Raw genomic sequence first — 72,089 nt, 5'->3', positions numbered from 1 at the left:
ATGCTGCCTCAGCTGATAATAATCTCTAAGAGAAAATGTGTGCTTCCTAATATAGCCTGCAAAGCCCTCCAACACCTGGCCCTTTTCTCAGCTTCCAGCCTTCCTCACTCTTGCCTCACACTGATTCTCTGTGAACAGTGGACTGCTGTGCTGTTCTCCCTGCCTGACGCCTCGTCCAGCTTCCTCCCCCAGATGATGTCTTCTCATTCTTCAAGACTCAGTTCTTGGTCTCCTTGAACAGGTTCCCTTTCCTTGTCTCCATGACTGCCCTTCCTCCCGCTACCTGAGCACCGATTAGACAGGTGTGTCTCCCAGCTCATGCTAACGTCTAAATGCCTCTAAAGGTTCATATTAACTAAACTCATAAGGCATTAATAAATATAAATCTGCATAGCTATTTGTTAATTTTCATGGGAAATTAACATGAGAAACACTCCTCATGTCAAGTAACGATGCCCTGTTTATGCTTGAAGGGTCCACGAGTATTTCTGAGGAAAGTGTGGCAGAGGCAGATGCACTTTTCAGGTGTGGCATCAGGGAGGTACTTGCTGTCGGTATTAGCTTCCTAGGGCTTCCATAACAAATTAAAACAACTATAATGTATTCTGCACAGTTCTGGAGGCCAGAAGTTGGAAATCAGGGTTCAGCAGGCCGCGCTTCCTTTACAGGCTCTAAGGGAGCATCTTCCCTTGCCTCTCCCAGCTTCGGTGGCTCCTTGGTTTGTGGCTCTACAACTCCATTCTCTGTCTCCACATGACCTTCTTGCCTTCTCTGTGTCTTTTTTTTTTTTCTTGTTTCTTATAAAGACATGTGTCACTGGATTTAGGGCCCACCCTGACGATGATCTCAACTCCAGATCCTTAATTATATCTGACAGGACCCTTTTTCCAAATAAGGTCAACACCACAGGTTCTGGGGGTTAGGAGGTGGATCTATATTTTTTTGGGGGGGGCACTATCCAGTCCACTACAATCTCCAACACATTTGTGGGATCCTCTTCATAGCAGAGGTGTGTTAGACCAGGTGACCTGAATATTGGCTTGAATATTGGGATGGGTCACTGAGAATTAAGCTACCTTGTCACCTGGCAATGATTGGAAATACCCATGGCCAAGCTCTTTGTCTTTTACTTTAATTTCCCTATACTGGCACAGCTCACTTTCTCTCTGAGTATCCTTCAATGTTAATTTATGGAGACTCTTTTAAGCCTCTCACTGAATGAGATGTTGAGATTGCTATAGAAGAAGCCTAATGGATTTCCTCATCTTCCTGGGGCCAACCTTCCTCTTAAGAAAGATGATGATTACTTGTCATAATGAATGGTAAAGAAAAGTGGTGGCTTCAGAAAGGGAGCATGGTTAGGCTCTGTCAGACTCAATTTCCTGAGCGGTAAAGGGAAGCTGCACCCTGAGGTCTACATGTTTTCAACACTGGGTACTTCTCTGCAGGTCTCTCTGTGTGAACTGAAACAATCAAGGAAAAATTTCATGAAAGCCTTGGGTCTTAAGCTGAGTCATAGAGTTAGATCAGGCTTCAACAGGGAAGAAAGACAAGGAAAGCCAGTCCATCCAGCCTGAACAAACATATGGGGGCAGGAGGGGGAGGGGTATCTAGAGGAAAAGGAATAGAATTCATCTCCTGTAGAGGAGGAAGCAGAACTGGTTTGGGAACAGAGGAGCAGGGTTAGGATATGAAACAGTAGGACATAAGGATGGAAAAAACCACAGATGCGCAGGGCTTAGAGGCCAGTCTGCTGCAAATGTGGAGTCATAGAGCCATTGAAAGAGTTTCCAAATAGGAGGAGAAATAGGAGTTGAGGTTATTAAAGTGGTATTTGTTTCTTCAAAAAAGTATTTAAGGCACGAAGAAAAGGTGAGACCAGGAACAAGAAGCCAACTCAAGATACTGTGACAGATGCCCAGATGTATGACAGGGCGGGACTTGGAGTAAGGTAATGATAAGGCTAGAAACCTATGTGAGTTGTTGATTTATTAATTGGTCTCTTTAAAGAGAGAGAAATCTCAGCTCGCGAGTTAGGAGGCTGAGGGACACCTAGAAATCAGGACATTCAAGTCGAACTTGAACGTGTTGAGTTGTGGTAATGTCAGGACATTCAAATAGAAATGTCCAGCTGTTTGTTAGAGACAGCTCATTGCTGCCCTGCCACTGCCACAGCAGTGTCCTGTCACAGTCTGTCCTGATGGGCTGTCTCTCCATTTCTCCTGGGAAGACAGCCTCTGTTAACTCTACGAAGGCATTCTCTGTCTTATCTTGAATGTGACCTTTTCCTTAATTTATAATAGTGGCTCCTGAATCTTTTGTTGTGTTAGCATCCATTCTCCACTCTCTAGTGGTTGAAAAAGAGGCACAAGGGGAGGTAAGGGCAGCATCCATTTATCTATCTGTTCAGCAGATATTTATTGAGTGCTTACTTTGTCTCAGGCACTATGATAATCATGGGGCATCTAAGAGTCAGCAAAACCAACCTGGCCCTCTTCAAGGTGGGGCAGATAGATGGCAAACAAGGGTGAAAAGTGCAAGAAAGGAAAGTGCAGGATTCTTAGAGCATAAAACAAGGAAGCCAGATAATTCTGGAGTAGGGGGGGCTCTTCACTCTGCAGGTGCCTGCTAAGGAAGCAGAATTTAAGTGGAGCCCTGTGGAGTTATTCAGGGCAGGGCTGCAGGATGGTACAACTCCAGGGGGCGGCACCTCTTACATCATAGTCTGTCAGTGGGCCCCTGGAGATGTGCAAGAAAATGGCCTAGAATGAGGGCTGGGAAATAAGGTGGGGCATGGGGCAGGGTTGGACTTTTTGACCAGAGGAGAATCTTGGGGAACTCATTGCAGCTCAGGTCTTACAGGGACCTCTAAGCTGATCAGAGTTGATACCAACTTGTGCTAACTAAACTCATAAGGCATTAATAAATATAAATCCGCATAGCTGTTTGTTAATTTTCATGAGAAATTAGAGTATATCTGTCATGCAGACCAGAGATTGACAGCTTTGAGTTGCTGACTCATACTAACTAAACTCCCAAGACATGAATATATGCAAGCCAGCATGCTGGCTTGTTAATTTTCCATGAGAAACAGAGTCTATCTGTCAAGTAGACCAGAGATTGACAGCTCATCCTCTCCCTGTGTGAGGGGCTCCCTGGGAAGCCCAATTATCCCAGGGTTTTGTGGTGAGCCTGAAATCAGAGGAAAGAGCGGTTATTACACGACCTGAAGATTTACAAACCTCAGGTTCTGTGTCTGATGCATCCGCCGCCTGCTGGAGACAGGCTCAGGGGGCTTGTCAGGGGAAAGGGGCAATGTGGGGTCTCTGCTCACGGGAACCTCTTTGTGCCTCTCTGTGCCAAAGCTCATTCAGTCTCCTGATTCTCATACTCTTGAGACAGAGTAGGAACAAGACTTGGCCTTGTTACCAGTGGTGAATCTGACTGCTCTGCAGCAAACTCGATCCTTGCCTCCTCAGAGGAAGGAATTTGGCCAAGGGGCAGAAGTAGGTTTAAGGCAGAGGGAGAGACTGAGGCAAGTTTTAGAGTAGGAGTGAAAGTTTATTAAAGAGTTTAAGAGCAGGAACCAAAGGAAGTAAAGTACACTTGGAAGAGGGGCCAAGTGGGCAACTTGAGAGATCCAAGTTCCTTGTTTGGCCCTTGACTTGGGGTTTCATACATTGACATGGTTCCAGGGTTTTCATTTCTCCTCCTTTGATTTTTCCCTTGGGATGGGCTGTCTGACTATGCAGAGGCCTGCCAGCACTTGGGAGGGGCCGCACATGCAGTGTGTTTACTGACATGCCCACTTGAGGTGTTTTTCCCTTAGCAGCTGAGCATTCCTAGAGGAAAGTCATAGACCAGTTAAATTCTGCCATTTTGCCTCTTAGTGCATATGCTTGAGCCCACTTCCCCAGCTCATGAGATCTTAGCAGGAAGCTGCTGATCGTGAGCATCAGGCATTTTCTATCGGGAGACTGTCTTTCCTTGGCACCAACTACCTGACCATCACCTGATGATCACCCGACATTCCTTCCTGTGGGGGCCTCTCCTGCCCTGCTCCTCTCTGCCTACCTACCTAGTCTAACAGCTTCAGGACACTTCCACTAGAGCATTCTTTCATGCATTCCCACTGACCACAAGCCCTACACCACTACCTCACTGACATCATTAGGTTTAACCCTGCCTTTTACTTAAAGATGTCTGGGAACTGGCCTTAGGAAATCCAGATATACAAACCAAGGTTGTGTAATGTTTCACCTCAGAAAGGAATGCTGAACAACTTATTTACAGCCTTGTTGCTGCTGGCCAAACCATTGGGTGGCCCGTTACTCAAGATAACCATTGAAACCAAATATGGTGACCTGCATACTCTACCCTTCAGTGCTTTGCCCTTCCAAGTCCAGCCTGTATGCTCTATTCCTGATGTCATTTCCTGTGTTTTGCCTAATAAAAAAGCCCAGTCATCTCTTTTTGGAGAGCTAGAGAATTCTCTCTCTCCTGTGCTGCCACCCTTATGTCCAGACATAAACTCCGATGAAGTCTTGTCTGAGAAAACTCTTTTGGCTTCATGTCAATTAGTGCACTGAGAGCCCAAGAACCCTCGGTAACACTCTTCTTTTCAATGTGTGAATGCTAACTGAAGCCTGGGATTAGCCTATTGACCACACAACTGTATAAAATCAACGTTTGTGTTGATTTTAAGAGTTTAAAATTAACAGGGGCAACTCATTGCTTAGGTTCTTGGTGGCACCTTCCTGCTGTCCTCAGTCCTACCCACACTTACAAGCTAATTTGGTATCATGGATTGTCAGTAACAGCTTTATGGTTTTAGAGAACGCTGAATGCAAATCAGCCTGTAACCAGGTAAAACGCAGGGTAGCTTTGGCTATTGTGTAAGTCATTTTGCTAGGATTAGAACTCACACCTACAGACTTCCTGCCCCGCTCTGCCGGTGCTGTGAAGGTCTGACTAAACACTACCCTACTACTGTGGGGGCAGGGTGCCTAGGCTCTGGCTTGATCTACACTGGTCCCTCCTCAATCTGGATACTCAATGTTGTAGCAGAGTAACAGTCCCCCAAAGACCTCCACATGCTAATATGAACCTTATATGGCAAAAGGACCTTGCGGATGTCATTAATCAAGTCTTGAGATGGGGAGATGATCGTGGATTATACGGACCCAATGTAATCTCAAGGGTCCTTATAAGGGAAAGGAGTTAGATGAATGAAAGAATGAGATGTTGGCCGGGCGCAGTGGCTCAAGCCTGTAATCCCAGCACTTTGGGAGGCCGAGACGGGCGGATCACGAGGTCAGGAGATCGAGACCCTCCTGGCTAACACGGTGAAACCCCGTCTCTACTAAAAATACAAAAAATTAGCCGGGCGAGGTGGCGGGCGCCTGTGGTCCCAGCCACTCGGGAGGCTGAGGCAGGAGAATGGCGTGAACCCAGGAGGCGGAGGTTGCGGTGAGCTGAGATCCGGCCACTGCACTCTAGCCTGGGCGACAGAGTAAGACTCCGTCTCAAAAAAAAAAAAAAAAAAGAAAGAAAGAATGAGATGTGAGGGTGGATGTCGAGGTCAGAGGTTTGAAGATGCTATTCTGCTGGCTCTGAAGATGGAAGAAAGGGCCATGAGCCAAGGAACATGGCAGCTTCTAGAAACTGGAAAAGGCAAGGATACAGATTTTCCTCTAGAGCCTTCAGAAGAGACACAGCCCTTTTGATGTCTTGATTTTAGGACTTCTGACCTACAGAACTGCCAGATAATGAATTTGTGTTGTTTTACCCCCATCTCAACAATCGGAAATGGATACAGTTGGCTTCTCCTGTCTTCAGGACTTACCTAGCCACGTTCACCTTGCTCTTGAGAGCCCCATCACTCCTTACACATGAGAGTCTGTTGGTGGGAGACAAGTCACCAGAGTTTGTGCAGCATGGAGAGTTATATTTCTCACAAGCTGTGCAGTGTTAAATGCCCCAGCTCATTGCTCCTCATGCATAAGTGGTGATTCCATGCCCTGGGCCAAAAATACAGTTCCATTGTCACCGCCTGTGTCCAACACAGCTCTCCTGGGGTGCTGATGAAGATGTTGGCTTTCTTTGAAGCTAGTCATTCAGATCAGCTCTACGGGGGCCACATGCAAGATGAGAAATAGATCCAAGATCCTCATCATAATGCAGGTTTTGTATCAAAATGCACAATTAACTGACTGGAACAGGAAATAATTAATCAGGACATTACAGAGCAGTTAAGTATAATTAATTCATACAAAAGAATGTGAGTGTGCAGTTTTAGCTGCTAGAGTGATTTTATTTCCCTGCAAATTTAGTTCAAGATAAACAAACATCAGAATAGTCTTTTCAGGTTTTTCATGACTCATGGGTTATTTCCTCCTTTCTAGTTACCAAAAATATTATTAAACTTATACACTAGCACCGCCAAGTTGATCATATTTTAGAAAAAACTCCCTGCTCATAGTAAATGGGAAATTAACTCTATCATAGAAGTCACTTTCCACATATGTTAATATCTGTGTGAGTATGTGTGCGTGAGGCAGAAACCTAGCACTTACTGCAGAATAAAAACTGGAGAGAAATTTTGATTTCTGCCCAAATATCTTAAAATCTAAGCAGAATGCATAAAAAATTATGTTGTGAAAACACCATCCGAGAATGCGAGTTAATCTCAAGGGTAAACTTTATTGATATTGTGTGGGTTTTCCTTTCCTCTTTTTGTTTCTCTTCTTGGAGCTGGGAGCTCTTTATAAGAAAAGAGGTGAAAAATGTCAGGCAATATGGGTTGGTGATAGTAGCAGCATTATTGGTCTTCTACCAGTTCTCCTGTCATAGTCGGGATACTCAAAAAGCCAAAAAGACATGCCCTGCGAGCAGAGCTTAATGTAGAGGTAGAAAAATTCATCATGCAGGAGTGTTGGAGGGAATATTTTCTTCTCTTTGTGGCTCCAGAGAACACAGTGTGTTCTGTCGAGCTAGAAAAAATAGAACTGGGCTGGAGTGATGGATGATGAGTGTTTGGAAGTGCCAATCCATCAAGGCCACAATAGAAAAGACAGGGCTCCTGATGGCTTTCATCAGGCCAGTGTGCTTCTCTCCTCCAATGGATCACTGTAGGATATTGATTCACTTCCAAGATTAACTGGATCACACATTAAAACCAAAGGGCTGTTTGACTACCTATGTCACATAATGTTTTATTATGTGACAAATATAGACGTGTTCCAATTTCTGATCTAATTCACAGTGTAATGATGCTCCAGTTTCTTAAGCTATAATTCTTGTATTTGGAATCAGTCTAGTTCCCAAGTACTTCAGTTTGATGCTCTTCAAGTTCTACCTTCACTATAGGATGTGGTTTTCAAGATGAAAGTTATGACCCACCAATGGGTTTTGAAATAAATGTAGTAGGCCACAACCAGTATTTTTTTTTAACAAAGGAATAGAATAGAAAAGAAAATATCAGGATATATAACACATGGCAAGGATGATAATATGTAAAACTTTGGTTTCAAAGATAATATGTATGTCTATTTATATATCTATTTCACACCATACATGCTGACTACACACCCACATGTTTGTGTGTACTTGGTTATGATAAAAATTTATTAAATGTTGGTTTAAAAAAGTTTGAAAAAACAAATAATTCAATCTAAAAATGAGAAAAGAATCTCAATAGACATTTCTCAAAAGAAGACATACCAATGGTCAACGAGAATATGAAAACATGTTCAACATCTCTATTAGGGAAATGTAAATCAAAATCACATGAAATATCATCCAACTCCCATTAGAATGGCTGCCATTGGAAAGACAAAACAACAACAGCAACAACAACAAAAACCAAGTGTTGGTAAGGATGTGGAGAGAAGGGAATTCTTATATTACATTTTTGGCAAGAATGTAAATTAGTACAGCCATTATAGAAAACAATATGGAGGTTTCTCAAAAACCTAAAAACATAACCACCGTATGATTCAGCAATCCCACTACTTCCCCAAAGGGAAGGAAATCAATAATGGAAAAGACATCTGCATTGCCATGTTTATTCCAGCACTATTCACAATAGCCAAGGTATGGAGTCAACCTAAATGTCCATCAACAGAAGAATGAATAAAGAAAATGTGGCATGTATACACAATGGAGTACTATTCAACCATATAAAAGGAATGAAACTGGGTGGGGCATGGTGGCTCACGCCTGTAATCTCAGCACTTTAGGAAGCCGAGGTGGGAGCATCACCTGAGGTCAGGAGTTCAAGACCAGCCTGACCAACATGGAGAAACCCCATCTCTACTAAGAATACACAACTAGCCAGGCATGGTGGCGTATGCCTATAATCCCAGCTACTCAGGAGGCTGAGGCAGGAGAATTGCTTGAACCTGGGAGGCAGAGGTTGCAGCGAGCCGAGATCGTACTATTGCACTCCAGCCTGGGCAAGAAGAGCAAAACTCCGTCTGAGAAAAAAAAAAAAAGGAATGAAATCCTGAATCCCGTCATTTGTGACAACCTGGATGAGCTTGGAGGACATTATGTTAAGTGAAATAAACCAGGAACAGAAAATATATGTTCTCTCTCATACATGAGAGCTAAAAAAAGTTGGTCTCTTGGAAGTAGAGAGTAGACTAGTGGTTATTAGAGGCTGGGAAGCATAGTGGGATAGGTTGGTTAACAGACACAAAATTACAGATAGATAGGGGAATAAGTTCTAAGTGTTCTATAGAACTGTAGAGTGAATATAGTTAACAATAATTTATTGTATATTTTTTAAAATCTAGAAGAGAGGATTTTGAATGTTACCAATACAAAGAAAAGATCAATGTTTGAGGTAACAGATACGTCAATTACCCTGATTTGGTTATTACACGTTATATACATGTATTCAAATAGTGCTCTGTATCCCATAATATGTACAATTATTATATGTCAACTAAAAATAAAAGGAAAAACATTTGAAGGCTCAAGCCATTCTAATGCCTGAATCACTTACAGAGAGATGCAGAGTGTGATGAAGCTAGTCTGTACTAGGAAAAGAGATGGCAAGAGCCAAAATAAGAAAGGGACATATGGAAGCATACTCACAGTGGCTACTCGGCTCCCTACCATTGCCTCTGACGAGTTGAGGTCCCCAGGAGGTCTCCTCATACACATCTTTCTTCCGTGATTGCCTGTGAAATATCTCTTTCCTTTCTTTCCTATCTGTATACACAGCATGAGTTTCCATATGCTAAATGGGACATAACATGATTGATTAACTAGGAGACATGTGTAGACCCTCTTATGACCCGTACAGCAGTAGAGTGTGTGGGCAGAGAGAAAGGCCTGTTGCATAAGTGCCACAGCCTCTTTGTTGTGCTAAAAGTAATGGAAATGTCTAAGAAGTATTGTGATGGCCTAAGACATCATTCTTGAGCAAGAGCTGGATGGAATCACACGCCACATTTTTACGTTTACAATTTTAGTGTTCCAGCTATATACTTAAAACTATAAACAATGTTTTTGTTATAGAGATTCCTGCAGTCCCCATGCCCCTCTTTTTTTTTTTTTTTTTTTTTTGGTTAACTGAAACGAAAGTGTGTATAATGCTGTTTTTGTTAAGGTAAGGTTGCCTGGGCACACCACCCTCACATCACTGCAGAACACACTATACTAGCGCCTACAGTCGTTTGGGTCAACCCAAGGGAATTGCTCTCCCTTGTAATCATAAGGACCTAAAACTGAACAGGTAACATACCCAGCATCTCAGATTCATTATTTTTAATGTATATTTTTTTGGTAGCTTTAGTATGGGGCAGTCACATCAAAGGTGTTTGTTATGACCTAAGCGATCATCCTTAATAGCTGATAACATCCAAAGAGAGAGACAACCAGACATCATGCACCTCCTCATTACAGTACCAAGAAATGCAAACTAAGTCTGCACAACCTCCAGCTCTAAGTACCAATGCCCAGGAAACACAGGAGAAAAGGAAACGTCCTAAACAATGTTATTATGGGAATGCCATTAACCAAAGCCAACATGTGGGAGACTACCAGACAAGAAGATTTAGTTCCTTTAACAACATTAACAACACAGCAAACAGGGAAAAAGATGATGGAGCTTTCATGCCTCAGGGATACTGAGGCAAATAAACTGTTAGTAAAGAAAAGACAGCAAGGTAGAAAGAGGCTATCTATAGGATAATTAGGAAAATGTAAGTACTAAATGAACATCTGACAATATTACAGAATTATTAATATTGGTTTTTAGGGAGCTGTGATGATTCTTTGGGAGGTGTCACGATGCTGTCATAGTTGCTTTTAAAAAGGCCACTCTTTGCCTTTTACAGATCCACACTGAACTGTTTACTGATGAAATGCTCTCTAACATCTGGGATTTCCTTCAAAACTATCTGGGGCAGAGAGGGAGTGGGTAAGGGGCAGAGGAAATAAGATAGGACATAAGTTGAAAATACTGAAGCTGAGTGAAGGGAGTTCATTGTAATACACTCCACACTTTGGTATATGTTTGAAGTTTTTCCTAATAAAAAAAATTTCAGTGTCTATTTTACAGATGTATTTGTCATTTCAACAAACATATATTGAAATCATGTTGCACACTACGGATTGGAGACATATAAACAAATTAGCATTCTGGCCAGACTGTTTATCATTACTTCTTATTTCCTCTTTGTAAGATGCCACTTGTCTGGGCAAGGTAGCACATGCCTGTAATCCCAGCTCTTTGGGAGGCTGCAGTGGGACCATGACTAGAGGTCAGCACTTGGAGACCAACCTGGGCAACACAGTGAGACATCATCTCTACAAAAAGTAAAAATAAAAACATTAGCCAGGTATGGCATCCTGTGCCCATAGACCCAGCTACTCAGGATGCTGAGGCGGGAAGATAACCTTGCCACAGGAGTTCGAATCTGCAGTGAGCTAAGAAGATGCCACTGCACTCCTCCTTGGGTGACAGGGTGAGACCCTGTCTCTATAAAATAAAATAAAATGCCGTTTATTTTAAGACACACAATTATATTAATTGCAGCTTTTGAAGTCTCCCGAAGGTCAATGCTCACTTAGAGTGGGAGAGGGGGAAAAAAGACCACCATGTTCAAATTAAACATTGATTTTAAGACACATCTTAATTTCAGACTATCCAAACTATGTATCTTGAGATCAAGGAAGAATGGTGATTCTCACTTTCTTTTGGATCTATAGTAAATATCTGGTTATAAAATCCTAGGGTATCCTAAGGGAAAATATTGTGTTCAGTGTAACTGGGGTTTTGATCCTATAGTTTTTTCTTTCTTTTTTCTTTTTTTCAATGTGTCAGAATCTAGCTATCAAGTTGAAATAGGTTAATCTGAACTTATCACCAGCGGACACATCTCAGTTATCTGGAAGAAAATGCTGTTACAAGAAGTAACTCTGGGTATGTGCTTCAAGAATGCAGTTGTGGAAACCATGTTTGCAGCTGCTTTAAACTGTTTTCCAGGAGTCAAGGAAAATTCGAGTGTCTGAGACCAAAACGGTACCTTCGGCACAGTCTTCCTTGGCACAGCCGTGGAGAACAGGGCCAGGGCTTTGAGTCAGAGGAACTAGGTTGAAACCTGCCTGTATTGGTTGCCAACCTGGTGACCTTGGATATCCTTTTTATTCTCTGAACCTTATATTCCCCCTGGATAAAATATATCTGATGAAACCTGCTGTTGCGTGTTCTGGGATTTAAATGAGTAACACCATACCTAAAGCATTTGGTGCAGTGTTAGGATGTGTAGAAGCTTAAGTTGTTATTCTTCTTAACATTTTCCTGGAACCAGGGTGAGGCTCCCTGAGCATGTGACTTTTTAGCTCTGTCTGACGACTGGTCCCTGCAGTTAACTGATCGTTCTACAAAGCAACCATTTGCTGAATTCATTGCCAAAGAATCGATACAGGTGATATCTCAGCTCAAGCTGCTATATCAAAATACTATCGACTGAGTGGCTTAAACCACAAACATTTATTTCTTACAGCTGTGGAGGCTGGGAAGCCCAAGATGAAAGTGCTGGCAGATCCTGTATCTACTGAGGGCCGTCTTCTTGCTGTATCCTCACATGGTGGAGAGAGAGATCTCATGTTTTTCCATTTCTTTAATGAGGGCATTCATCTCATCATGAGGGCCCCACCCTCACCCTCATGACTTAATCTAACCCGGTCACTCCCAAAGCCCCTACCTCCAAGTACCATGAGGATTAGGGTTTCTACATATGAATTGAGGGGAGGAAGACACAAACATGTAGTCTATAGCAGGTGAACTGGCTGCTTCCATCCTGGCTTGGAACTTCAGACACAGAAGCCTTGGGACTTTCTCAGGACTTTCTCCAGATCTGACTCATGCTCAGCAAACAAGCATCTCTGTGGATCATGTGACCTTAGCCAGGGATGTTGGTGAAACTGTGTGTTGATCTAGGTACCCAGCCCATGCTAGGTGCTCAAGTAGCTTTAGTGAGTGACTGTGACTGAAAAGGCATCCTGGGTGCCAATGCTGTGCATTTGCTCTTTTTCTAGGATTTTTTTTTTTTTTTTTTTTTTTTTGAGATGGAATCTTGCTTTGTCTCCCAGGCTGGAGTGCAGTGGTGCGATCCTGGCTCACTGCAACCTCCACCTCCCAAGTTCAAGCAATTCTCCTGCCTCAGCCTCCCAAGTAGCTGGGATTATAGACGTGCACTACCTTGCCCTGCTAATTTTTGTATTTTTGGTAGAGATGGGGTTTCTCCACGTTGGCCAGGCTGGTCTTGAACTCCCGACCTTAGGTGATCTTCCCACCTCTGCCTCCCAAAGTGCTGGGATTACAGGTGTGAGCCACCGTGCCTGGCCTCTAGGATGCTTATATGCTCTCTATGCACCATGATATTAATGCCCTGGCAGAGCAGTCTCAGTTCCACTTCCAAGTTGGGATGAGTATTTAACTCCTTCCCCATCCCCTCTCTGATGGGAACTAGGCAGCACTTCACGGCCAGAGGCAGAAAATGGGGAGGGCTTCTCACCTGTCCTTGTCCATGAATAGCCAATGCTCTGCTGAGGACTCCAGGAACCCACTCTTCATGATCAGCCTCAATTGGCAGTGGCCATCTCCTCTGGCAGCAAGCACCAGTGGATTTCTCTTCCTGCCCACATCTGCTAGATGAGGGTGACCCCCTGGAGAGAGGCTGGGAGAAGCTAGCCAGCCTGTAACCAGTGGGCTAGTGTGTGTGCATATTGTATGCATGCTGGGGGACAGAAGAGGGTGTGGGGAAGGGCACCTTGCTTTCCCCAGGTGAAGGAGCAAGGAAATGTGTCCTTCCCAACCTTCTTTCTAGACCAGCTAATACTCCACTTCAACCCTTTGGGCAAGACGCTTATCTGTCTGAGCCTGAATTCCCTCATGTATATGAAAGATGGAGGAGACCATCATAGAAATTCATGTTTATTAGTATTCCAAGTAAAAGAGCTAAAGGTTAGTCTCTCAAATTCCTACCCCTTTGAAGACTGATGGATAAGAATCTTTAAGTTTACTGCAGGTGATTAAGCATGTAAGGGCTAAAGACAGCAGAACTTTTGCCAAAGTAGGTGCCACGGTAATTCTGCCATGACCTATGTAACGGGAAATGGGTGGATTAATAGTTGCAGACCATCTACAGATTTCCATCCTCCAAGTCTTCCAGGCAGAGGCTACAAAATAAAATATGCTTAAGAGCCAGGCAGGTAATGAGAATGAGTGGTGCATGCCAGGGGTTTGCATGGTAAATATTAGCACTATTCCTTGCTTCCACAAAGGCACTTTCCGCACTTGCTGGTAAAACACACAGTCCTCTGGGTATATGTTTTGTTTTCTCACATTTTGTAGATTCATGAGCACAGATAAATATTTCTCTACTACTAGCAAAACACTAAAATATAGGCTCAAGTAGCAACTGTAGCAGGAGCCCTGGAGAACTGGGAAGCATATGCACTCTATCCAAAGAGGACCGAAGCTGTGCAACTCCAGCTCACCATTAGGGGAGGGGAGTAATGTGGGCCCAGTGTAGCCAGATCCTCTACTTCTTTATTTAACAGAAACTGGAAATTCAGATTTTTAAAAATGTAGAGTCTCCTGCTTTTGCTGTTTTTCTTTTTCTTCTTTTTCCTTTTTAATGGTGCACATGTATTTTTTAAAACTTTGTGCACACCAAATAAAACCCACCGGCCGGTGACCTGTCTGCCTCTTACCTTCCACACAGCACATTGAATTTTGAAGGGTTCTTGCTGAATCGCTCTGAATCTGACATTCTGGGTAACCTCCTCATGCAACTGGGAGTCTTTGGAATCTTCACAACCAGGAGGGCCGTGTCTTTGACCTTGACTTAGGCCTCGTGTCTTCAGGGCATGCCAAGGGGACGGTGCAGGCTGGACAGAGGTGTGATCTCCTTTTCTCAGCATAATTTCCTTCCTGGGGTCTTCATATCACCCTGAGGCAGGAGCTGGGGTGTTGGCTTCTTCTGAAGGTCACCTTCTGGCCTTTGCCTGGGTGGAGATTAGAGAAGAAAGGCAATCCTGGAAACCTGACCAGCTTCCCGGGAGAGATGATAGGCAAGCAGCGCTGGGCGAGCCATTGAGGCATCTGGGCCAAGTCCTTCATTTTACAGACAAACAAGCTGAGATGCAGGAAGCCACAGCATCTTATCTGGGTCCCCAGTTCATCAGCAACAGCTAAGGGATGAGAGCCCGTGTTTCCAGCCCCACCACCTGATGCTTCATCCACTGTGCTTTTTGGCCTCTGCCTCTACAAAGTACACTCAGCCCCTCCCAGACATCTCTGGAGTTTAGTTGGGATTTGAACTGACTGAATGATGGGACTTCACTACTAAGCCTGGGGACCTAGGTAAGGCCAAAGGAAAAGTTGAGGAAGGGAGAGGAAGAATTGGAAACACTCGTTTTCCTCTGGCTGTGAGCAGAATTCACCTGAGATCCACCCGGAAAAGGGTCTGTTGCTTATTTTGTCACCAGGGTCTGGAGTCGCCCATGTCCAAAGTGTCTATCAGGTCATGAGGGACAGACCTGGCAGTGGCATTTCCATGGCTCTCCACCAATTTTCACTGGCCTGTTGCTTGATTCAAATGAGCACCTTTCTCACGGCCAGCGAAGGGTCTGCTCCCCTCTGGCAGGTATCCTGACAGAAAAAGCTTGGCTTAAAGAATTGTTTGTCCTGTGATTTCTGACATACGATTTGCTATTTAATCCTAAGTAGCTATTTTTTTTTTTTAAATCAAAATTTCAGGTTTCTCCCAACACCACCCTTAAAAAAAAACTGTTAAGAAATGGGGAAATGTATGGATTAAATATTTTTCTTTTCCTGCTTATGACTGGGGGAAAAAAAGTTTAACATTTGTTGAGCTCCTAGTTATATTCCACTAGGCTCTTTTATATACATTATTTTATGTAGTCCTCAAAATATTTCCAGGGCCAGGCATGGTGGCTCACACCTGTAATGCCAGCTGTTTGGGAGGCCAAGGCAGGAGGATTGCTAGAGCCCAGGAGTTTGAGGCCAGCATGGGCTACATAGTAAGACCCAGTCTCTATGTCTCTACAAAATGCTTTTTAAAAAATTAGCCAATATGCTGGTGCATGCCTGTAGTCCCAGCTACTTGGGAGGCTGAGGCAGGAGGATTGCTTGAGCCCAGGAGATCAAGGCTTCAGTGAGTCATGATCATGCTATTGCACTCCAGCCTTGGTGACAGAGCAGTACCCTGTTTCAGGAAAAAAAAAAAAAAAAAAAAAAGAAAATCCAGAATGTATGTATCACTATTTAAAAAAATGTCCTATGTAATAAATGAGGGGACCAAGGTTCAGAGAAAGTAAGAAATGTACTAAATTTATATCCCCCATCTTGGAGGGACAGTGTCTGATCCTGACTGTATTCTTAGGCCTTGCATAGTGCCCAGCACAGAATAAATGCTCAACAAATAGCTTCTGATAATGTTATTTCCAGGGTAAGCGACTCAATAAATGATGAGCCTTTCATGAAAGATTAAAAAAAAAAAAAAAAAAAAACACGCAGAAAAACTTTGTGAGATAAAGAAAAGAAAGACATTTGCATCATTACTAGTGAAATAAGAAGTGACTTTGATTTGTGGACCATCACATCTTTCTTTCAAGGATTTGGCTTTATTTGACGTGGTATCTCACTTGTCTCTTTCACCAATGCTGGCAATATTCCTGACAAGTGAGAGGAAGTGAGACAAGAAATGATAGAGTAAGGGCCAAGTATGCAACTCCAAGGCCAGGCATAGTCATTGTCTGCTTGGGCCCCAGTTCCTTCCTGCACCCCCGGGGTCACCAAAGCACACTCTCTCTTCAGATTCCTCTGGAGAGAGGGGTTTCTGCCTCTTACCCCATCCCCTTCATCTAGGAGAGAACTGTCATTAAACTCAGCAAGGAAGATTATCTCACCTTGGGTTTTTAGTTAATGGGGGTAGACACAAAACAACTAAGGAAATTGACTGCGGTAAGGTATTTAGACAAAACAGGTAGAAACAACTCCTGCCCCCCAATCTGTCTTCTCCACACCTGACATTTACTGTGTACTAAACAAATTTAGTTGAAAAGAAGCAAAATCTTAAGTCAACATTTTGCTGAGCATTTATGTATTGCTTTTATTGTCAGAAAAAAATAACACCACACTGATACTTTTAGCTATAGCTCTAGATACAAGCTTTGCTTATATTAGCCCAACATGGTATCTTTTCATCAGAATCACAGAGTACGAGTTATAGAAGTGGCTTTACAGTCACAGTTCTTCTAGAAGATTTCTATACTCCAACTGGAGATCTATAGACCTGTCCACTGCAGGGCAATGGGAAGTTTGCATGAGACTCCTACTTACACCCCTACCGTTACCCATCTTAAAAGCTTGTGTGAGACACGGAAGTCTTGATTAAATGCAGATGACAGTGTCCTGAGTTGATTTTTCTCATTTGACATTAGACTGTCTCGATTTAAGTAGCTCGGTAAGAAGTGAGACATAATTGGGTCTTGCTTTTAATTAAACATAGACATATATTTATTTATTTGCTAGTGCCACTGAGATACTGCTTAATTTTCATTAATGCTGTTGACTTTTTCCTCTCCTTAGAACAACATTCTTGTTAATCGTGCGGCTGCAATTAGTTGTCCCATGTTTATCCTTCCGGTTCCACAGCTAATTCCAGTGTAGAACCAATTTATTTATAGTTTTCACTGCTCAGAACATCCTACCCACTGAAAATTCATTGATAATGCCATAACTCAGAGTGTCCTTTTATTTTTGGGTGGAAGGAAGCAGGGATTGGTTTGGAGGCAGAAGCAAGAGGGAGGTGTCAATAAGATCCTCTTCATTTGGTAGCATAGAATGGCAATGTTCCTAATGAAGGACACAAGCATACGCTTTCTGATATAATTGCGGTGTTGAGATCGGCTCTTTACATCACTTTCTGTTCCCTCAGAGGCAGACGACAGCCTAACAAAGAACTCTAGTATAGTTATTGCATTTCTAAACACCAAACAAACATAAACAGGGAAGCATCTTTTAATGGAATGTGACATATTGATTCACCACACATCTCTGGCCAAGTTGGGAATCAGGAGCTAAAATGCCTACATATTAGGACAGTTTAGGTTCCCTCCATATGGAAAATATATACTCCTTTGTAAGCATTAAAGGCTTAATAGAAAACCATGCCTTCAAATGGACTCGGGGCCTTTAATCAGGCTCTCTTAAAGCAAGTTTCTGTGCTCCACTCGGAGGACTTAGGCCAGTTAGCCCTGCATGGTGTTTTATTCCTGCTTGAACTGGGCACCATCCATGGCCATATGAGTAGGTGGAGAAGAGGTAAATAGAAGCCACTTCCAATTCACAGCATGTAACCAACTGCCTTTTCTGCGTTCCACAGCCACTCAGGAGGACTGATGGAACAAGGACTCTAATCATTTTAGAGAAGAGAGCAGGCTGATTACAGTGTAAACCTAAGCCTTATCAAAACCCCCAACTGAAATACTTCCATTTGCTAAATAATATTTACTAGGCCTCCATATTTTCAACATCCATCTTCACTCCCAAATACTTGGATTTAGTTTCTGCTGGTTATTAGCCTAAAGACAGCTCTAAGTTCCTAATCATATTCTTTCTGGTGTGATTGGAGAGCCTGCTCTTAACATATTTTCAGAGGTCTTGAGAATCTGTCACTGACATGAATAAATAAACGAATGAGCTGAGTGATGTTGGCAGGAGGCGCCGGGTCCGAAAGCCTCTTCGTGTGCTACAGGAGCGGGCTCCTTTCCTCCCACCTTCTTTGCATTCCAGGAAAGGGCAAATAGGATTACCCAATGCCAAATGTCACCTTCTGTCCTCTGCTTTCACTAAGGGAACCAGAGGGTGGCCTAACGTGAATACTGTGCTTGGAGTGAACATGCCTGCAACTTAGCTGCACTTGTTATATTATTTTATATTCTCAGTCATTTTCTGTTCTGTTTGCTTCTTTGGCAATAAAGCATAGGAAAATACATATTCCAGCATATGTTATGTACATTGTTAGACTGTGTCATGGTAAGCTTTTTCACCTTGGCCAAAGCATAATAAGAGGAAAAAGACAAACAGCTTACATGTATTGAGAGCTTACATTGAGCCAGGCACCATGCTACCCACCTGACATGCTTTCTCTAATTTAATCTTCACATTTAATCTCCATTTTACAAATGAAGACTTTGAGGCACAGAGAAGTCAGGTTACGTGCATAAGATCACACAGGTGGGGAAGTGCAGGCTGGGGCACTCAGCTCTGTGCACATTGCCTCTCTTCTAAGTGCCTGCACCAACAGCCAATGTCTTTCATCAGGTGCTCAGAAGAGATGAAACCTAGGAGCACAGGAAGCACTTCTACTCCATGGAAAAAGAAGCAATTATCAGAAAACATCGACGCTTCTGTGGCTGTCTTTCAAGGGCAAGAATAAATGTGCTGAACTATCCTCGAAGGCACTAACGACTGAGCTGCTGAACACCACCATGGCGATTATTGTTTTCCGGCTGACACTTGGCCAGTTTTTTCTCCTTTTTACTTTCAGGCTAATAATTAGATTTAAATCCCTGACAGGACTCTAACCATCACCTCAGGGGGTTCTGGATTTCTTTACTATTGCTTGCAAAGATTTCATTTTTAAAAAGCCCTTTGAAACTATAAGTAAGTTACACTAGCAACAGCTTTTTAAAAAATCTATTATCTTATTGAGTCTTTTGAAGAACATATGCTGTTCTCCTCCTCCTAACCTTGAGAGACTAACCTTATTTTTATCTCCAGTTTGAAGAATAAAAAATGCCCAGGAGGACGAGTGAAGGCAGACTCATAAAATGTGGTTTCCACCAGTGCTGGTGTCACTGCCAGGCTGATTTGGACAGCCCTCGGAATGTGTTGAATCGGGAATTTCGTTTCGTTTTTGATTTAAAAACTTTTTTCCCCCGGGCGCGGTGGCTCACGCCTGTAATCCCAGCACTTTGGGAGGCTGAGGCGGGTGGATCACGAGGTCAGGAGATCGAGCCCATCCTGGCTAACACGGTGAAACCCCGTCTCTACTAAAAAAATAAAAAATACAAAAAATTAGCCGGACGAGGTGGCGGCACCTGTATTCCCAGTTACTCGGGAGGCTGAGGCCGGAGAATGGCGTGAACCCCGGAGGCGGAGCTTGCAGTGAGCCGAGATCGCGCCACTCACTCCAGCCTGGGCAACAGAGCGAGACTCCGTCTTGAGAAAAAAGAAAAAAAAAAAATTCCTATAGTGAAAATTATTATGGTGGCTTTGCTTCTCAGGGGTGGGGGAGAAAGAACTGTTCTTTATATGAGTAAGTGACACTCTCGGCCTCTGTGGCGGGTTGCTTTGAGCAAGGCAGTTATAGGCGAGGTTTCGCAGGCAGCATTTTACCCTCCACGGCCCTGCTCTCCTTGGATGCCCATGCCGATGGCCGAGTGCACTCACCTGGCTGTGACTGTGGAACGCCGCTTTTCTCAGTGTGAAGACACCTGGCCCAAACAGGGCACTTTAAAGCCTTGAAGAACAAGATGGAGTCATATAAATAAATAACTGGCTCAGGTGAGGACCCACTGGCAACCTGGCCTCATTAGCACTGTCAACAGCAACGGAGTGGCCTCCCTGGAGGCTCTGGCACACACGAAACATCTGTTCTGGGGCCTTTCTGTCACCTTATGACTACTCTGGAGAATCCCAGTTGCTTCTGAGGAGAAGGCGGAGAGCCTGTTGGTCTCTGTACTGAGTCTGATCTATCCACACAATAAAGAAAAACGATTCTGCCCAGAAGGCCCAAGGATGAGCTATGGGAAACTAGTCCAGCCAAGCCTTTCCTTCAGCGAAGCTTTTTCCAGGAGAACGAATTTAATACCTTTCCAGAGACATAAAAATAATACAAGAATATTTACTTGGCTGGGTGTGGTGGCTTACGCCTGTAATCCCAGTACTTTGGAAGGCCCAGGCAGGGGGATCACCTGAGGTCAGGAGTTCGAGACCAGCCTGGCCAACATGGTGAAACCATGTCTCTACTAAAAATGCAAAAGTTAACCGGGGGGGGTGGTGGGCACCTGTGATCCCACCTACTTGGGAGGCTGAGGCAGGAGAATCTCTTGAACCTGGGAGGCAGAGGTTGCAGTGAGCTGAGATCCTGCCATTGCACTCCAGCCTGGGGGACAGGCGCGAGACTTTGTCTAAAAAAAAAAAAAAAAAAAAAATTTCGGTATAACTTCAAGGATCATTCTTTTAGGCAATTAATAAATGCCCCACCTTCTATCATCATCAGCTTAAAGCAGAAAGGTTCCATAATTTTCTGACAACTTTCCTTCAGCAGAAATGAGAAAAACTGATTTTTGTGGATGCTTTCAAACATTCTCTTACAGGATCCATGGTAATCTTTTCTGTTCCATGTAGTAATAGTTGTTAGCAGACAATTCCCATTGGTAGCTAGGCATATAGCTAAAGACGGGAAGAGACATGGGTGCTACTAAATCCATGATAATCAAATTTAAAAATCTAGGATATGTACCTAACCAATTCAACTGTGAGAAGTGAATACTTGATAGTATTGCAATAAACAAAGGTTTATTCGGGTTACCAAATATATACAACTTGCCCAAGTGACACTTATAAACATCACATTCCAAAAACATTAGGCTGAGCTGTGGATGAAAACTCTCCAGAGTATAAGGAGCATTCCTAGAATGAGCTGCCTGGGAGGCAGGGGCTGAAGGCAGCCGACACAGGGCTCTCATCCCATATGGTGGGGTCGCTAGTGCTACAACTGCTGAGGGAGGAGGCTGCAATGGTAGGGAGAGCAAAGGGTCTAGTTGTTCCCAGCCAACATGTCAGAGACATATTTCCCCACAGAATCTGTGACATACATGATGATTGGTAGAGACACAGGGGTTTATTCTGCCCACAGTGCAGCTTAACTACAATGCCCTCCACAAACAGTATTTTTAACAAAAATGAGTAAAAATTTGAGAGCTCCAAGAAAGACATATTCCATGCTTTGTTATTTTAATTATTATTATTATTTTTTGAGACAGGGTCTCGCTCTGTCTCCCAGCCTGGGGTGCAGTGGTGTGATCATGGCTTCCTGCAGCCTCTATCCAGGGCTCAAGCGATCCTTCCACCTCAGCCTCTCAAGTAACTGAGACTACAGGTGCCCACCAGCACCCCCAGCTATCTCTTGTATTTTTTTGTAGAGACAGGATTTTGCCATGTTGCCCAGGCTGGTCTCAAATTCCTGGCCTCAAGCAATCCACCTGCCTCAGCCTCCGTAAGTGCTGGGTGAGGCAGTGAGGCAGTGTCCGGCTTGTGTTATAAACAATACGTTTAAATTTTTCAAGTAATTCATTTGTTTAGAAAGTCAAACCACTTACAGGCTGTTAGTTTAATCTTGAAGAACTTCCTAGGCAACCCAGAGAAAAGTAGGAAGCAACATTATAGTTTTGCTTTTTATTAGGGGAGGCCTACGATCAGATAAGATTATTTTCAGTAGAGGCTTCCAGAACGCCTGTCCATTAAGTGAGCAATGGTAGCAGTCTTGCAGTCTGGCTTCAAAACTGACGTAAGACTGCTGTCTTTAGATTTATAAATCACTTCTCTCCAAACTGGACTTCTTACCAAGCATTTCTCATCATCCAGATTTGGAAAATATGCCTAGCCTTTCACAACTGGCTATCATCAGAGCTGAAAAGTTGCTGCCTGCTATTCAAGTGATTAAATACTTGCTAAGTACATAGAGTTCTAATCATTAGCCCACTGTTCTATGTAGTCATAGATACATAAAATAACCAGGCCAATTATCCCTAACTTAGGAGTAAATACTTCATTTCCCTCTGATTTGGTGAATGGGTACTTAGTGTGAAGCTTACAAAAAATAAAGATTACTTCTAACACCAAACACTGCCAACTGTGCTTAAATCTCTGAGCCACTGGTAAAATCATGTCTTACCTGCATAGTGTTACCGTATCCATTATTTTCTAAAGCTATCAAAGCTAAGGCCTTGAGGTGGACAGGTGCTGCACCAAAATGAAATTCAGTTGCGTTTGGAAGCCTACCCCTCCGTGGGAGTTCAATCAAGTTGAGTACAGTTCTGTGCTGCACAGAGCAGCTTTCAGTGCAGGAGGCAGGCCATTAAATGCTTTCTGAACTCCATTAGTTACCCCTGCTGAGAGTGAAAAGTTCTCATAAGTGCATAAAATTTAAATTGCCTATGAGGTAAGGAATGAGACGGTATTTTGCTGCCAAATATTACTTTCTGTTCAAATGGTCTACAATCACACATATAATGTAGAATCATAGAGTACAGACCTGAAGGAATGAAGCGTCGACTAGGAATACTGTGCCTGAAATCAAATCTCATCATCTGGAAAGACCCCCAGAGTTTGCTTCAGGTGAACTTCCCCTCCGCCTGGCACCTCCAGCCAGGTACATGTGCTCCGACGGAGCCCAGAACCTCCACTCCGGTCTAGACTCAGGAGTCAGCCAGGCCCGATCAGAGCACCAGAGACGCCTGGCCTCAGTGACTGAAGGAGGCATGGCACATGACTCAGTCAGAGCACTGAGGTCAGGTGCAACCCAGGGTGGACAGGACTATTAAGAGAGAGAGATATGTGCTCTTTTTCACCCCTCTACTCTCTCTGAACCTGGGAGAAAATGGGTTTGGGACTGCCGCTGGCCATTTGCCATCACAGGAAACCTGGGAGAGTAAAGCCACATGAAGGACAGTAAAGCTGAGAGCTGGCAAGACAATTGTGTTCTTATCACACTTTTCGGAGGCCCAGGATCCAGTTGCATGTCTGAATTTTCAGGTTACGTTAGCCAGTAGATCCCATTTTTCTTACATTTAAGTGTTCTTTCACTTGTAATCAAAATAGTCCTAACTGATAATTAAAATGGAGAACCATACATCTCAGTCTTGAAGAGACTTATCTCATTCTACAGGTAGAGACGGACACTGAGATCCAGGGAAGTAGCTTTCCCAGGTCCTCTGCTAGCTGGTAGTGTAGCCAGAACTAGCACCCAGGTCTCCTGCTTTCTCATGTGATGTTTTCACTGCACCATGGAGAAAATTAAAAAATAATTATGAAACACACTGGACTGGTTTAAAACTTTTAATTAAAACTCTGCTCTAATTAAAAGCTTATTGGATATTATACTCAAAAAATTCATAATTAATATTTTAAATCATTCTTTACATTGTTACCTAGAATATAAGCAACTTAAAAATACATTAATAAATTAACATTTTCAGAAATGTGCTTGTGGTCTGCTGTAGCAGCAATAGAAATAGCCCAACAAAATAGCTTAAAATGTTTTATTAAGTATATATAATATTACAGGGTAATATTTACAAAGTTATGTTTTTTTAAATAAAAAAGTATCTTGGCAAAGATTGCAGATATTCAAAGCTTCAAACAGTGATAAATTGATTTAATACATATAAAAAAAAAACCTTTAACGGTAACACAGCTGTTAAACAACTTTGGTCTTCAAATCACTGCAAAAAAATGGCTACTGACAAATAGCACACCTTTAATTGCTATGCAAAAAAGCTCTCAAGAGAGGATCTTGCACATAGCAACACTGGAGTTCTCTTTATTTAGAATGGTTAATAGATATTTATACGATGTGGGATCTAATTGTCAACAATGGCTTTTTGTAAATAATGCTCCATTTAATAAAAACAAAATGTTTTCTTCTCTCACCAGCCATGGTAACAACACTTTTAAGATTTAAGATGTTGTCTTACAGAGGAGCTTAGTACAAATGCTTTCTTTTTCTCAAAAAGAGAAATTTATGAGAAAGCTGGTTTTCAACGATCTTAATTAAGAACTGTCAAAGTTAAAGGCAGAAAAGCTTCCTGGTCACTCACTGCTCATCTCTTCAAAGTTACCTGGATTATCCCTATTAGTCACTGAAAATGACTTAACAAAGGACCCCCAGCAGGTGATGGCAGTTAGTAATTTTAAAATATGACACAAGTAAAACTGTTTATAAAAAAATCCCTCAACCAAATAAAATACAATAAAAGATAAACGGTTGCCCGACAATCATTTCTCCAGCTTCCAACAACAGGTAAATTAAGGAGTATGTGTTTCCACACACACCACAGATCCCCCTTTTTGAATACCATTTTACGACAAGAGAAACCTAGAAGGTTGATTACAGCTTAATTTTTATTATTGAGATGGAGGAGTAAAACTTATCGTGTTTTGAGCTTTGTTAGTGCAAATAACAATTTGGTGGTTACTTACTAAATTGACTATAGCATCCGGAAAAAAGAAATATTTCCAATTACAGGATAGCCCGTTATTTTAATTCTGATATTCTTAGGGATTTAAACAGAATGGACCTGGAGTTTCCAGGAGAAAAATAATCACCTTTGAAGGTTTTTAGAGCATGTGAAATTTGTCAAAAAAAAAAAAAAAAAAAAAGACAAGAAAACTCTCAAGCTCATCCTATTAAAAAGTGATAAATCTAAATACAGCCAACTCTCAATCATTTAACTTATGTATCTAGCTTCTGATGTATGCAAAACACTGCAGGAAAAGAGAATGGAAGAAAGAAAAGCTCTAGCTATAGAAGGAATTTTAAAATCAAGGGAGAGGAGCAAGACCAAAAAACTAATAGAACTAAGCAAAGATGCATAAAGTACTGTAGGAATGGTAAGTTAAGAGATAAAAGAGCAGCTACACAGATGGAGAGAGACTGCAAAGGAGAGCTGGGGGAAGGGGCTGCAGGGCTGGAGGAGAATGTTTTGAAGAAGACAAATAGAATTTGGCAAAAGCAGCTGGAAAGGTTGTTGCAGAAAAGGACAAATGGTGTCACTGTGAGAACAGACAATAAATAAAACTGAATGGAAGAGTCGACAGCAGAAACTGGGATCAGGGAGTAAAAAGCATATTATGGGACAAAACAGATACATAATGTGCAAAACATTGTCTGCAATTTAAATGTGATGCGATGGAATTTGGGAGCCATTACAAATCTGATTTAAAGAGAAGGAACTGGCCCAATGATGCCCAAGCAGGAGGACTCCTGCTGCTGTGGTCCCTTATCCAGAGAAGCTGACAACTAGTTAGAGCAAGAGTTGGTTTCATCTGGCATTTCCCCTACTACCTCTGGTGGCATTGTCTAGGGCAGTGAATGCCTCAAAAGGCAGGCAGCATTAAAGAGAACACAATGGATGGATGAGATCCAAGAGTGAACCCCAAATAAATGAGAGTTTACCACATATTAAAAGGTACAACTTTAGTTTATAAAAAATTTTACTATAAAGATTTTCATACCTTTCCTAACAGGAGTTTGGATGTTTTTCAAGTCCATCTGCTTTTCCCTCGTTTCATTAAAACTGATTTTTAAAGTAACAAACTATGTTAGCAAAGTGTAAATATTTTCAGAAGGAAAAAGTGCTGCAGGAGCCATCGGATTTGTATAAAGAAATACAGCTCCCTCTATATATGTTATTATTTTGGACAGCTACACAATCAGGGAATAATATACATGTGTGTATAGACATACGTATATATAGATATACGTATATATTTGCGTATACATATTTTTTTTTCAAGAAGAGCTGTCTTGCTAGTATGTTCAGTTTTCTGAGAGGCTTCAGCAGGTCATAAATTTAGGTTTGCCATTGGCAAACTACTTGGTCCCAACATGAAATATGACAATTAATTTGGCATAAAAGAGGCACACGGGAACATCTGATGGACTAAGAAATAACTATTATTAATGCAACTACAAATATGAATATCTCATTACACAAACAGGAAGAATTACGTATTTTTACAGGGTATTGGTAAGCAGTCAAAAAGCGTGGCGAATTACCTAGAAGTTTTAAAAGTTTTAAGTGATCAAATATTTGCATCAAATATAATTCCACCCAATAAAGAACTTTGTATTTAAATGTTTTTACTAAAAGCACAAAATTAACCTTTGCTCTCCTGTAGGTACCCCACCTTTGTCCATACAGAAGATGCATGTGCCTTTCTCGTACATATGCACATACAAACACACACCCACAAACAGGTAAAAAAACGAGTGCTAAAAGTCTAAAAGTACTCCAGGCGATCACAACTGTCAGAACGTTAATTTTCTTCTAACCAGGATAGGAAATGTGGGTTCTGTTTACTTTTCAATCATAGGGGAAGGGGAGTACGAGGCAGGACTACAGGAGGAAGGTGATGAATGTTTATCATGCAACATAGATACAACAGTAATAAACCCCCATTCAAGGGCTGGCCCATTGGCCTGATGGTGACACACATTTTGTTGCCATGCAGGAGACTCATAGTTCAAATTTCAATCTTGCTTTTTCATGCCCCAGATCAGAAAAGAAGTGAAGAAACACTGTAGATTTTTGCCTTCAAATCAGAGGAAGGGAATACATATGTTACAACCATAGCTATTTTTGCTGAAAAGTGTGAACAAAGTGCTCTGAGAACACGTCTGGCTCCTTCCTGCAACTGGTGCTACCGTGTCACTAGACCATGTTCAAAGAGGAGAAAAGGTGCTACATCTTGTACAGCAGAAGCAAGTAACAGGAGGACAAGACAGAGTTTCAAGGGGTTATGTGAATAAAAGGAAAACATATCCATCAATAAAAGTACCCTAAATCTGGGAAGGACCTGTTACACTGTTTGTTGAAGGGGAAATGTGGGAATGGCAACCCCCAAGAATGAGGACCACTGTCTCCATCAATATCGCGTCATACAGAGATGGCATACAAGATGCTCCCAACCAAATTCCTGCCTGTACTTAATTTATTATTCCCTTGACCCAGAAGTGGCGGACACATCTCAGCTAATGCCATACTGCCATAACTGCCCAAAGCTGCTGTGAACCTGAGTTGGCAAAGGTTTGATGGAAGCCACTGGTTTTCATAGCTATCTCTGGGTAATCACCAGGGCAGTGCTAAGTAGTTATCACCCTGAACCAATTTAAACTGGTTACCTAGAGACCAGAGGCCCTAGGATCTGAAAGGCATCATTCTTGGAAATTGTCCATTTTACTTTTGCCCCTAATTGATGAAAAATAACAACAAAAAACTGGATCTCAATTGGGCAAACAACAAATATCATAATTATTTTATTAACTAAATTACAGCTGCTTTGAATAAAAACTTAACTAACAATCACATAAGGGTCTCATAGGTGACAACCAGTTACTTTTCTTGTTTCTTCTCCCCAACAGTGAATCATCAAGGCCATGGTGCTTAAACACAAGTGTATTCCTTTCACGTCTTACTACTCTCCAAATCGGAGTCCATCACTTCACTTCAGTTATTCTGGAAAATTGAAAAATGAACATATAATCACTATTCGTGTCTATTTTCTATCCATTAAAAAGTTGATGCATTAAAAAATAGTTTTAGACATATAGTATCTAAAAATTAAGAAAATACATCTGCAAAGGTCAGAGACAGAAACCAGGCGAATCATAGCCTTTTTAATTTCAGTAAGAAAAAGGCCAATGCCAAATCAAAGTAAAAAGTCAACACAGTCTGATTATCTCTGTTTGCTCGGTTGGCTGAGGAAAAGCCAAGAGATGTTGATTTTTCAAAGCAAAAGACATTGATCCTAGAATAATATTCTATAATATTCACTTTGAATCTCCACCATTCATTTAATGTAAGTAAAATAAACATCTGATCAGCTGTAGATGAAAGAGAAGAACGGTCCTGACTCTGATCCCTAGGAAGCACCTTGAACCTCATTCATTGACAAGGCAGACACGCTGTGAGCAATGAGCAGCTGTCAGTGGGAAGGACCCACCAGACAGACATTTTAAAAACAAATGTTGATCAGGTGAATATTAGCAAAATTAAGGGAATCTTGAAGACCATCGTAGATTTCATCACAAATATTCAAGGCAAAACTGATTTACAATATTTCCTGATGCAATAGTTTAAAAAAGTCACATCTTAAGAGAAATTAACAAAAGAAGAGGCGCTCAAGATTCTTAGATTGCTTTCCTGAAAATGGAGAAAAGTTTAGTTTCTTCATACGACTACAGAACAATGACACTACCAAGGAAAAGGAAAGGACATAGAAATAAAAAAAAAAAAAAAAAAGGACATCAGAATGTAAACATGGACAAACCATGCCACAATTCCTGGAACAAACCATGCCATGCCACAGTTACTGGAACAAACCATGCCACAATTCCTGGTACCAGTTGTTTTTTGTTTTCTTAATGTCTTTTAGTTTATTCCTGTGAATTTATTCCTTGAAGTCTTTTTTAGGAGGGTAATGGCTTACATAACAAAACATGCTTTTAAAGGCTGTGACACAAACATACAAAAGTAGGATCATTCTGTGACTCCATTTTGAATATACATGGTTTTAAACTTTGTTCACCAATGCATGAAGTGTTTTTAATCTTATGCGAATATTAACGGTACTTGGGGGAATATAGCTTCCTGAGTTAAATGCTGCACTTTGCTACAGAAGTGGGCAGGTAAGGTCACAGACTTTAAAACAGTAAAATATAAAGCAAACTATTTACATGACCGAGGAGTGATTATAAATATCAAAGGTAAGAAGATGTTTTTGATAAGATAAAAACGTAAACATAGTTACTAAATGCCAACAAAACTGAGGAATCATAATATGTTAAGGTAAAACCAAAATGAATGCTTGTAGCACTCAATATCTCAAACATATTAATCTTTAAGAACAAATATATGTCTTTGAAATATTCTGTAGAGATTAGAAGTTATTAGCCCAGAGTCCTTAAAAAAAAAAAAAAAGCAGCAGCAGCAGCAGCAAAAACTGAGGACAAAACATCTCTCTTTCTCTCTCTCTCGCTCTTTAATCATCTCCCAAAAGGTTAGAACCAAGCTCCTGATTGGAAAAGCAGAGATGTTAAGTCCTCATGGGTTAAATGCAACAAAATCACCAACACAAGCAAAAAATAAACTTTGTCAAAATGATAAAGATCTGTGCCAGATTATTTATGTGCCTTATAAAAGGCATTTTACAGTCACCAGACACTGAATCTGAAAAACGTTTTACAAAAAGTGGTAATTTCTGTTTGCTGAGAGCCATATGACTGGAGTCTGATTCGTGACACCCTACAGCTTTTATAGTAGTAGTTTTGCAATTTTTAGCGAAGTAGTTTTAAGTTGTATACATCAAGAAATGTGAACCTTTATTATCTGACAGTGTCCCTTTTACTAAAAAAGAGCCACATTTTCAAGAAGCTTTTTTGTTTTTCAATGTCCGTGTTTTAACTGATCTATAATTATTAAGTGCAGTTTATACTTACCATCATTCATCATTCCTTTTGATTCTTTGAATGCTAGGGATTAGTAACAAGCCAAGCAGGCAGTTAGCAAGGTTCCACAATTGGAAATCATTTCTAAATCAACAAATCTGCCATGATATGCTAACTAGTCTACAACTCTACAGCCAAATTAATTGTAAAGCTATCATTTTATTATGTTGCCTTTTTGTGGATCATACCCACAGCATTCACAAAGGAAACCGACTTAGCAGGGAAATCAGATCTAGGTTTACAAAGAAAGGAAATGAGATGTTTTGGTCTCACTCTGTGGCAACAGCGTGTATCTTTCTAAAACGTGTAAATCAGAAATTGGAAGTAATCGGGATCCTTCTCTACTAGGGGATGTCATGCTTCATCTCAGCCAGTACCAAAAGGCAACGATCTCCTCGCCCATATAGCACTTGGCTAAGGTAAGCAACTACTTAGACACAGAATAGTGCATTTTTCCCAGAGGTGAGAATATTATAAAATATTCATAATTCTTTTTTTTTTTTTTTGAGACGGAGTCTTGCTCTGTCGCCAGGCTGGAGTGCAGTGGCACGATCTCGACTCACTGCAACCTCCACATTCTGTGTTCAAGCAATTCTCCTGCCTCAGCCTCCTGAGTAGCTGGGACTACAGGCGTGCACCACCATGCCCAGCTAATTTTTGTATTTTCAGTAGAGACAGGGTTTCAACATGTTGGCCAGGATGGTCTCAATCTCTTGACCTTGTGATCTGTCCGCCTCAGCCTCCCAAGGTGCTGGGATTACAGGTGTGAGCCACTGTGCCCAGCCAATAATTCTTGATGAATAATCAAGAGTAGAGATGCCAAGGCAAGAGGAAAAGAGGGAAAAAACCCCATATTCTTCCTAAGGCATAGACGGGGCATTCTACTGTTTTGTGGGCCAGTTCAAATTATGATCTGGTAAGGGATTAAGAGTGAAATAACCACATACCATTAAGGGGTTCCTCTACAGCTTTCTGAAAAATATTTAAAATATATTTACATAAAAATATAATTTATGTCATGTCCTTTATAGTAAAACTTATATATGCTAGTATTTAAACTATGTAGTAAGCAGTAAATCCTATAGTCAAAAAAAAAAAAACAAACATGAAATAAGGCTATAAATGTTAAAGCAAAGCTTGCCAAGTCTGGTTAATAGTTTAATATTAATTGTATTATTCTCTTAATTTTATTTTTCTCAACAGAATTTCCCACTTCACCACTCTCAGCTCAAGAAATTCTAACTTCTAAAAATATTAAAGTGCAAGCATAAATAGCAACAACAGAATAAATAATACAGTGAAAAGGTGGAAGCAAAACAGAATCATCTTTAAGTATTGCAAATTGCACTCAGTAACCAGGAAAGAAAACGTGTTAGGATTTACAGGTCCGGTTAAGTTGCTGGCCTCTTGTGACCAACGTAGCTATGGCACTAATTCTTCTAGAATATACGCCTGTGGTAGACACACATAGCCGCCCCGCCTGCCCTTTAGGCACACTGAGGCTTGTCAGACTTAGAAGCATATGTGACCTCTACCTCTGGCCACAGACAGAAGACTCTCTTTGGCATTCCAGACAAATCTATCATCACTCCGTAAAAGGAAGCTAAGTACAATATAATCCTTTCCAGAGCTTATCTCCACAAAATAGCCGTTGGGCCTGTCACCGTGGTAAGTCTATGTTTATAAACATGCTTTTCTCTTCATTTATGCCCTCCTAAAATTACTCCTTTCTTGGAATTTTCTCAGATGGCTTAATAACGTATCTAAGGTACAATGAAACCTTAAGCACAGTTTTAAGGGAAAAAATGTGTAAAACATTTGTATGGGAGGGGATCGAATCATAACTCCAAATAGATGTTTTCAGCAATATTGACATTTACTTTTATAATTATCATTTTTAATGATGTCAATTTAGTATGAATTTCTCCTCCTTTTTAAGCCTGAAATTGTCATTCTGTGTATGTACATCCAATGAATCCAACAGGTGAGGTGATATATTGGAATCAGCTTCCTTCTGATTGCAGAGATAATATAGCCATTATTCCTACTTTGCAGTTCTGGGTGTGAGAAGTCAGTACAATCTTAAGAAATCATGTATTCCATCCCATTGATACTAAAATGACCAAACACAGGTTTTAAAATAGAACTGGGCCCATTCATGCAGAGGTCATGCAATGACTTCAAACTTCTCTTAATTTGATGTGACACTAAACAGAGAGCAAAATATCTCAATTACCAATTTCCTCAGTCTAATCCCTCAAATGATCATTCACAATTCATTTAATAAACATTAACTTACCCTAGGAGGTTGTATAGTCTTCTGATTGGAAGCTGATATAAATAACAAATAAGAATATAAATTTAATAAATGAAATAAACTAAGGCATTTGGTAATGTTTAATTTTAAGATAAAATGCTCAGGGCTAAAACTAAAGGTGCCAGAGATGTTAATGAAAGAGTTCCAGCTCTGTCTATTCAAACATGCTGAATATTCTTGATTATATATACTGTTTTGAAAAATGAAGCAAATAACCCACCTACATCAAATAATAAACACATTCTCTCATTTGTTAAAACCATCTTTCCCCCAAATCAGCCACTTGTTACACTGGTTGGTGGGAAAATGCTGTCACCAACATTCCCCCACTGTGGGTGCTCCATCCTCCCTCCTCTGTCTACCCAGAGTGTGGACAGAATGTGCCAGAATTTGTCCCCACTACTCCATCTCCCTTAGCTCACTGCTCCTGTTGCTTACTGCTCAGTCTCTTTCTTCACACCAGTCCCTGGGTCTTTCCAGTTTCAAAGCTCCAAAGAGCTAACAAACTAAAGAAAATACTCAGATCGCTCTGAGTATTCCTGTATGTATTTCTTCTTAGCTTTCTGACTCGCCTTTTTCACTGCTTCTAAATGGATTCATTAATGAAGCTGAAGGAATATAGGACATGAGCAAAGTGACGAAAGGGAAAAGAATACCCTAGTTGGGTAGGGAAGAAGAGATAGCTTTCTTATTAAAAAAAAACAAATGAGAAGGCCGGCCGTGGTGGCTCACACCTGTAATCCCAGCACTTTGGGAGGCCAAGGCAAATAGATTGCTTGAGCTCAAGCGTTCAAGACCAGCCTGGGCAACATGATGAAACCCCGTCTCTACCAAAAATACAAAAATTAGCTGGCGTGGTGGTGCATGCCTATAGCCCCAGCTGCGTGGGAGGCTGAGGTGGGAGGATCTCCCTCGGCCTGGTAGGCAGAGGCTGCAGTGAGCTGGGGTCGCGCCACTGCACTCCAGCCTGGGTGACAGAGCGAGACTCTGTCTCAAAAAATAAAAGAACCCCAAAAAACCAAATAAATACAGAATTAGAATCCTACAGATGGAAAAGCGTCGAACAGAAACATGCCATGAACCACTCAGCAGGAGGGGGATCCTACTGAACAGAGAGGTCCATTCCACTGAGACCTGGGCTGGATGACAGCATTGGATTTTCTCATCAGCAGATCGAGGCACACCTCCAGGACTGCTCTGTGTTCCTTACTATTTATTTACCACCACTGCACACTTGCACTCTGTTAAGCTTCTGAAGCTGGCAGAGAAAAGGGCAGGTCCTGACCCAAGGAAAGCCAATCTGTAAGCCAGCCAAAAGCTGGTGAGTCTTTCTCCAACAGGAAAAATGGCAAAGGACTGGACTGACAAGTTTCTCCCCACCACTGGACTCTAAGGAGAAACAGAAAAAAGACCAGAAAGTTGGTGATGGGAAGGGAAAGTGAAAAAGAAACAGAAAGGAGGCAAGGACGAGCTCAAAGCTGTAGGTAAGAAAAGCTGTCTGTGAGAAGGCATGAATAGGATGAAAAACGGGGGCATAAAGGAGAGGGTGAGCTAGCTGGCTAATAGGCAAAGAATCAAAGACAGAGGAACTCAGGAACTATAACTGACAGGAGCATCATCTTACTCTCGCAGCTGAGAGGGCAACACGATGCTTCAGTTCTTGAGATGGAGTGGATCTTTCCAATTCCTAGACTACATGCTGTCCCACCCCTGTGAGGCCCAGTTATGTATCTGAGCTCATAGGAGTTCAGTCTCCGTTAGTGCCATGGGTGGCTTTAAATAGACCTCCCTTACTGTGGAGGAACCTGGGGGAGTGATCTGGTCCTTGCATCCAAACAAGAAGCCAACCTCTTTTTAAAGTAGAACGGGGTAAAATGGGTTGGGATGCACTACATTTAGCAGCTTCCCCAATAAACCAAGCAGAAATACAGAGCTTTATTTGGGAACATCAAGATAGTTACATGTATATACAACTGAACTTCAATGAAACCATGACTTATATCTATGTTCTACAAAGAAAAAGAGAACTAAACAGCTACCTAAATTTCTGATGATAATATGAAAGGTCAGAGATACGGTTTTAGAGTTACATTTTTGAGTTCATAAATTTACTTATCAGAATAAACATTGCCAGGTGTGGTGGCACATGCCTGTAGTCCCAGCTACTTGGGAGGCTGAGGTGGGAGCATAGATTGAGCCCAGGAGCTTAAGGCCAGCCTGGTCAACATAATGAGACCCTGTCTCTAAAAACACAACAAAACAAAATAGAATATTGCTAACTGCCAAGTAACTCCTTTTCTTCCCTAATAATGTGTAAAGAATAGTTTCTAGTTCTAAGTCTCACATCCAAGGGATGTCACATTTGGCTGGCCCATTCTGAAAAAAGAGATTTATGAAGAAAGGTACTTCAAAGGGACATCAGTCAGTTGTGATCCCTCTAAATATTATAAAACCAAATAGTGTAGAAGTTAATTTCACCTGAGTTAATTCTCTCCAATATGGATATAACCCTGTGACAAAAGAATTATTATGATTAAGCTGCTGCTACCATGAGCCTAAGACATTGACAGCCATATACATATATTTTTTTAACCACAAGCCTTAAGCATTCCATACGAGCTTACTTGCAGTGCTTCTTGATTTGTTCTTCTCTCCCTGAAACATCTGACTCCATGCCATAAATATATTTCCAGGGTTTAAATTTTTCAAACACATTTTTTCTATTGATACCAAATTTACCTCTCAAATTGAACAAGAAAATATCTGAATTTATACCTACACATAGATATAAATTCTACATATACATTCTGCATCTGCATCATTCTAAAATGTCTGGGATGTTGTGGTAAATATGGTTCTTACTGCTACTAGATTGATCTGTATCAAAACACTATATGCCCTTATATTGAACTAACTGGTAATAGCTTTAAAAATGAGAAAGTATTGACCCTTATAATTATATAAACGTTCTCTACAAACAGCAAGCGCAACTTTAGTGAGTTTGGTTAGTTGCTTGTAATCTTTTCTTTTTTTTTTTTTTTTTTTGAGGCAGAGTCTCAGTCTGTCGACCGGGATGGAGTACTGTGGCCGGATCTCAGCTCACTGCAAGCTCCGCCTCCCGGGTTTACGCCATTCTCCTGCCTCAGCCTCCCCGAGTAGCTGGGACTACAGGCGCCCGCCACCTCGCCCGGCTAGTTTTTGTATTTTTTAGTAGAGACGGGGTTTCACCGTGTTAGCCAGGATGGTCTCGATCTCCTGACCTCGTGATCCGCCCGTCTCCGCCTCCCAAAGTGCTGGGATTACAGGCTTGAGCCACCGCGCCCGGCCGCTTGTAATCTTTTCTATGCTTTCACATTAAGTTATTGTGCCCAGTCCTTTGTCTCATCTTATAAAATTAAAATGCTTCCAATAAAAGAAAAAAAAAACCCAACAGTTAAAAAAGTTAAAAAATAGAAAGTGAAAGTCACTTTCACAGAAAGTTGTAGAAAGTGAAAGGCCTACTCTTTAAAATAACAATTAAGGCTACAAATTTAAAGTTGGAAATAATAAAAATTATAAAAGTTAATAATCTCATAGTGACATTAACTTCTTGAAGAGAAAGCTTGGATTTTTAACTATCTGAGGATTTTATTGCATTTAAATCAAAACACAATCATTAGCATTTTCTAAAACAGAACACGTGCAATGAGTAAAAATTGTTTTGGAGACACTTAAAATTTTCACTTCCTAATACGCTCAAATTTGCAACCTTAATGTAACATAGATTCAGATTTACACAGTCAGATTATATAAGCAAACCATATTAATGTTCCTCCTAGTCTACCACATGATCTAAAGAGCAACTTTCCTGTACCTTGTCTCTTCTTGCCTTTCAACTGACCGTAGGTGTCCCTCTGAACTCTGGCATCAGACAAGTTGATTTAAAAAGTTAACTTAGGATATTATCAATAAAATTAGGATACTATCAATAAAATTGCACTAAATTTTAAACATATAGCATAAATTTTAGCATATAGTATACTTATATGCTAACCTATGACAAAGAAAAAATAATTTGGGGTACTTGTCAGGATTCCAGTCATTTTAATTTTAATGTCAGAACAGTGACAGGTACAGCAGAGTGGTTTCACAGGCTTGGAGGAATGTAAGTGATGGAGAAGGCAGGAGAGTGAGGTTAAGGAGGTGGCAGATAGACAATGCTTAGTTCCACTTGAGGCATTGTCACCAGACCTGCTAGCAACTGTACTGAAGATCATTCTATGCTAGATACGGAAGGCGTGGGGTGGCATGGGAGTAAAAGGGAGGACAACCCAGATAGTGAGGAAAAAGTAAGAGCGTGCTGCCCATCAGCCAAAGGTATCTAATACTAATTCACCAGAGTTGTATGGATACTGCAAATCACACACTATTCTCAGGCATTTGTGGGGAGCAACAAAACCAGGAGTGTCATCTTCCAGAACCAGACACATGGTGATTGGAAGATGTAGCAAAAATAGAACATGCACCAACATTCAAGATGTTCACTGTAGCTACCACATGGATTCCATTCTGCTTTAGATGTCTCCATTGTATTTTATGGCATTATGGGGTATAAAATTAGAAAATTTCATTGAGCAACAACTAAGACTTATGAACTCATATGCTAAAGATAGGTAGATTTTGGTTAAGTATTTTAATTATCTAATAAGCATTAATTAAAGAAAGACAGAATATATGACAGAATTGAATTCAATTACCAATTACCAAGAACCAAAAGTTCAGAAATAAAGGTAAAATTTTTTCGAAACTATTATGTGAGTCATATGGGAAATTATTTGACTGTAACAATTCAAGTTTTGTATTAGTTTTTAGAAACACATACAGCAAAGTTTACCTACAGCAAAGCAGAAACACTTTTTTTACTCCATTAATTTATAACTTTGGATTATTTTGATAGGTGGCTAAGAGTATGTTTTATTTCATAAAAAATATAATTTTTTTAAAAAGGGAAACTAATATAAATTACATTATTGGGAACATCTTGAGCTTAGGTAAGATAACATTAGTTTCAGGCACAATTAAAAATATCTCTCTGTGTGCATATATCTCAATAAAAATAAGAATTTATGCAGAAACATTACTTGAAAATTGGCAGATTAAATATAAAAGAAACAATGAAGTAAATTCCATACTTATTAATAATTGATTTTAAAAGGAGTAAGTCTAAATTTTGAAACTCAATGTTTTCATAATTTGGTTTTGACTAGAACTGTTTTAAAGTCATGCATTAGAGATCACTGTCCTTTAAATGAACAAAATTGATAGATTGTGAATCTTAATTCCTGTCTAGGGGTGTCTATGTCTGCAAGAAAAAGAGCAAGTGATAAACAAACAAGTCTCTGCAGGAGAGCTCTATCACAGAAACACTGCAACAATTAAAACTCCTATTCTATTACTTAACATGGATCCTCAAAGATCGCTCCCCTTTTACGTAGTATAAAAAGATACACATTCTAATAGATAAAGCCATTTTCTTTAAACTAGTTTGAAAACCAAACTTTTCATTAATCCTATATGTCTTCCACCTTCTTTAATTACCCTCAAATCATTCCAATTGTATTTTCTGATTTTTGGTCCTAAACTGGAAGAACTAACTAAAACTCTTATATGTCTTCTACCCTCTTTAATTAACCTCAAATCACTCCAATTGTATTTTCTCATTTTTGGTCCTACGCTGGAAGAACAAACTAAAAAGCATTTTCTAAGTGATATATCTGAAATTACTGGCATAGGTTAATGAAAATAAGATTGACTTACCCACAAATTTCATATAAACTAGTCCAAGTAATTGTGCTAGAGCTAAGATACTCAAACCTGAAATCAGAAGAGGGCCATGCATTGGTATACACGCTGTAAAAACAAATAAAATTCTGTATTAGAAAAGCAGATGAAACAACTTATTAAAAAACAGTAATAATCCCAAGTTTTAAGAGTTATTCTAATGATCAAAAAACAAAAAGTATCCATATGTTTATTAACTTAACCAGTAAAATGACTCAAAATTATTATAAGAACAAAGCCCGCCTTTGCATAACACATACCTTATCATATCAAGAAATGGGAACTAGTGTTTCAAGTCTAGGGCTCCGACCAGTTTGAGCCCCGTTATTTTAAAAGTTCTTCCACAAATACAGGCATATCAGTTTGCATGCTAGAACAATCAGCCACCAAGTCATAGATACAGCTAATATCTTTGTAGCAAGGAGGAAAGCACTATTACCACTGGGGTAAATTGGAAGTTTAAAAAGAAAAGCTCAGAATGCTAAATGCTGTCAAGTATATGAATAAACAAAAACTCTTATTTATTGGTGGTGATAATACAAAATGGTACAGCCATTTTGATATAGAGAGTTTGGCACTTTATTACAACATACTCTTAACATACAGTCCAGTAATTGCACTCCTTGGTATTTGCTCAAATTGAATTGAAAACTTATGTCCACACAAAAATATGTATTTGAATGTACTTTCCACTCAATTTTGCCATGAACCAAAAACTGCAATAAAAAAAAAAAAATCAAGTCTATATATTTTTAAAACGAGAGAAAGAAAAAGAAGAAAAAGGAAGAAGAGCTCTGTCCAAGAGTAACCCAAATTAGGTCTGCAGAAAGATGACTCTTACCCGCAATACAGAGACTCAGTCCAACCACAGCGAGGATGTAGGCTATCACCTGAATAACCAATATGGCAATGACGAAGGAGGTTAATCCAATCGCTGGAGGAAGCAAAAGGATGTAACAGAAGCGTGTCAAGAGTATTTAAAAAGCAATCACCTCCACTTGCATTTGGTATAATCAGGGATCTCCTAAGACCAAAGACTGACTCTGGAGTTCATTGTCTGATGGTAGATGTTAGCTCAGTGATCTAACCATTCCACACAAGTAGTCAGCTCCAAATTCACACATTCAGCAGCCTTTAATTTTCACAGTCAGCTAAGCTGGACTGGAAGTTTTTACCCTGAATCTTAGAACAATGCTGCTTTTACCACACTCGTGCATTTTACAATATGAATGGCTATTATGAATGGCTTCTCCACATGCACACAGAATTGCTCTTGCTGAGAGAACCATTATGCAAATACATGACTGTAAACATCATGCTCTCTATCTCTAGATCTGTCATTTTATAACAAACTAATACCTTTCCAATGTACAACAAGCCAGAGATAGGCTCTAAGACCAAGTGTTAAATGTGACTCTTTAATCGTAATAACTAAATATGGTAATGATCTACTTTCTTTTTTCTTTTTTTTATACTTTCAAAATGCAGTATAAATGATACTGATTATAGTTTGGATATCCATACCATCTTTTAAAACTACAGTATTAAAGTTTGCTAATAATTAAAACAAGTTTCTACTATTTGAGATTCATAATTCCATTTTATAGAACCAGTCTTCTTAATACAGAAGCAGAAGCTTAGCAAAAGAAGAGAAAGACTGTTTAGCATCCACTTATAACTTCAAAAAACTGAAATTAGAATATGAAAATAGTCATTAAGAAATGATATGGCATAATTTAAAATTATGCTGATTGGCATCAAATACACACGAAAATCACTTTTACAAAATAGCTAACCTAGAATAAACTTAAAGTTAATATGAATGGGAAAACGTCACTAAGAATAGCATGAAAAATCTTTTAATAAACCAACTCTTATTAAGTTGTAAAAAAACTATGAGTATTTTCACCAAAACTACTGTTTTGTAAATGAAAAAGGTAGGCAAAGTCATACTATAACAACAAATACTCACCTGTACTAAACACATAGTAGTGAAGTAATATTAATATCCCTGTAGAAGTCACAATTAAACCAAGGCCAGTAGCATTCTTTAATGAATATTCACCTGTCAATAAATAAAAACATTTAAAATATTTTCCTGCATGCTTTTTAAATGTACTAATCTAAATTCTATGTTTAACAACTGTGAAAATTTAAAAAATATATGTTTCCCTGAAAACCTCACACAAAATTAGTGACTGTTTCTTCATTAAGACCAAACTTAAGACATCTAAATCTCAACATTGAAGTTTCAACATGCTGAAACCTTGAATTGGCTCTGCCTCCTTCTTAACTAGCTTACAGAATTCCAGATGAGAAACTGTGTATTCATCATTCACCGTTCCCTTCATGTGCTGTGTTCAGTATGTCCCAAAGTCAACTCAACTGTTCTTTCAAGTTGTGTTCTGAATCCACCTCCTTCCTCCCGTTGTCTTCACTAACTTCAGATACCAACAGAGCTGCCAAGCCCAGGTTCCTAAGCATTACATCTGTACTGCATTCTTCTCCAGAAACGATGGTGTGCTATAGTTATCAGGTTGGGTCCCAGCCTTCCTTTGCTTTTCTTTATATGTGCTACATATCCTCATTTCCCACTCACATTCCCATCCTCCAAATCCAACTGCCAATTTCCACCTTCATTCCACTTCCATGTCGTGGCCAATGGAGTTTGCCTCTGTAGTGAGTTGAATGATGGCCCTAAAGTTATTGCTACCTCCTAATCCCCAAAACCTGTGAATATTACCTAATAAAGCAAAAGAGTGAATACTGCATTATATGGCAAAAGATATGATGAAGTTAAGGGTCTGAAAGGAGGAGCTTACCCTGGATTATATGAGTGGGCTCTAATTCCAGTGACAATTGTGCTCGTAAGAGAGAGGCTGAGGGAGATTTAACAAAAACACAGAGGCAAAGACATAGAGGAAGGAGAAGGCAATGTGACCAGAGAGGCAGAGGGTGGAGTTATGCTGTCGCAACTAAGGAATGATAAACACTCTCATTCTTTAGCAAATTCCAGAAGCTAGCAGAGGCAAGAAATGGATTCTTCCCTAGAGCCTTGAGAGGGAGTATCGCCCTGATGACATCCTGATTTCAGACTTATGGCCTCCAGCGTGGAGAGGGAATTGCTATTGTTTAAGTCACCCAGTTTGCAGTCACCTGTTCCAACAGCCCTAGGAAACTAATGCAGCCCTCCTCACCTTGGAATGCATTCATCTACCGCCTGTGTTCCTGCCTAGGAACTGCACATCTTACCTGGGACGAAAAGAATGGCTCCAACAATGACAATGACAGTGATCATTAGTCCAGCAACAAGTAAAGCAATCGTTTTCTCATCCATACCACCGGATCTATATTTAAGTGCTTAAAAAAGAAAAAAAAAAAAGAATTACATGAACTCAATCACAAGTGAAGCCATTTTAATAACTTATACAGAGACAACGTGACAAAAGTACTATAACGTAATAACTTCTGAGGAACAACTCCTTCATATCATCAAGTCACCTCACATCTCTTTCACAAGCAAATGGATACTGTCATGGCAGTATAAATATGGATGGTGAATTTATAGGTGACACTTTATTTTCCTACACTAACAAATGAAGTTCTATACATCAGTCTTTCTCGGTTGATGTATTACTAATATCTTGAGCTAGATAAGTTTTCTGGGGGAGGGGGGACACTGCTCTGCATAATACAGAATGTTTACGAGCATCCTTGGCCTGTACATACTAGATGCTAGTAACTAGATGCCAGTTATGTCAATCAAACTGTTTTCAGACATTGTCAATGTCCCCTGACGAGCAAAACCACTCCAGACTGAAAACACAGCACTGAGGTACATAACACTAACGGGAAATAACAGGTTAATTAACAATATTGAGAAAAAGAGAATCTCGTTCTACCTTATATAAAATTAGCAAACCATCTGGAAATCTAGTTATTTTGTTTTGAAAAAAATGACAGAATAAAACTGGGCAAATTACACCCTTGTGAAATCCTGATGAAGAAAAAAAGCTTAAATTGTTCAACTAAAATATTTTAATAGAAACAAACTGCAAAGACTCATAGGATTCATCATACATGTTATTGTTTCTGCTGCTAGCTCTACTGTCATGTATCTCAGACCTCCTCTGAAAGACGAATGGAATAGATCAATCTGCAAATATTAGTTCTTGTACTATATATGAATCTTTTAAATTTTGGTTAACATTGAAGTTGATTTTTTCACTAAGGAAGTTGTTTAATGGTAACCTAAAAGCAAACTGAGTAGCAGAAAGAAACAGTGTGTGACTGAAACGCTCCTGTGTGTTATTCACATAGAGATATTCTCCATGCCAGTAATCAATGGGTGACTGTCATGAAGGGAAAAATATTTTAAATCTTATATTTAGCATTTAGGTTTTTTTTCTTCTGCAGTGACAAACATTAAATAAAGTAAAAGCAATAAATAAGCCCCTAAATGATCATGATAAAAATCTATGTTTAAGGTATATGACAGGTACCTAAATATTTTTGGAATTTCTATCTACCCATACTTTATAACCTCAATTTTAGTCTCTTTATGGGGAGATAAGTCCTAAGCAATAAATAGCCAATAGAGAACCCATATTAATCAGAAAACATCCTATAGCAAGTTCCCTAAGTTTTTATTTGATTTGTTACTTCCGCCCAGCCCTGGGATTTATGTGCCTAACAGTCATAGCCTTGCCTTCTTATAAGGCACAGAGTTCTTACAGCTTCCCTATTTTCTAGGCTAAAATGCTGGCTAGAATGAAACTGAGTGTGTAAGTCACAAAAGGCGCACACACAGAGAAAGGAACCTTCTCTAGACATATGTCACATTTTCCATTTTAACCCCATATATATTGTGATCTAAATAGAGCTTGAAGGTTCTGCAAAGGGTTATAAAATAGAAGCTGTTTCAAACGCACCTCACAATCAATCAAACATTCATAAGAAACTCTTCCAGGTTTAAGTCAATGCATAAAAGAGCTACTAAGATCAAGCAACAAGAATTTGCCTTAGAGTACAGTATATTTTCACAGAAAAAGGTTGACTTACGTTCTTCTTCTATTTTCTTTTTTTTTTTTTTTTTTGAGATAGAGTCTCTTGCTCCGTTACCCAGGCTGGAATGCAGTGGCACAATCTCGGCTCACTGAAACCTCTGCCTCCCAGGTTCAAGTGACTCTCCTGCCTCAGCCTCCTGAGTAGCTAGGACTACAGGCACATGCCACCACGCCCTGCTAATTTTTGAATTTTCTTTTTTAGTACAGACGGGGTTTCACCATGTTGGCCAAGCTGATCTCCAGCTCCTGACCTCATGATCTGCCCGCCTCGGCCTCCCGAAGTGCTGGGATTACAGGCATGAGTCACTGCTCCCAGTAACTTACATCTTTCTTAATAAAAATAAGAGTTTGAATCTCATATAAAATTTATCCTCTTTAGGCTTAGAAGAGCTGTTATAGGAGAAAACAGTGCGAACAATAGCAACGAAAATAAAACACCACAAAATACTACCATAGACAGGGTTCTATCACAAAACGGTCTGTCTCCCTTTGACTATAAGTACACTATATATTGGAAGTAGCTTTGGTGCCTGTTGATTAGTTCAACTACTACTTGTTTTCCAGGCCACCTTAACCTTTTCCTTAAATTAAGCAGCCATTTCCAACAAATACACACATTGAGGATCCCAAGTGTGAAAAAATCCGAAATCCAAAACACTCTGGACCCAGGATGGACACTCCACCAGTCTCTGTGGGGTGTACCTAAGTAACCACAGGCAATGAAAGAGTATCTCCAGGTTTTCTTCAGTGAATCTTCAGAAAGAGTTTCTTTTGGCTCATTTTCTTTGCTCGCATAGCCACATTTCAGGAGGTACCACGGCAAATGTGGGGTAGGTATCTTGTTGCTAGCCCAGTCGTCAAATTTCTCAGCGCAGCGAAAGGGCAAGGAATTTGATATAATAGATACCATAGAACCCAATAACCTCAAGGATGTTATTGATCTTTTCTTATCCTTCAATAAGTGGATTTATCCTTATTTACTGCATGTATCAAAACATTAAATGCAACAAAAAAATAAATTCAAGTAATTCTCCACCTAGTATTAAGACAAAAATAACTTAATGTGTTCTTAACAGGAGGCTCTTATCAAATTTCCTAGTATGATTTTCAGACTGCTTGGCAAGGCAATCTATGTAATTTTTAAAATCTGCGTGCTCTTAAGGATTCCCCTCAGCTACAACTACTGAAATCAATACACAAAATAAAGTACATGAGAAATAACAGTAGTTACACGCTTAACAAAAAATTTATAACCTTAGTGCTTAGCCTGACACAGGAAAACCAAGTATCAGGGGAGACAATATAACATTTTTGTGAACAAATTAGGTATTCTAAAATTTTCTATGTTCTATAAAATAATTAGTAACCAAAAGCAGGCTACTTCTCAGAAATCTGTTGGGTTGGTTCATTCATTTGTTCTATAAATATTTACTGTGTACCTACAATGTACCAGCCCCTTTTGCTAGTTTACATCAAGGAACAAGTAGAAGATTACTTAATTTGACAATAATTGATTGAGCACTATCAATCTGTATGACAATCACTATTCTTAATGCTGATGGTGAACATAAAAAGCAAACACATGGCCTGCCTCAAGACTCTTACATTCTAATGGGTGAGTGTGTGTGTTTGAGGGCAGGAGAGGGTGAGTGATGAGTATGTTACTCCCAAAACTTCTTTCCCAGTTAAATAGATGGTGAAGGCCTACTCTAGTCTAAGAAAATTCCTTTATGCATTTAATCTTTCAAATTCATGCAGATGAAGCAATGACATGTCCCTCAAGCCACCTGAGAAAACAGCTAATGTTATGGATGGACAAGAAGGTTTTCTGATTTTGTGACCGACAGACAGCACATATAAGATAAAATGCAGGTTGTGACTGATGAAATCTAATAAAATTACCAAGTCAACTTGGGGATAAAATCAAGCCTATCATGTTAAGTTTCCATGACACCCCAAAGACTGGATTTGACACACCCATATAGGCTCACACAGACTGCAGTCCATCCAACAAAACCCAAAACCTAAGAATTTAATGCCTGCCCAAAGACATGACATTTGGAGTGATTGGTAAGTAAGGAGAAAGACAGGAAGGCTTACCAGGCTGATGTGTATCAGACTAAGAATAAATCATAAAGAAAGATGGGTTTGATTTCATTATTATAGTGCTGTTTTCTGATAACTCTAGGAAAGTAATTTTAGAATCTTTTTTGTATCTGTTGAGCTGTAAATGAATATTGTTTTCAGTGCAGAATAAAGCACATCTGACACCTTTACACATAAAATTACAATTTCATTTTTTAAATTATTTAAATTTAAATTGCTATTTTTCAAATATCTAATACACTTATTTAACACACACAAGCACACACAAATGAAAGCTTCTGAAACTGGTACTGGAAAAAAAATGAACATTAATACCATTATAAACTGGTTACTTGACAGAAGGCAAGTTAAATAATTTTATAATAAACTCCATACACTATCCAACTTGCTCTGATGAAACAATTTTGTCACAATGAATACTGACTAGACATCAGTCTATAGGATAGAGATAAAAGAGCCCAGGCTTTGTGCATCAAGTACTTTGAACATAAAAGATGAAAGAAGAGGATGTCCAACAGACCAAACTTCCTTTTTTTCATTATCAACTTTCCCTGCCTTGTGGATTTCACAATTTTAGAGTGTATGGAGAAAGTTGTGATGTCTGGATTTGGAAAAGGTCAAGGGATTTCTACAAAAGAGTAAAATGCTGAGCTATAGATTTGTTCAATTCCTCCTACAATAAAATCAGCACATAATCACATTAATAACAGAACGTGCTCATTATATGGACAGGACCAAGGGAAATCACTGGGAGTTCAAGACTATTGAATAGAATTCACAGTAAGGGGCCAGGCACGTGGCTCACGACTGTAATCCCAGCACTTTGGGAGGCCAAGGCAGACGGATCATGAGGTCGGGAGTTCGAGACCAGCCTGGTCAATATGGTGAAACCCAGTCTCTACTAAAAATACAAAAATTAGCCAGGTGTGGTGGTGCACACCAGTAGCCTGTAGCTACTCGGGAGGCTGAGACAGAAGAAATGCTTGAACCCGGGAGGCGGAGGTTGCAGTGAGCCAAGACCACGCCACTGCACTCCAGCCTGGGCGACAGAGAGAGACTCCATCTCAAAAAAATAAAATAAAAAGAATTCACAGTAAACATAATAACAAAGTCTTATTATCAGGGGCCATCAACCAGGTCACAGAATGATTCTTTGTGATAATATTTATTGTATATTTTACTTTCTTGGATGGAAATTTCCTAGTCCAAGTTAGGATATGTCTTCACTTTTTCAGAATAATTTTTCTAATCTATGAAGAGATTTCCTGTTCCATTACTTATTTTAAATATGCTTTCACGGACGAATTACTTTCATTATTAAGCTGTCCTCAAGTCAAAACTCAAGGACTTAATAGGATCTCAAGGTAGTATAATGAGAACTTTTTTCCTTGAATTTTCTAACAATGATTTCTACAGGAACATCTACTCAAAGACATCTGAGCCACAACCAAAATCTCTGTGGAATAATTTTGAGTAGGGAGGGCAAAGTTGAAAAAAAATTAAAGATGCCTAGAATACACTATTTTAAATTTGGAATCAATTACAGCAGTCCTCACTTTGCACTATTCTGATAGGAATTCCAGTTACCATGGTTTAATGAAATAAATTCCTCACAAATAGTGCAAATTTCAATTACCACAATATATTAACTGAGTAACTGCATGAAGTACAACTTCACCGCTATTTCTTCAGTTCAAAAATAACTATGTAAACAGCAGATGCCCCATCATGATCAGTGGTCAATCATGTCACTTCTTTTGAAGACTGTTGGTGACTAGTCACTGTACATCTGATATTTAGGTCATGCACAGACAGCAAAGTATGGAGTTTTGTTACCTCCTTGTTTCCCAGTGATAAACCCATGTGACATTTTATAATGGAGAAATCAAAAGAGGAAACTAGGCAGGAACCATGAAAGAGTAAAGAAATAAAAACTGACAAATGCTGGAAGTGAAATTTGAATAGACCATAAACGGAATAAGAGAAGAAATAGCTGATTGTGGGAATGTTGACATTACTGCAATGCAAGAAACTCTAGAGATGAAGCCAGAAGAACTCAGCGAAGGTGGACTTACTGATATAAAAGAGGAAAGTGAGGAGGATGTAACAAAAAGAATAAAGATGTCCCAGAGGAAGTCACTGGCAATAAAATAAACTTTAAACATTCAAAAACATTAAAGGAATTCTTTCATGACATTGAGAGTGCAAAGGATAAAACGGTAGAAACTGACCAAACTTAGAAAGGGGTATGACAATTCACCAAGCCATAGAGTAGATGCTTGCTCTGTATCCAAAGTTATACAAGAAGAACACACAAGTGTTGTTCAAACTACTCTTGATATCACACTTTCATTCTCAATGTTTCTAATGATTTAATTTACCACATACTAAATACTAGCTTTACTATTTTTCATTTCTCAATGTCATTGTTATTGATAACAGAGTTTTTAAGGTTTTAACAAAAAAAATTTTAAGGTCATGGAAAAATACAATAATAGTTTTTCCCATTCATCGTGAAGATTGTTTTGCAGAGTTTCAGCTTACATGGTCATGTTTATGGTCTTGCAGTTTTGTGTGAAGCAAGTATTGTTTGTGTGAAGACACAGTTATAACGGCAAAGAAAGAACAGACAGATCTATCTCAAAGAATTTCAAAATGTTAGCCAGTTCTTTACATACAGTTGGACCTTAATCCTGCAGGACTGGAGCTGTAGGTGGACAGAACTTAAAATGATATCAAAGAGTGAGAAAGAAGAATCCTGAAAATCAGCCAGGAACTTAATTGTCAGTAGAGTGGCAAACTGAGTTGGTGTAGTTTTCAGAACACAAACAAAGCGTGTTAAATGCAATACTATCAGTTAAGGCTTGGTGTCTGATTCTAGCAATCTCAGAGTTGTTTGTTAAGCATAGAGATTCTGCATGAAAGTTCCTAAGTTAAAGCTAAGCTAAAGATGAAGGTATTCAGGAACATTTCCCTGTGAGAGGCCTTTATCTTTGAAACATGGTCCAGGGCTCACCAAGTCCTGGCTGGGCTCTGGGAGTTTAAGAGTCTCTTGGGCTTCTTCCTCAGTAGGACCAATGGCATCCTGAGATATCATTCAAGATACAGCTCTGGTATAAAGAAATGCTTTCTCCTCAGAGTGAGCAAATGAGGGCATAACCTGCTGTCTTTACTGAAAGTTTAGCCTGGTAAAGGTCCAGGTTTTGTCTTGGACCACAAAGTCTCACATGCAGAGCTGGAAAAACCACTGAGAGTACAGATGTAGCCAAGTACAGACCATAAATGGTAATCAGGAAAAGCTAAAGAGAACTAGAAATCTATAAAATAAGAGTCACGGGTCTGAGTTATTATGAATGCTTTAGGGGCTTTACCATATTGGATTCTAAAAAACACACATCTAAGCAGGTGGAAAATAGAGATGCTTTCTGTTTCTATTTGGTGGAATGCTCAGGCCATCAACAGGAGGCACTAACAGAAAAGTTAGATTTGGATCCATGACTATCTCAAAGATGTGACAAAGCACAGGATGCACATACATACATGTCTCCCTCGCTGCAATGACTTAAATGTGGGTGCTACAAAGCCAGGGCAATATGCACGTCACACCCACATTTCAGGCATGTAGCTAGCTCGGTGCCCAGCAATCCGCAGGCACCCCGTCACTAGGTATCTGCAGAGTAAGTAAACGCATTAGGTCAACATTCTGCTCTCCTAATAAGTTTTAACTACTCAGTATTATGTGCTTAGATACAGGTTCACCCTTCATGGAAAGAAAATCCTCAAAATAAATGCAAAACGGGAAGGCAGCAGTACAGTGCAGTGGTACACAGTACTAGTTCAAATCCCAGTACTACCAGGAAACGGCTGGGTGATTGCGGGCAAATTGCCTAATCTATCTGTGCCTGTTTCTTATCTACAAAATGGGAATAACAACAGTGCCTATGCCCATAGACTTCCTGGGAGAAATAAATGTCATTTCACATATAGAGTACTTTGCACAGAACCTGTCATGCAGAGCAAGAGCTCCACAAATGGCTAGCTACTATTATCATCAACACCTTTAAACGTGAGCGCAGGCTGAGTGAATCATGTATAGACATACCTCTTCCATGCACATACACACACATCTACCTGTTTCAAGATGAGCCAAAACAAAAAATTCCCACCAAAATATTTCTTCAGGTTTATAAGCACGTTCCTTAAAATATGACTAGTATAAAAAATATAAAAAAAGAACATTCCACCTTACTAACACAAAAATTACAATTAAAATAAGATGCTTTTTCACCCATCGAATTAGCAGAGATTTTAGAGTTATAATACCAGAATTATAACTGAGGTGAAAGACAGGTATTCTCATCTGCAATAGTAGTTGATACAAACGTTTCTGGAAAACATTTTGGCAGTACGTATCTATAGAGTCTTAAAATATCTCTGCCATTTCCAGGCTTCATATCTTTAGCAGAGTTATTTTCATAGTATCAAAAAAATTGGAAACATCCTTAAAATCCATCAAGATGAGAGTTAAGTAAATTATAGTGCATTCACAAAAGTAGAACACAGGCAGCTATAACAAGAGTTCTGAAGACACGGGGGAAAATCAGAATGTACAAGCATATAAGCTGTATGAGTCCATTTATGGTTACCTTTTTTAAAAAAATAACAAAAATGAATAGAAAAAGACAGAAAGGGAAATAGGAAATTCACTAGAATACACCAATAGTTTATTTCTAGGTTTGGGGACTACAGATGAGTTTTTTTTTTTTTTTTTTTTTTTTTTTTCAGTAACTTCCTACTTTGTATGAGGTGTTCTAAAGTGATATGTATTTTTTTTAAGTCAGAAAAAATATTGTAAAGCTCATTTTGTAAAAATACAGCCAACAGTGCACACACTCACTCCTGGTATTTCACTAAAAATAATGTCACCAGTGATAACATCTGGATCAGCAAACATCCATCAAGCCAAACTCAAAAAATCGCACTATGTGAAATAATTTCATGATCTTTAAAAAAGGCTGTTTCCCTGCCCACGTCATATGACTTAGCACTTAAAAAGCCTGGCTCTGCCAATATGGTTAAAAGCTTTCCCTAATATCACTGATGTCAGAATAGGTCTTAATGGTATACCAGTCCTTTTCTTGATATAAAAAACTAAGAAATTCTAGGAAAATTTCAAAAAGAAGTCTAGATACTATCTTGAAAGTAAAAGTTATTAAATGTCTTTTCCCTTTCAGACAAAAGTTGAGAACATTTCTGAAATCACTGAGCATTTCCAGAATGCCATACATTGAGAAAAGTGCTTAAAACATATAATCATTCAGTCATCTCCCTTCCATGTTTATACATCACCATAGATATACACAGCTTAAACTGCTGAGTAAAAGTAAAATTCATAAAATATACCACTGGGCAATCCACTGCAATATTTTGCTAGCTTTTGTATGTTTAAAGGTTGCAGAATAACTTAAATAAGCGGTATTTATTCCTTGCCTATATAAATGTTTACTGGTCTTCAGGATGCTACGTGGAAAGAAGGAATAAATCTTGTATTTAAAAAGCTTAAAAGTTTAGACCGTCACCTCAGAACTTCATTAATTTTGTAAATTTTCTTTATCAAAATATGAAAATATGGTTGATTAAACATTAACCATAATACATATTACCTACCTGCCTAGTAATGACAATTCTACATTGTTGAAGCTAAATCTAGTGCAGCATCAAGATCTGCCCTCAGAAGTCTGGTTATGTCACTGTTATGGGAAAGCAAGATCAGAGAACATAACTCTCTGGTGGCTGCTTCTTTAGAGGCTGCAGAACTGCACAGAGAGGATGACAAAACATGGTTCCACTGGACTTTTCCAAGGGTGAACACATGTACACAGAGAAATTCAAACTGGGAAAATAAAAAGAGGGGAATCTAAATGCTCCAAAGTATAACATCCTATCTCAAAACTAATGCAGGCTGTCACCACCTGTTTACCAAATAACGTAGTGCGTGTATAGATGTTCTGTGACTATTAAAATGTGACATGAGTTTCAGGTGTTGTTACTAATATTCCCACTATCCATTCTTAAGAGATTAAAAAAAAAAACACCAAATGAAAACCACCTTCTTAGGAATTAAAAGTGAACTACAGCAAAACGTGGGCGACAACATATACTTCAAGGAGACTAGCAGTATTCAAATTACATACTCATATTTATCATAATAGCACTTTTCCTAGTACAACTTTAAATATTTCACTGATAATGTCTCCTAGAAATAACTATATCATCACTGAAGCATAAATGAAAAGTAGAAATAATACTTACTTTTAATACCAAACTGTCCCCAAAACAGGAGTATGGCAAAAATTGGGAAAATAACAATGAGAATATTTTCATTTGGAGAAAACCATGAAACTGGGGAAAAAGAAAACAAAAGTCACAATTAATATTTACTATAACACTTTAAATCCTGCTAATGATCTATAATACATGCTTTATTATGGAGATGGAAAAAAATTAAAACTGTGGCCTTATTTTTACATATATTTATTTATATACACACATATATTTTATGTATACACACATATACGTAAAACAAATTACACATATAACGTACTTACGTAAATTTTATTTATGAAAAAAACTACACTTAAGCGTTTCTCACATTTTTCCTATGTTTCAAGGAAGGAGGTAGTGCAGTGCAGTGGCTGAGAACAAGGCTCTGTGGCCACACTGCCAGGGTTTGAACCCAACTCTGACTTAACACTCTGTGGAACCATGACCACCACTTGACACCTCTTTGTTCTTCGGTGTCCTCAACTGTTACACCAGTATAGCACAGTACCTGTATCTTGAAGGACTGTTGTAACTACTAACAAAACTAATAAAGTACATGCAAAGGGCTTCAAACAAAGCTTAGCACTCACCAACTACTCAGTTAACTAAAATTCGTAGGTGTTCATGTGCTGTGTATGTAAAGTCCCAAGAATGTACCTTCAAGTAACAATGAAGCATTCCTGTAAAGACAGACTCAGGGAACCTAAGCGAGGAAGATGCACCACTAGGTACTCTCTTCTCACTGTGGCTTAGATGGAGAGAGATGTGCCCGGTCGGTCTTTTCTCAAACTCACTCTGCAATTATCCAGGCACAATTAGGCTTCAGAAGGACTGTTTATATGTAAAGTAACATGACTAGCTTTAGGGTATTAACGAAGCTGTTATTAAGTGGGTCACATGCTACTTTTATCATAAAAATATATCCACATATCCTATATAAAGGAAATTAAGATATTAAGACTTCAAATAAGATTTGTGAGAACTTTTAAAAATTAAATTTAATTGCCTCTTATAAACCCCTAAGACCATAATCTTAGCCGTGAAATTTCTGCTCTAACAATAAAGCCAAGTAAATGGACTGAAAGTAGTCCGGAGTTTGCCTGTACAAGGGGCCGTGCAGTTGGAAGAGTACTTCTGATACTGCCTTAAGCAAGCACTGGCATTCCTCTGAAATCAACACTTCTTTCGAATTCTACCATGCACTACCCCTCAGGTCAACAGGTGAGGAATTTTCCAACCTTTCACTCCATAATGATAGCCACATATTTCTTGTGTTAAGCTAATTTTTGTAATTTTGGTAGAGACAGGGTTTTATCATGTTGGCCAGGCTGGTCTCAAAACTCCTGACCTCAGGTGATCCACCTGCCTCAGCTTCCCAAAGTGCTGGGATTACAGGCGTGGGCTGCCACACCCACTCTAAGTGATTCTTAACTGAAACTTATCAGTTTGTCACTCTCCCTTCTCACTATTGTGCCAGGATTTTAAATTGTTCCCTGGTGTGTGTAGGGGATGGGGAGGGCAAGCAATGGAGAAGAGCATCCATAATTCTCTCAGTTTGAAATCACTGTTGCACATTTCTGCTGGATTTGAGCTATGGTCACTGATGAACGTGTTCCCCCTCTCTCTAATTTGTTACAGTGGGAAAAATTTGAGGATCACTGAATTAGATATTTAAGAACCAATTGAGATGCTGGGAGAAAAAAACCAACGTTTTATATAAAGACACTTGCATGCCTGTTAATCTATTGATTTGTTATGGTAGTATTGTCAGATGATGTTAACTCTTGTTTCTCAAGGGGAGAATGAGACATGATACTTCTTTCAGCTCTGAATTTCTATGCCACTAAGAACATAAATTAAGCTTAAAATGGACTAAACAATGTCAGATATTTTTCCATCACAAGATTAATAAAGAAAAGCCAAGAACATTCACATCCTTATTCTACCCAAGCTATGGCTGACAACTGCGTCTATCACTCTCCTCCAATTCCTGGACAGGCAGAATGGCTTCCACGAAAATGAACTTCTTGCTAGTGGAAAGGCAAAGAAGTGATATTACAAGGGTGTAGTCTACGAACGAGTGTCTAATTTTTACTTCCAAGCTTAAGTGTTATTAAAACCCAGGACCTCATTTGTCTTACCACTGTACAAAAATGAGACAACCTAAAAAACTGAAGACACCATTTCTATCAACGAAGTGTCTCCTTCAAACCTCCACAAACACAGGGAACACCAGGTTACACACACACACCCCCACCCCACAGTAACATTTACAATACTAAAATGCAAACCAAATTTTTACTTGATGTTTCAGGATTGTAATGGCTTTTTTTGATGTGTTGACTTGCTAGGCTACGGTCCCATTATTTATTTAATCAAACCCAGAATTCTAAGGTGGTCCCAAAACCACTGCCCTAGCCATGCATCTTTTATACTTCCCTCCCCTTGTGTGTGGGAGACTGAGACTATGAATGTATTGGATTTCATTTCCGTGCTTATACCACCTAGCAAAAGGGAGTTTGCTGACGTAATTAAGATCCCGAATCAGCTGACTTTAAGAAAGAGAGATTATTTTTGAGGGAGAGAGAGCTGACCTAATCAAGTGTTCTCTTAAAAGGGTCTGGGTTCTTCCTGGCAAAATAAACTCAGTATGTGAGAGGGATTCAACAAGAGGAAGATTCTCCTTTGCTGGCTTTAAATACGCAAGGGGCCAGGGGGCAAGCAATGAGGGCAATCTCTAGGAGCTGCTAGAATTCCCTGGCAGATATTTAGCAAACAAACAGGGACCTCAGTCTTACAATCACAAGGAATTGAATTCTGCCATAATTATGTGAGCCTAGAACAGGACCCCAAACTCCAAATGAAAGTATGCCCTGGGCAACACCTTGATTTTAGTCTTTCAAGACCTTGATCAGAGAACCCAGTCATGCCATGACCAGGCTTGCCACCTACAAAACTGTGAACTAAAAAATGAGTATTGTTTCAAGCTGCTGTATTTGTAGTTGTTATGCAGCACTAGAAAACTAATACAAAGATCTTGCAATGCCTTCATGTCTTCATCATGAACAGACTGTATGTCTTGTTGATAATAATGGAATTGGCAACTCTGTGGAACTTGAACTGACCTTTCTAAACAAAACTCTTAATAGCTTAGAGAAAAATAAATTTTAAGTTTTCAAGTTTTTGTATTGCTAATAGAGTAGAAATATTAATGACAAATTTTATGATTACTATTACTTGCATTTAGTATTTAGTTATTTACAAAGTGTTGTCACATGAACCACATACTATGGTGGTAAAAATACTGGGTTTTGATGCCAAAGAGATCTAGGTGTAATTCCTGGCTATTACTCTGACCTTGAACAACCTTGAATCTCTTTTGCTTCCCTGTTTGTTAAATGGTAAGAACTCCATCTATCTCCTAGAGTTCTTGAGAGGATAACAGGACACGACTTACATAAAGTACGTGGCACATGTGCAAATAAATGTTAGGTCACTTTACATATTTGTACTGCAACTACTTCCTTGAAATCAGCAATGTCTTCCTCATCACGGAATCTGTGATGCCTAGCATGGTACCTGACACACGGTAGGCACTTAGTAAAATTTTGTTAAGTAAGAGAGATATTATTTATATCTCAAACATTTCCCTGGTGATGGCATCTTTATTGTACTAAGAAAAATTTGAGGGCCAGATAGGTTGAGTTTCTTATCTAACTTTTTTTAAGCTATTAAACAGTGAAGTCTAGAAAACAGTGACGTCTAGAAAACAGTGAAGTCCAGAAAACAGTGACATCTAGAAAACAGCTTTGTAAATTCAAGTACAGTGCTCCTTCCAGTGGACTATACTATACATAGGCACAGAGGTACATAAACCTGTATCTTATAGTGTTTCCATGTATTCAGTCCTAGTCCTCCAAAAAATAAAAAAAGGCACAAAGAACGGTCACTATTATCTGCGTTCTATTAAGTATAATTCACTTCTCTGTTGAGCAAATTCTGTTTCTCATGTATGCCTGTATTTGCAAAAAATCACAACTCAGTAAAAATGGTTTCTAATGCCTAAATCCTCAAGTCCGTAACAGGTAAAATTCTCCATAGTAAGAGTTCTGCCCCATTTAACTTTTTGTGCAGATAAGTTTTTAACTGTTTTTTGTTTGTTTGTTTGCTTGTTGTTTTTTTCAGTTAAAAATGGTTACAACATAATGGTACCAGATACTGCTGAGGATGTGGAGAAACTAGATCACTCTTACACTGTTGATGGAAATGTAAAATGAAATAGCCACTCTGGAAAAGTCTGGCAGTTTCTTTAAAAACTAAGCATATACTTACCATACAGCCCAGTAACCATACTTCTGAGCATTTATCCCACAGAAATGAAAACTGTGTCTACACAAGAAACTGTACACAATTGTGCATAGCAGTTTCATTTGTAACAGCCCAAACTTGGAAACAACCAAAATGTCCTACTGTAGGTAAATGATTAAACAAACTGCGATATATTCATACTAGGGACTACTACTCAGCAAAAAAAAAAAGGAAAAAAAAAAAAAACTACTGATAGATGCAATCACTTGAATAGATCTCAAGGGCATTGTGCTGAGTGAAAAAGTCCTCAAAAGGTCACATCCTGTATCATTCCATTTATATAGTATTGCTGAAATGACAAAATTATAGATATGGAGGGCAAATTGGTGCTTGCCAGATTAGGGACAGTGGGAGGTGGTGGTATGACTAGTAAGAATAAGCATGAAAGCATGAGGGAGATGTTTGTGATGATGGACAGGTCTATGTCCTGATTGTTATATGCAAATATACACGTGATAAAATGAGAGAGAACCATTCACACACTGCACCATTGTGAACTTCCTGATTTTCATATTGTGTTATTGTCACATAAGAGAAAACCACTGGGGGTGAAGGGCACATGGAACCTCTCTATCTTTGAATCATCCTATAAATCAATAATTATTTCAAAAAATTAAAATGGATGCAAAGCCAAATGTCTCAAACTCTGGTAGAATTTTCTACATTCTCTATAATAAAACAACACTTTCTCCTTTTAGTGGCCCCCAAAATAAGTCTAGTTCTTATTTTTATAGGATATTTGGAAAACAAAGAAAGATAAAACAATCTTTCAATCACATGCAAAATAATAAACTGCTTTCTTCTCAGATCCTGGCATTCCTTTCTCTTCCATCTTCATTTCATCTTCTGGCCTTTCAAATCTCGTATCTTGAGTTTTCCAGTTTACCTCTCAGTGACTTGTATTACCCCCCAAAGTTACTGTTCCCCCATGTCTTATTCTTTCATTTCCACAAAACTGTACCTTCCCTCAGAAAAATTTCAACTAGGTATTAGATGATCTAACTCCAGTTAGCCGCAGTGCATATGACTGACTGATTACACCCTTCCTGAAAGGTATACTTAACAACAACGAAAAAAGCTCCTTGGCCCAAATTAATATCACTAGTAAAAGCTACAAGGTAAGAGAGATTTCTTAGCAGAAACACCTTTCAAATTCTCCTTGCCTACTCGGAGCCATTCCCTGCCCATTCCTCACGGCACACAAATCCCTCTCACAATGCTCCAGGCTAACTTCAACAACTTGATACCTTCCTTCACAAAATAAACATCCCAGGAAAACAACTAACGTTTACAACACACTTTGGTTTACAAAAAAACATGTTTACATGGGATCTCATTTGATGCTCATTAGACTATAGAATACATAAAAGCAAGTATCTATTGTAATCTCTTGGACATGAGGTCACTTGGACTCAGTTAAGTACCTTCTCAAGATAACACAGGTGAACAGTAAGTTGCTGAACAGGGGCTATAACTCAGATCTCCTGATTCTCAATCTAAGCAATGTCCAAACATTTCATCAAACCAAACACCCCATTCCTAATCTGGTAGCAGATTATTTTACAAAAGCTAGATAAATAGTTGATCCAACTGAACAGAACTGAAGCTATCCATAGTTAAAGTTCTCAGAATGTGGTTAACCCATGATGGATAATATGACAGGTAATTTTAAATAGAGATTTCAAAACAGAAAGAACAGACTCATATGGGGCTGAAGAACTCAGCTAGCACAGCAGGAAAGAGCAAAGAGAGGAGACTATTCAGCTAATTTTACTACCTTCTACACCTCACCAACCCAAGTTTGTGACAAAAAGGGCAGAATCATGGTGCTATAATCAAGTCTGAATTTGAACAAATTAATTTGAATCCCTACCTCTCTCATATTTTGGCCGAGAAAAAGAAGACCAAAGTAAGGCTAAGCACAGAAAATCTGAAGAAATCATCCATGATAATGTGATTTAATCTCCTGATTCTCCTCTGTTCTCTCCAGAGGAAGCATGGCTGGGACTTGCCAACCCTTGGTCAAAGTGTAAGGTTAAATAAAAAAAAAAATACCAGAAGGCTAAATAATTGGAAAGAGACTTTAAAATTAGTCACAGGAAAGAAAGCATTTGGATGGCGGCAAACAGAAATGAAGAGTACATTACCCCAGGACCAATCACCCAAATAGAATGGTCCTTAGACCAAAAGTTTGAGAACCACACAATATAAAAATTAACAAGTAATACAAATTAAACAGTAAGTGTGTTTTACTATGAAGAGTAGACTAACAAATAGGATAGAAATCACAACCTTAAACCTGCTAAATATTACATCAACATTTATTATTAATAGCCTGCTTTTTGATTCAAAGGAGTACCTATCCCCATTTGGCCTCCTCTCGAAAGAGGATCAGGTTGTACCAGGACAAATAAAAAAAGGAACTTTCATAGAAGTCTTACCAACACGATATTTTAGCTCAATGATCGTTTCACCTTCTCTGGTTAATTCTGTTACTTCACAAGTGTAGTTTCCTGTGTGTGAGACAGCATCACTCTTATCCATCTTCAAAGAGGCATCTCCTTTTAGTAACTGTGAGACTTCAATTTTTGCACTACTAAAGTTAGTGGAGACAGTGGACTTGTTTAGAGCTCCATCAAACGTGTAAATATCTCTTCCTTTAAATTTCCACTTTACATATACTTCGGTAGTGTTTTGTGCCTCCATATTAGTAACAAAGCATGGAATGACGACAGTGTCATTACAGAACGTGAATTCTACAGATTTTGTTTTATTAAATAGTAGCTGAGCTGATCCTGGAAAGGAAAAAGAAAAATATTTCATTAGTTATAGAAGTCTGTACTGTAAGATCTTAAGTTATAAATCCTTAAGATAAACAGCAACATTCCCATTGTTCACTTAAGTAAACAGTATAGCAATGAAGAAGACCTATTAGGTGAAACACGGAAACAAATTATATTTTAATATTAACTTGCACAGCTAGAAGGCATCATTAGGACTTTTCTTTATTCATTCTCAATAATACAAAGTATACATTACATGCATCTTGGGAATAAATTCAGCAACTATGTTAGAACATGCAGGTGTAGTATCTGGCTTCCGAAGCTTTGAAGTAATCATTACTGCCTACTGATATATGTAGAAAAATATTGTACTTATCAAGGTAAAATTTTGAACAGAAAATCAAATCAAATATTTTATTCAGTCTCAGCTTCAATACATTGCTAAATAGAACTTGCTGAACTGATATGAAATTTATCTTTACCCTTATGCTGCATTTCCCAAAAAAAGTGGCAGGTTCTACTATACTATAATATACAAAGTAAATAGGATGAATCAAATCATATCTTTCCACTAGGATGGAAAATCCTAAAATACTAATGAGGAAAAAAACCCAGTATCTGTGGCTACTTTCCCATTGCAAAATATAGGCAGCAATAGACATTTTGTATGGGAGTTTTGAATGACATTTTCCCACTCCTACATTTCATTGACACTACAGAACAACAATCTCCAAATGTGTATTACAGGTATTCTTCCTCCAAGAAACCATAAAACAGTGAAAAAGTTAAGTAAGATACAAGTTGAAACCAAAAGCAGTTACTTCTAACAAGCATCCTTTCAATACTTCTCAATAGGATAAACTACCAGATAAACTGCCTTATAGAAGAGGGACTGGGTAAATAAACGTAATCACTCATTGTTCAACTAAAACGTACAAGAATGTGTAGGAATTATAGTTGTCTTCCATATTCTTCAGCCACTCAGCAATTCTTTTATCTAAGTAGCTACTTGGCCTTCCCCTCAAAATAAAAACAAAAACAAAACACAAATTACTAACAAATACAAATAAAATATCAACTTTGTTAATAGTTCACAATTAAGATTTCCTTCTACATAAACTAGAATAAAAATCAGAGGCACAGAATGTTTCTATTGTAAGAACACAATGTTTATTCAATAAATACCCCATGAATTGAATGCAAGGATGCATAGTGGAATATGTACTGGATAATGTTCAAAACACCTGAGTAAAAATTCTATTTCTACCCCTTTTTAATATGCTGCCTTAAGCAACTCACTTTTCTATGCCTTGATTTACCCTCTAAAATAGGAGGATCTCTTAAATAGGAGGATCAAAAACAAACACTGGGCTACTTCTCAGAACTGTGTTGAGCATTAACGTGGAAAATATAGCGGCAAGTGCTCTCTAAACAATACTATGCTGTAAAAATGTAGGGCAATACTATAAAAACTAGATAATCTGGCATTTTAATGTAATGATATGGACCTTCTTTGACTAGTCCAAATGGTTATATTTCTGGGAAACTGCAGTCTGAACCTACATTATGGGCATCCACAGCTCACCTCTTACCAGTTTTCTACATTTCTAGCCACCCAAATATTAGGAAGCCCAAGGCAAAACCCGGACTTCTGCTGCATTCTTTAAAACTTGGAATTGTGAATTCTTTCCCCTGAGAGAGAAACACTGAGGGAGAGAGAACGTAGTATACAAGAGAAGAAAAAGGGGGTGAAGATGTTCAAATTACAAAGGCAGGAAAGTATCAGAAAATATGGTAAAGATTTTGAAAGGGATACAAAGATTACTGGGTATTCTTTCAGTGAAGTGCTGGGCAATGTCTAACAGATCCTGTGGAATTACCTGACTCTACAGAAGCCTGCGCCTTTCACTGACTTTGGGCTGTTTTACAGTTTCATAAGTTGTAGAAAACTGAAGGTAATTCAAATGGATTGGTGTCCCTAGAGATAAAAATAAATCGTGTTCTGCAATTGATTTCCACCAGGTGGAAGAGAGGACTCCAAAAGATTACATTTTATTGCCCTGAGGATATTGACCAATTTTGCATTTATTAGCAAATTCACTTAGGCATTCTTGATTGCCTATAAAAGTGTCTGTTTTTCCAATTTTCTTTTAAAAGGGTTTTGCCTTCTTGCTGGTTTGCTTGTTAATTAATGAGTAAAATAAAATCTTTGACACATTTTCATTTTATATTTGCATAAATCATGGTTTGACTTTTTAGAGATTATTCTTAAAAAAAAAGAGGTACAAATGAACTCAGTCATCCTATGAAACTTTTTGCAAAGGCTTTAATTAAGTAAGTAAGAAGTAGTTGGTGAACAATCCACAATTTCATAAATGTTTAGAGAATGAATTTTCAAAGGAATACAGAAAGCAATAATTGCACTGCATTATTTGTTATAATAAAAACATTTTATAGCTGAAGCAATTTAAGTAGAATAAATGCTATTAGTAAAAATAACAGTAAAACTGACCTGGATAAACCATAAGTTGAATAACCTTTGCACTAGTAATTAATAAATAAGGGCAGGCCAAAAATATCACTCTAGCTGTTAACTACAACTTCAATCTCTATAATAAGATGCATTAAAAAACTATTAAGCAGTAAAACTGTCTGATTTGGGGTTTCTTCCTTTTGCCTACTGCCTTCTCATAAAACAGCAAACTGAAGAAACTATTTAAAATGTAGAGAGCAAATAAAGAAACACAGATAATTAACATGAATAAAACTCTGAATAAACAAAATAATGCTTATAGCAGTCTAAATCAGATAGAAGTAGACAAATGTAACCAAGAGTAATGTCAGAGTTATAGATAAACTAGCAAATAAAATGGGAAAATAATTTTATATCAAATGCCAAAAGTATTAGACTTGAAACCTTCACTGGAACTGTACAAGTACTGGTGAATATAGACTATCAGCCCAAATCATCGCAGATCACAGTCTAGAAAACAGCTTTGTAGTGGCAGAGAAGACTCAATCCATGGTGGTCACAGCACACAAGTTCAGGTTAGAAATTTTAAAAATGCAACCAACATTTGTCGAGAATTACCTGTGATGAAATATTGTGACAGGATGTGAGCATACAGCAATGAAAAAATACAGTTATTATCTTTTAGGAGCTTACAATTCTCATATGGGCGATGATAAGTACTTTATATAATACAAGGTTACAAGTGTTATCTTCTCTGTATGGATAACGTCCTTATGGATGGGCAGAAGAGTAATCGGTCTTACAGATTTCTAAGAAAATTTGTGTTGCTACTAGGCAAAAACAGAAGAATGTCATAGTCCCTGCTCCTCCAGGCCTTCAATCTATCCTTTTACATGTTTCATGTAAATGTTCTCTTCTTTTTAACAACTCTTAAATTACTCCCTTTTGCCCTTTATCCCATACTCTCCAACAGTCCTGTCTCCCTATTTAATACAAACTGAATCCTTCAGAGGAGAATCCTGAAGCTTCCAATACTCCTTGCCTATAAACTTACCTGCAACCCCAACTATCCACACCGTTGTTTTTTGTTTTTTTTTTGCTTCCTTTTCAGAAATGAATCCCATCACCTGAGAGCCAGTTTCCATTTCTGCTCCATACCCATCAGTCTCCTCAAGGACTTCCCTTAGTTGATTATCAGCCTCCCACATCCCCTGTTCCATTTACAAGGTGTTTTGTGTGTGTCTTTAAAAATTGCTTGAATATTCGCCAACTTAAAAAAAAAAAAAAAAAATCCCTCATACTCGTCTCTCTCTTCCCTAGCATCCCAAATTAACAATCTATAAGCATTTCCTCACTTCCAATTCAATCCTTAAATCTGTTACCGGCCTCCACCCATTCACCCCTATTTCTTCACTACTACAGCTCTTACCAAAGTCACCCCCAATCCCTTGTGAAAAATCAAATATGCATGGTTCACTTTCTGTCTTGACTTTTCCACAGTTCTTGAGCCAGTGAGTGGTTTCTTTCTTGCTCTTCTCTCTTGGCCTCCATGGTATCTCCTGATTATTAATTTCCTCCTGCTTGGTCCACCCCATCCTAGTTTGTTTTCTTTGTTGAAATCTATTCCTTGATTCACACTAAATGTTAGTGTCCCTAACGGCTTCCGATTCAGCACCCTCTGCCCCCCAGTATTTTCCCCGACTCCCATGGTTTCCTTCACCTGCAAACTTTTAAATAAAAAACTTAATCATGCACTGCCCTTCTTCTCAACAGCAGATGTTGGACAGCCAACTGTCTGCTGCGCACTTCCAGTTGGATATAATACAGTTACTTCAAAGTCAGCATGTCCAAAAACTTATGTACCCCCACTTCTTACCCTCAGCCTAAATCACTGTGTTAAAGCATTTTCTATCATCTACCAGTGAACCAGACCTGGACCTAAGAATCATGTTAGATTCCTCCCTCTCCTTAGCCATGGAGAATTCTTTGTAGGTTCAACCTAATTAACAGTTCCTAAATCCAATGTCTGTTGAATGAATGAATTAGACACTCATCCTCTCCCTGGAACTACTGCCATACCCTCCTAACCAGCTCCCTGCCTCCATCCTCAAGGTTTCTCCATCCTGGCCCTGACGTATTTTCTACAGTTCCCAAAATAACTGTTCTAAATGCAAATGTGCACTCCTTTGCCTAAGATACTTTAACAACACCCTCAACCCTTTTCAGGCTAAATTCTAAGTACATTAGCATGGAATACAAACGAGGTCCTTCAAGATCCTTTCCAGCCCCACCTCCTGTACTCCCTCATTTCCACTCTAAGCTCCAATCATAATGACCTTACTGCAATTGCATGACTATGCAAATGCACTCTCATCCCCATGCCTTAGCACATACTGTTCCTCAAACCTAAATAGCCTCTTAACTATTATACACTATTACCCCACTGAGTACATAGGGTGTATAATAGTTAAGAGCACACATTTAGGGGTCAGACCCGGGTTTAAGACTCAGCTCATGCACTTCTTAGCTGTATAACCTTAGGTAAGTTACTTACCTCTGCCCCTCAGTTTCCTCATCTATAAAATGTGAATACTGGTGGTATATACCTCATAGAGATATTGTTAAGATTTAATAAGATAATGAACATGTTTTTGTACCACCTTTCACATATACAGCAAGTATTCAATAAATGGCAGCTACAGTTGCTAACTTTTGCTCTTCTTACAAAGGCGCAGTTGAGTTGTTCAATCTTGTTTCCCTTCCCTACCATTACTCAAATGTATTCTTCCCTTCCTTATTGCTCCCACTGCCTTGTGTTCAAATGTTGTCACTGTACCTACTACTATATAATTACTATTTTACTTAACTGATCTCTCCAGGCTCAGAAAGTAAGGCACTGTCTTCATTTGGTATCCCAAGAATCTAACACAGGGTCCAGAAAGTAGGATTCAATACATTCCTTGTGAATGTAAAAAGTTTAAAGTATAAATTCCATAGAAGAAAAATCTAAAAATCATGTGGGAGAAGATACACTGTTCTTCCATATTTCAAGAGAACCTGCCACTGCTTCTCACTTGTATAGACTTGATTATGAAATCATGAAGCTGCATATTTTCATGGAAAATCTCAAGTCACTTGTATGGTTGGATAGAAAAGTTCCTTAAAAATCACAAGAATGTGTCTTCCTAGAGGGTGAATGATCTTCCTAGAGGGTGATGTTTAAACTGGGTCTTAAAGGATGAATAAAAATGTTATGGGAAAGAAGGGGCTTTCTAGGCAGAGTAACGTGTACAGCCAGAAAGTGAAGAACAGAAAGCAGAGAACTATTTAAGTGAGCTCTAGGAAATGAGGTTGGAAAAGACGATTAAGAAAAATTCTAAAGGGCTTCCTTGAATGTCATGCTGAGTTTAGACTTGATAACATAAACAATCATAAACCACTCAGATTTAATTTTATTTAAAAAAAAAACACACACACTGACAGCAGTGCAAAGGAAGGACTGAGGGCAGCGAGGGAAAAGAGAAAGGGAGATCCATTAAGAGACTATTGCAATAGTCCAGGTAAAGAACAACTGGACAGAAGACATAAAACTTACAGTAATCAACAGAAGTTAGTTGTGGAAAGCAGGGGAGATAAAGAGAGGAAAATTAAAATTGTTAACCAAAATAGTATGCATAGCTAGTTGAAGGGTAGGTTAATTATAGAGAAAAGAGGCTTAAATATTTGTGGGGAATATCTTTCCATCTGTTAATGGACTACTGAGATCTGATGTACACTATGTTTGAGAAGTGAAAGAGGAAGAAGATGGCTTTATCAAGCACTTAAAATATATTAAGTGGCAGTGATTCTTTTACAATAAATTTGGCAATGTAAGAAAGCAGAGAAGGCAACAACTGACAATGTGGAGGCAGGGACAAGGGCAAGGACATTTTGGTTCTTGAGGTTTTTTGTTTTATTTTTTAATATGGGGTAAAATTCGATCACGTGTGCAAGCTAAGGGGAAGGAGTCAATGGAGAGGGAAAGATCTAAGATGCAAGACTGAAGAATTAAGCTGACTGAGCAGGTCTCCAAGATGGTGTAAGTGAAAAGATGGTAGACAGGTTGTCCCTTCCTTGGAAAGGTGAGTAGGTTTTCTTCTGATGCTGGATGAGGGAAGAGAATGAGATGAAGGTTATCTAAGATGTTATAGATCAGTTTAGTAATGGTGGGAGGGAAGCTGAGGGAGTCCAAACCACACACCACTATTTTTTGCGGTAGAGTAGGAAGTTAATTATCTGCTGGGAATGGATGTTCAGGAATAGGGTAAGAAGTCTCCGCAGCCTCTAAGGTAAAGAAGCAAAGAGCATCAGTAAAGATATATGCCAGAAAGGAATCCTACCTACTTTTGCCCTTAGAACTAGTGTCTGGCTTGAATAACTAGAGTCTCAAACTCAATTGGGTTATGTACAAAAAGGATGAAGTCAGATCTCTCCTCAATGAATGCTAAAATAAAGGTCTGGGGTAGAGTGGGGTGTCCACAAGTTGTACTTAGTTCTGACCCAAAGCAATCCCCCTAATGAATTTAAAAGTGGCCTTGGCTGGGTGCGGTGGCTCACGCCTGTAATCCCAGCACTTTGGGAGGCCGAGGCGGGCGGATCACGAGGTCAGGAGATCGAGACCACGGCGAAACCCTGTCTCTACTAAAAATACAAAAAATTAGCCGGGCATGGTGGTGGGCGCCTGTAGTCCCAGCTACTTGGGAGGCTGAGTCAAGAGAATGGTGTGAACCCAGGAGGCGGAGCTTGCAGTGGGCCAAGATGGAGCCACTGCACTCAAGCCTGGGTGACAGAGCGAGATTGTCTCAAAAAAAAAAAAAAAAAAAGTGGCCTTATAAGAATGGAAGAGGCCAACTTAGAATTACAAGGGGCAGGGCAGTTTAAAGTCAATAACATCCAGAATTATGGCCTTATCAAGCACCTAAGTACCATCAGGGGATAAAAACAAGATATCCCTATGGTCTATATACTACATCTTAAGTCATTAAGAGACATACTGTCTGAAATTTGTCTATATGCCAAAGAGGGCTTTGCAAACTGCTTGGTGCATAGCATAGGCCCATACTTGCTTGAAATGGAAAAAGTAGTTTTGACAGACCTTGAACTTGCCAAACCCCTTGCTTTACCTTTTAACCTACAGGTGTGATACATATTCAAATATGCACATTAATTCTCCTAATCTGAATCTCAAACCATAAGACTGACCAGATTCTGAGTCTTATGCAACTGCTCCATGGATTTGGAATGAAATATTCAGAGGCGGGTATAGCTTGATTTCTGTTTTAACACTGTATAATCATAAAGAGGAAAACCCCAGATTCTATTGTCTTAGTCTATATATATCAAAATCAAATTTCCTGGGTGCTCTGTATTTTCTACTTCAGTACTACAATGAGTTTAACAAAACTGATCCTACACTATTATTGTTGCTCTTTTTATCACAGAAGAAATATCTACACCAGTATACAAAGTGAAAGTAACTTCATGATAACCCAAGACAATATTATTAAAATCAGACTGAGAGATAAGATATGAAAATAGAAATGTTTATCTTGTATAAAAAGGTAGGCAGAAACCTAAAAGACAGGGAAACTGATTGAAAATTATGTCACAAAAAGAACATTACTATATTAAAAACAATGCCTATATACTAGCTATAGCTGAATTCATATTATGAAATGCAAATCTAGTTTTGCTAACATGCGTGATTATTTTGGATTTAGAATATGCAACAATTTGGGGGGAAAGTCATCTATCTCTCATCTTTAGAACCTGGCCTTTCAAATCTCCATGAACAACTCAGTGGCAAAGATAAAACATCTGCCAAAACACAGATGACAGCATGAGCAAGTGTCCTAATGGTAGTGTTTAGTGTAATGCTTTAAAAAAACACTGCCTCTAGACTGCTGGGGCGGCCCCATAAATACGTACTTTTAAATAGGCGTTTACTTCCCTAAAATGGTAACTTGTATTTAAAAATAATATATTCTTTAAGAGAAAACATTTTTATTTAAACAAGCCGAATTACTACTAGACTTGGATAATGGGAAAAAAATTTATTTAATCATATGTACCCCGATTTAAAACAAACAAACAAACAAACAAACAAAAAACTCATTTTGAACAAAGAGAAATCATTCAACCACTAAAAAGACAGTTCACAACACCATCATTATTTATTTACGGTTTTATTTGCTAGCTAATAAATACCACTGAAACTATGCACTTTTAAACAAAGTATAATTGGACATGAGTGGGGGCAGAGTGGAACGCAACATAGTAATTCATTCCACATCTCGCAAACCATTAAGGTGCCTTGCAGTTTGCTTGTAATTGCATGAAATGAGTATCTGAGATAACTTCTTTTACCACAAAGGCCACTAACACTGTAGAGGGTGCCAGGAAAGGTCCCTGATTCCTGGGGCTTAACTAATGAAACTGAAAACAAAATCAAACTTCAATAGAAATGAATGTACAGATCCATGACTTTCTTACTCATTCTAGATTCTAAAGTCAGTCTCTCAAACCCTCGGTTTGCTGAGACATCTTTCTTCATACATGTCCCTTTCAAAGCTATATATTAAACACATACAAAAACATATTTTATAACAAATACTATCACTTTCTGTTTTACAGTCCACACTTAAATCAATTGCATAATGCCTGTATTTTGCGGTTTTTCAGGTGAATATTAACTAAGTACAATAAAATACTATAAATAATGATTTCTATGACTCTAGGGATTTGAACACATTAAAATTGTGTGTAAACGAATGCTAATTACATGATATTAACTATTACTAAAGAAGGCCTAACATAAATCCTATCACTCAAAGTACCATTCCAACAGTTCTAATCTACTTGATTTAAATCTAACCTACCTGTTTTAAAAATAGTATATGGTTTATACTTTTTACTGTTTAGGCAGTTTGAATAAGTGATACTGTATCACTTCATATCTGGATCAAAATGAAAGCGTTCTGAAATTATTATGCGATTATACAACACATCTCTGAAAGCAGTTTTGGCAATAATGATAGTAAAGGCAACAAGCATACTAAACGTGATGACAAGAAACACTATCTAACATCAATCATTTAGATAACGGAGATCTTGATTCAAGTGGTCAGCAGAGGCTTAAGGGCATCTTGGAAATAGCTAAAGTCACAAGCCTTTAGGAATGGCACACTGAGGCTAATAATCAGTTTAAAATTGAATTAATTTAGCATTCTAGGATAAATGTAACAATTGCTGGTACTGGTACTCAAGCTGAATTCTGAATCTTACAAAAGTTCACAAAAGGCTCTATAGATGTGAAGTGTGACAGGCACTCACTGTAGAGCTACGAATGTTTCTATTCCTTGCTCAGTTTTTACAGACGAAGCACACGTTTTACAAAAGCGAAATGGATTCCAAAAGCTCGGGGTGCGGGGTGGGGGGGGGAGGTTCTTTGGCGTCGAAAGACACCAAATCCCATTCTGTTGCACATGTTTTGACTGGAGGTTACTGTCTTCCTATTTCAGGCGAAATCCAGATTACTTTTAAAACGGTTCCCCCAAATAAAGTGGGAAAAACTTCAACGTACAATTTAGAATGTATGCAAGTGGCTGATGGGGTGTGGGGGTCACGAGAAAGAAAGAGTTTCCAGCAAGCTTATTTTTAGGATTAAAAACTACAGCAAAAATTACACGGCCGGAAGATTCTTCTGATTGAATGCTGAGTTGAAAATGAAACTTAATTGTGTCCTTTACGTCCTCTTCGCTCCTATGTTCATGTGGGAGGCAAACGGCAGAAACCCCTTCTCACCGACTTCGCCAAAATGCGCACTTCCATCTCAAGAGGCCCGGGCCCTCCCACTCCCTCCCTCAACCCCAAATGCGTCTAAGCACTGAGAAGGGAGAGGGGTGCGCAAGAAGGGGATCCCTGGCAGCTGCAGCCCCTCGCCTCCGATCGCGCCCTTTCTTTCCAGTTAATTTTTACGCGAGGTGCGCGGTTTAGAGTCTTCCTCTGCGTGCATTTGGAGATGGAGAACCGGGTGAAAGAGATGAGCCCCGCTCTCACCCAGGGGGAAGAAGACGACCAGGGAAAGGAAGGGAGGAAGAAAGGGGGCGCCCGATTCCCCGCGGGGCCCTCCCACGTCTGCACTTCGGGCGCTCGGGGCCCGAGCGTTCTGCGCCCCGGCCACCCTCTTTTCAGGGCGCCGCCGGGCTCGCTGGGGCGCAGCCCACACACCCGCGGGGGCGAAGCGACAGCAGCCGCAGGGCTGGGAGCGAGGAGCCACTCACCGCAGCACGCCGAGCCCAGCAACAGCGCCGCTACCAGGGGCCACATCTCCGCGCCCGCCGCGGGGTCGCCGCCGCCGCCGCAGGTGTCTGGAGCAGCAGCCGCCGCCGCCGTTACAGGCAGGACCGACCGCCGCCGCCCGTCACAGGCAGGACCCACTGCCCAGGCTGCCCGGCCGCGCGCACGCGCGCTCCCACCGCTTCCCGCCCGCTCCCCCGCCTGCTCCCCGCCCGCGAGAGCCGCGCACGCGCACTCGGCCCCGCCCCGCAACCGCGGCCGTTGACGCGGCGCCCTCCCCAGTCGCAGGCTCCAGACCCGGGGCTCGCCTGCCCGCTCCACGGAGACCAGATGCCTGCTCCAGGGCAGTGGCACGCGCCGCGCTTCCCGGTCACGTCCTGTCGCACCCGCCCGCCCCTAGGGTCCGCGTGCTCTCCCGCCGCAGGAGGCTGAACCCTGTGTTCTCGCGCTCGCCGTGGACCTCCTTGCACCCGTCCCTCTCCGCGGGTCTGTTCTTGCCTTTCGCGCGGCGCTGGGCCCCACTGTCCTCTCGCTCTACTTTTTCCCTCTTTGCTGTCACTCCCACCCTCGCGCTTCAGGGGCCAGGCCCCGCCCCAGCCCTAGCCCTAGCCCTCGTCTTTCCCTGGACCCGACGTCCGGTTGCGCGCGTGGACCCGGACGGCTTCTAGGCTTTCACCAGCACCCACTTCCACCGAACGCGGCCGTTTGTCCCTGAAGCGCACTCCGCGTGGGGGAGTCTCGCTGCTTCCAGCGCGTCCCTTAGCCCGAGGCCGCCACGCCCAGGGCAGGGCGGCGGCCCGGTCCTTGCCCGCAGGGGGCTTCCACTTGCTCCTGGCGGGCTTTGCGTTCCGCTGGTCCACTCGCTCTGCTGTTTCCTATGCGGTTTTCTTCCCTCTTTCTCACTTGATTCTTTAGTGTTTTCATCCTCTGATCAGGGTTAATCAAACAAATTCCATTAACGGTGGTAAACATTGTTACCTGCGAACACCGCCACCACCGGGACTAGCGAGTATTGTCGCAAACAGGCATTAGCAGCGTATCCAACACACCCCACCAGCAAGGTTCTTCAGCTTGGTTTGTGACTACCCCGTGTGCAGCCCTCTGCGCTGCGCTTGGGTTTAACATGCTTGAGAAATGGGTTCGAAATGTGGCCGCAAGCCACAATAGGGACAAGGCTTCCGAATTTATCGCTGAATCACACAGGCCACATCATTCATCCTGAAGCAAAAATACTTTTAACAGTATTTTTACTTTTGAAGATACTTTTAACAGTTGTTCTAACTGATGTACTCTCATCAAAAAGTCAGGCTCTGGTGTGGCTGCTCTAATGGGGTGCCCATCCTGTCCACCTCCTTGATTGTTTTTCTCCTACCTGCTGGGAAAGAAAGCAATTTCCCACCACAATACCCCACTTCTCCAAATCCTCTACACAGTGCGGCTCCTCCCAGGCACCCCATTGCCACAGAAATAAAACCCAGCATATGAAAGTGGCACTGTCTATGACACTCTGTGCCAGTGTATTGTGTACTATCGAGCTTCTTCCTGTAATTGTTTTTTTGTGTGAACCTCTTCCCCACAGCATTATCAATTCTTTTAAATCCGTGAGCATTTAAAGTATTCCCTCCTCCAAGACTTTCCATTGAGCTCGGCAAACAGAAGGGGTTTAATAAATGTGTTGATGCGACTTGAGGCAAGCTTTGCTCTAGTGAAATTTGATTGCTTTTTTAATGATTAAAAAATAAAGAAAAAAAATTGTCTGGCAGACATCTCACTAAAACAATGGTTAATAATTATGGTGGTAATGATTTGAATGGCAGCCTTGACACCCCGAGGCAACCAAAGGGACTCATCGATTCTCCTCCAACTGCTGCTTATGTGGATACAAAAGAATCATCCACCAGACTTTGAGCATTAGGGACATTGTGTATCACAGAGCAGCTGGTTGGCTAAATAAGGCTGTCAGCTGTCCCTGATATCAACCAACCCCCCTAAAGCTGAAGAGTGACTAGAAAGGACTGTCCCCAACCTTCAGAGGTAGAGATCGGGTGATGTTCTGTTTTACACTGGGAGCTACTGAGCTATATGCTTAATGTCTTTTTGTGCAGAAAATGGAATGAGAGGCCACCTGGGTGACCACTGCTGATCTTGGGAATCTAGCTGGGGTATGTTTTGGTGGTGAGGCAAGAGCAGGCCTATCCCAGGAGAGACAGTCCAAAGCAGCCTGCCTAGGTTTGATTATCCTCTCCCTGAGATAACCTTAAGCTCTTTTCAATATTTAATCATTTTAAAGGTTTCCCTTTTAACTTTTCGAAGCATTTTAATTTGGATGTTGAGCTCATCTCTATGTAAGGAGTTTCTTGGGTGGAGAGGGAGGGAATAATACGTATTAGAATGTTTTGAACACAGGAAGTACACATTAGCTATATCACCTAAGTTAATCTTTGTAACAACCTCAGAAAGCATAAATGTTATGATATCCCTTTTTGAGATGAGGAAACAAAGGGAAAGAAGCATGGTGAGCACTTTGCCCACAGTTATACGTGACACTGCTCTCTCTCGTCCCTCTCCCTTGTTCTCATTTTCATCCTTTTTTCTTTTGACCCTATAATATCAAAGTAGTTGCAGTTTCCCCTTTACAGATAAATA

At 39.7% G+C, this 72,089-nt stretch overlaps 1 protein-coding gene across 6 annotated transcripts; it reads right to left on the bottom strand.

The window, feature by feature from the left end:
• Positions 1-25,759: 25,759 nt before the first annotated feature.
• On the bottom strand, positions 25,760-69,661 carry LOC113225262 (leukocyte surface antigen CD47). 6 transcript variants are annotated; one of them, XM_026456840.2, is made up of 12 exons: positions 69,428-69,580; positions 59,570-59,653; positions 58,292-58,645; positions 51,471-51,560; positions 41,239-41,346; positions 39,959-40,051; positions 38,828-38,920; positions 37,963-38,055; positions 32,149-32,180; positions 30,797-30,821; positions 29,841-29,873; positions 25,760-27,858 (listed from the first exon to the last, which is right to left on the bottom strand). In XM_026456840.2, the coding sequence occupies exons 3-12, from the start codon at positions 58,554-58,556 to the stop codon at positions 27,854-27,856; spliced, it is 837 nt and encodes a 278-aa protein (XP_026312625.1). In that variant the 5' UTR covers positions 58,557-58,645; positions 59,570-59,653; positions 69,428-69,580; the 3' UTR covers positions 25,760-27,853. The 6 variants fall into 6 exon arrangements, with proteins under 6 accessions (XP_026312625.1, XP_026312626.1, XP_026312620.1 ...); XM_026456841.2 differs by having other exon boundaries at positions 59,570-59,647; positions 69,428-69,573; XM_026456835.2 differs by lacking the exon at positions 59,570-59,653 and having other exon boundaries at positions 69,428-69,661.
• Positions 69,662-72,089: the final 2,428 nt, after the last annotated feature.

Source organism: Piliocolobus tephrosceles, unplaced genomic scaffold (genome assembly GCF_002776525.5).
Source record: "Piliocolobus tephrosceles isolate RC106 unplaced genomic scaffold, ASM277652v3 unscaffolded_20, whole genome shotgun sequence".
In the NCBI taxonomy this organism is placed as follows: Eukaryota; Metazoa; Chordata; class Mammalia; order Primates; family Cercopithecidae; genus Piliocolobus; species Piliocolobus tephrosceles.
Note: the sequence above shows the minus strand (reverse complement) of the source record. Positions and strands in the feature narration are given on the sequence as shown.

Excerpts from the sequence above, each read along its gene's own strand:
- LOC113225262 (XM_026456835.2), bottom strand. The coding sequence starts at position 69,473 with ATGTGGCCCCTGGTAGCGGCGCTGTTGCTGGGCTCGGCGTGCTGCG. Across the intron at positions 38,921-39,958 it reads CTACTATGTGTTTAGTACAG|CGATTGGATTAACCTCCTTC; the intron begins GTGAGTATTTGT and ends TGCTTCCTCCAG. Across the intron at positions 38,056-38,827 it reads ACTGAGTCTCTGTATTGCGG|CGTGTATACCAATGCATGGC; the intron begins GTAAGAGTCATC and ends TTGTTTTTACAG.